This window comes from Miscanthus floridulus, chromosome 3, assembly GCF_019320115.1.
Source record: "Miscanthus floridulus cultivar M001 chromosome 3, ASM1932011v1, whole genome shotgun sequence".
Lineage (NCBI taxonomy): Eukaryota > Viridiplantae > Streptophyta > Magnoliopsida > Poales > Poaceae > Miscanthus > Miscanthus floridulus.
Genome location: NC_089582.1, coordinates 16,391,186 through 16,463,274, shown reverse-complemented (window position 1 = coordinate 16,463,274; position 72,089 = coordinate 16,391,186). Strand labels below are relative to the sequence as shown.

The window sequence follows — 72,089 nt, the reverse complement described above, 5'->3', positions numbered from 1 at the left end:
GGACCTGCGTTGTTGAGAGAAAGAGACAACCTACATCCAGAGAAGACAGATGATGGACGCCATTACTTACGTCCTGCTAGCTACACTCTAAGCAAAGAGGAGAAGGAAATCATGTTTGAATGCTTAAACAACATCAAGGTACCATCTGGATTCTCCTCGAATATAAAGGGTATTATAAATGTGCCAGAGAAGAAATTCTGTAACTTAAAGTCCCATGACTGTCACGTTCTCATGACGCAATTACTTCCAGTTGCATTAAGAGGAATTCTACCTCCAAATGTACGTCTAGCCACCGTAAAGCTATGTGCATTCCTCAATGCAATTTCTCAGAAGGCAATTGATCCAACTGATCTAGCTAAACTACAGAATGATGTGGTTCAATGTCTCGTCAGCTTTGAGTTAGTGTTCCCTCCTTCCTTCTTTGATATTATGACACACCTCCTAGTTCACCTAGTCAAGGAGATTTTCACTCTCGGTCCTGTGTTCCTACACAACATGTTCCCCTTAGAGAGATTCATGGGAGTCCTAAAGAAATATGTTCACAACCGTGCTCGCCCAGAAGGAAGCATCGCCAAGGGCTATGGAACAGAAGAGGTCATTGAGTTCTGTGTTGACTTTATTCCCGACCTTGACTCGATTGGTGTTCCTGAATCGAGACATGAGGGGAGACTAAGCGGAAAGGGGACACTAGGGAGGAAAACATATATTGGTACGGATGATGATTATTTCAATAAAGCGCACTACACAGTTCTACAGAACTCCTCTTTGGTAGATCCGTATATTGAGACACACAAGGATCTCTTACGATCCGAGTTTCCTGGGAAGACTGAAGCTTGGATTACGCATAAGCACATGGAAACTTTCGGCGGTTGGTTGCGAAAAAAATGTCAAGGTGATGAGAGCATCCATGAGCAACTGTATTTATTGGCTATGCAACCATCATGGCATATCGTCACATACAAAGGGTACGAGATAAATGGGAACATATTCTACACAGTAGCCCAAGATAAAAGGAGTACCAACCAAAACAGTGGTGTCCGCATAGATGCCACAGACCCGAATGGGAATAAGCAGACATATTATGGACGCATAGATGAAATATGGGAACTAGAATATGCACCTACTTTGAAGATCCCATTGTTCAAGTGCCAATGGGTCAAGGTGACCGGAGGCGGAGTAACAGTAGACAACGAGTATGGAATGACAACAGTAGACCTTAGTAATATTGGGTACAAAGACGAACCATTCGTCCTTGCCAAGGATGTGAATCAGGTGTTCTATGTCAATGATATGTCTACCAAACCAAAAAGAGGGAAAAATGATAATGACTCAACCAAAGAGCCAAAGCGCCACATAGTTCTTTCAGGGAAAAGAGTCATCGTGGGAATTGAGGACAAGTCGGACATGTCAGAAGAATATGAAAAGGATGACCGAATTCCGCCCTTCAAAGTGAACAAAGACCCTAGCATCTTGGTAAATGATGAGGACACTCCATGGTTACGAAGCGATCATAACCAAGGGACATACATAAAGAAGAAGTTCACTGCTGTGCCCACTTGATGATATAGTGATTTAATATAGTGTGTGTTTGAGATATTATGTAATAATTGTGAATTCAGATGTTTATTATGTCATGTTTTAAATTAAATCAATGTTTGATTTGGTGGGATTTCTCTCTCAAAAGGTAAATTATTAGGATACTGAGTGATGAAAATTAAAATATTAACGTTAAAATGATATGAAAACAAATTTCCTGTCCAAAACCAATAATTTTAATAATTTTAATTAAACACTACATTTTTGCATTAACGAAATAATAAATATTAGTTACATTATGTTTTATAATTCTAACAAAAAATAAAAAAAGTTAGGTTATCGATTTTTCCTATGTGCAATAAACAAAAATAAAATTCATATTTTTAACAAAATAATTTTATGCCTTTTATTTAATTTACTATGTATTTAATAAAAACTATTGCATTTCTATTGTATGTAACAAGACTATTGCTTAAAACAGGCGGGAAACGAAACTGCAGGCCACCTTTACTCCCGGGTGGGAAGCCCACCCGGGAGTAAAGGTGGGCTGCAGTTTCGCGGCCCGCCAAAAAAAATCCTTTACTCCCGGTGCGTGTTACCAACCGGGAGTAAAGGTATACCTTTACTCCCGGTTGGTAACACGCACCGGGAGTAAAGGTACCTTTACTCCCGGTTGGTAACACGCACCGGGAGTAAAGGGTTTTTACTCCCGGTTGGTGGATGGCACCGGGAGTAATTCTCCTCTGCTATATAACCTCCAGCGCCTGGCAGATCGATCCGCTCGTCTTCTTCCTCGTCGAACACCGCCGCCCTCTTCTTCCTCGCGCCGCGTCTGTTCGCCTTCCGTGACACCGGCGTCGCCGTCTTCTTCCTCGTGCGGCCTCCACCGCGCGCGCCTGTGCCCCTCCTCCGCGCTTGCCCGTGGCCCTCCACCGCGCCCTCCTCCGCGCCCGACACGCCCTCCACCGCGCGTTGCCCCACCGCGCCGGCCCGAGGCCCTCCAGTAGGTACACTGCCGATATTTGGAACTCTAAATGATTTTAAATAAAAACATATCTTAAGGCAAGTTTTGAATATTTGGAACTCTAAATGACAAGTATAATTAAGGATCACCAATAAAATTACTTTAGAAATTAATTGGATCGATATAAATCCATGGCTTGTATAATAAACACGCTATATATTATTCGGAAACAACGCTACGAACCATCCGCTTGCTGTTAAGATATGTTTGTTAATAAACACGCTATATATTATTCGGAAACAACGCTACATTAATAGAAGAATTTTTTCTATCTTCATAGATCAATGTTTGTTAACGAAATTTTATCCAAATATATTCATGTAGGGTCTTTTTTTTTGAAGGATTTGTTGTAGGATATATAATGGTCAAATAGGAACTCAATTTTGATACCCAGTTTGTAAACTAAGCGTTTTTTAGTTTATCAAAAATATCACATGTTTCTTCATTTGTGAACTTTGAATATACAGATATAATATATTAATGTTGCTAAAGTAATATGAGCATTACATATTTTTTCCGGGAAGACTATCTTCAAACTTTATATCATAGCATCAGAGATCGCCTGTAAAAGAAGAAAATAAATTCTTATCATTTCGGAAATAGTAATGGTTATATGAGCAATAAGACACATATACTTACATTTCATAATGACTTATACTTATATTATTAACATAGAATTTTCTCATATGATGAATGACTACATGGTTGATCACATGGTACATAGGATCACAACATCACGCACCGACACCGCCCCGGCCCGCCTCACGTCGTCGTCGTCGTCGTCAGCACGCCGGCCCGCCTCACGTCATCGTCGTCAGCACACCGGCCACCGCGCCGACACGTATATATACGTCATTTGTATTCATATGCATTTCGTCCATGCGTTTCTATGTATACGGCGGAGCACCGCCGCCCTCGTTCACCCATGTGTACAGACATATATACGGCGGAGTGGAGCACCGCCACTCTTGTCACACCGCCCTTTCTCGTGCCCTAATTCGCCCTAGTACCGACGTAGTTCGTCCTAGTGTGGCGAATTGCGTCCGTGATCGAGGGGCAAGATTTAATAATGCATATTGTTTGTAGATTTTACGCATGTAATAAGCAAAGATTTGACGTACTATATATTGGTTTTGTTTTTTGAAGCTAGATGGCCGACCCGAGAAATATGGATGAGGAGGAGTTGATGATGAATTTGATCAACACTGGCACTCAAGTTGCCGGCGATGATGGTGCTAAAAATAACATGCAAGAGGATGTAGATGACGGGAGTCAGTACTTAGCTCTTGAACAAAATGAGCAACAACATATTGGCCAAGTATATATTTTTTATTATTAGCTATATATATATATTATCATATGTCCTATGTGTGCTCATGACATTAAAAATAATGTTTATGTTTTGTAGCCCTCTGGATCGACATCAACAACTACAACGAAGAGTAAAAATGTTCGAGGTCCCAAAAAGCCATTGGAGGGTCGCTTCATCATCTCAGAGTTCAATGTGGATACAGGAGAACCGGGGGGGCCGAATAAAATGAAATTTGTGCACCACTGTGGTTACCTTGTACGGGACCGACTCCCGATTAGTACCCGTGAATGGAAGAAGAAGACCAATGCTCCTCATATCAGTTTTGTCTCCGATCGTGACAAGGCGTTAATTTGGAATGATGTCTTGGTACATTTCACGCTCCAAACAGATGATTATGATGATATAATAGATGGTGATGAATTGAAGGAGCGAGTTAGGGATTGGGCAATGAAGAAGATGGCCACCCAGTTTCAGACTTGGAAGAAACACCTATACACGACGTATGTCAAGAAGAACATAGCACCAGATTTTACTGTCCCAGGCCCGATCTCAAAGCAGAGGCCCTATTGGGATGAGTTTGTACAGTACAAGACTTCGGAAGAGGGTGTGAGTCGGGTGATAAAGAACCAACATAATGCCCAACAGAAGACATACCACCATACCTTGGGATCAGGTGGCTACCCGACTGCCATTAAGAAGTGGAACAAAATGGAAGCAGACCTTCTTGCCAAGGGTATCAGACCAGAATCACTCGAGTGGGGAGAACGTGCAAAGAATTGGTTTTTCGCTCATGGGGGAACACTAGACCAGGAGACAGGGAAGTGCGTTTATGGCGCAAGACTGCAAGAAGCAGCAGAAAGATTGTTTTATGCTCAGAGAGCTACTGCTAGTGGTGCGTTCAGGCCCAACAGAGAGAAGGATGAGCTGACATACGCCATCGGGACTATTGAACATGGTGGCCGAACTAGAGGCAAAGGAAGTGTCTCGTGGGAGCATGGATTCCCTCAGGACAGACCTTCCTACAGAAGTCGCCAGAGAAAGAAGGAAGAAGAGGCACACCGGCTCCAGAGGTTGGAGGAAGCGGTGCGTGAAGCACAGGAGCGGGAAAAAAACCTTGAAGCGAGAATGCAGGAGGAAATCAAAAGGCAAGTGCAAATAGCAGTGAGTGCAAGCAAGCAGGCATCAGAGCCAGGAATCAACATTAGCCAATCTGTTCAGTTGAAAAGCAGCTGCGCTTCCACGGAGATACCAAATCAAGGGGACACAGGACTGCGCTTCCCTGTGGATGACGTCACTGAACCTTGTACAACGTGTGAGCTACACATTCCGAAGGAGAATTCCACAATCAAGGTGGCTATCGGTCTTGTTAATCCTATCGACCGAACCAAGACACCAAGGATTCATGGGAATATAATCCAAGAAGGATATGCCACCATCTCGGTAGATAAAGCTGAAAAAGGTTTTAGTGATTTGCCTCTTGACATTCCTGGAGGTGATGGCGAGAAGACTCTAGGAGAAGCGGAGAAGACATTCATTCTATGGCGCAAGCGCTACATCATCATTCCAGGGATGTCGGCTCCACCTCCTCCTGAACTACCTCACCATAGGTATGTGCGGATGAAAACACTACATCATTAATTTGTATTGGCTTAAATAATTAACAATCTGCTCATAATAATATGTCATTCCTTTTTTTGTAGCAGATCCTCCCCCAATCTAAATCCAATTGTTCAATCGCCAGATCATCATAGTGCTCTGTACGATGACATTGTGTTGGAAGACGAGGCTGCATCCACACCCTCTCCAAGGAGGTCTCCAACGCCGCAGCCGCCACCTCCAAGGAGGTCTCCAACGCCGCTGCCAACACCTCCAAGGAGGTCTCCAACGCCGCTGCCAACACCTCCAAGGAGGTCTCCAACGCCTCCCCCGCCCCCACCTACCAAGAAGCCTAGCAAGAGGCCAGCCCCTCAAACGAAGAACCAGTCCCCGCCTGCAAAGAAAGCCACCGTGAAACCAAGGGTTATTCCCAAAATAATATCTGAAGAGAAGGAAGAAGGAACTGATGCATATAAAAAAGACATGTCTAGATTCTATGACAAACTTAAAATGAATCAAGAAGCAAGGAGAAACCCAGAGAAACCGTACTTCTTCGTAGCTCCGGATATTTTAAGAAAAAAGGTGATTTCTTACCAGCATCAACAGCGGGAATCTCGTAAGCCGTCCAAATCAACGTTATCAGACTATGACCGCACTCTCACCAAGTCAATTGAGGCGGCACAGAAAAAGAAGCGGGCAGGGAAAGGAGTTGCCCAACTCGGACAACAAGCGCACCAATCAATCCCCCCGCTAGTTGTTGGTAATGAATATGGTTCGAATTTAGGATTAATGCATCAGGCAAACATACCTCCGGATGTCGATTTGGATCACCTTGGTGAATTTCTTGATGAGACTGGTCTCGACCTTTACCAGATGTTTGGTGATGGAAACATTGAGAGTGCGGCGGAGGTTGATATTTGGAAGAAAAAATTTGTACTAGGCCAGAGTCTATACAACCCTCAAGCCTTATCTGATCTGGGGACGCAAATGTACCTGCTAAACAAGTGGTACATGCAGGCGTCTACCAGTGGAGACTTCTGCGTTGGTGTCAGAATTAGAGACGAACATTGGTTCCGTGGCGATGATGTTATGTATGTTGACTTTGCAGAATTTCATCAACTATGCCACCTGACCTCTCTGGACAAAGTTATCATTAGCTGCTATTGCCTGTAAGTAATAATTCTTTCGATCTATTATTAAACTCATCATATGTGTGTATATGCATATAAATTATCCTAACAAGTACTATATATATGCAGATTTACAATGACAGAGCTCAGAAAGGAAGGCTGCAATGAAATTGGTTTTGTTGATCCCCATATAGTATTCAAAGACCCAATTACTCCAATGACTAATTGGAAGTCTGAGTCAGAGAGTAACCTCATGAACTTCTTAGTGAACCAACGCCACAAGAAGGATATACTCTTTCCCTATAACTTCAAGTGAGTGTTAATCATGTCGATCATAGCCTTAATGGCTCATATGTTGATTCTAGTTAATTAATGAGTGTTATGCGTTATATCCTATAAACACATGCAGCAATCACTGGATATTGATGGACATCGATCTGGTGAAAAGTCACTTGATAATCTATGACTCGATGAGAAAACCACAACAAGACTACCAAGATATGATAGATATTATCCAGAGGTAATTTCGAGATCTCTAGCAACTATATATACACACAAACATGATGATTAACTATATCTGATGACGTGGCAAATTTTTTATTGGGCAGTGTTTGGAAAACCTTTATTGAGAAGCAACACATGGAAAAATGCAAAGCGCCACTGAATGTAATCCCATTGAAAGTAAGTCCCCTGAATCGCATCATCTTTATTAATTAAACATATAGCTTTCACCGGATCACCAGATTGGATGACAAATCTTTTTCTCGTAAAGTGGTGTCTGAGGCAGGAACAGGGGAACAACTACTGTGGTTACTATGTTTGCAAGTTTATCAAGGTGGTCTCCCAAAGAACTCCTACAGAGAGACTCAAAGTACGTTAAAAATACACTATATATTCATTTAATTATTATTATTGATTGTGTTACTATGTCTTTATATATATATATGTACATATATTAATTTATTTTCCTTTAATTCAAACCTGTAGACTCGATGGTTGGAGGAAAAGGTCATACGGCAAGACCAAATCAAAGCAATTCAAGAGTCTATAGCCGGATTTTTTAATGAGCAGGTCATCGATTCCAAGGGCGAGTTCTACTTCGACCCAACACTGCCATTGAAGCCAAGCTAGAGGATGAGAAGAAACTTGTTATGTCACAACAACTATAATGCAATCTTTTGTAATATATGCACATGAAATAATATAATGTAAAATACACATATGCATGCATGCATGTAAATATATATATGATGCATGCATGCATATATATATATATATATATATATTTCTATGATTGAATTGTGTGATTTAATACGTTCATTGTGCTTGAACCGAAACATACTATATGCGCGTATAAATGTATAATTAGCAGCGTACAATACGACTTCGAAAACCTATTTTGAAAAGAAAACAAAAAAATGAAAAGAAAAGAAAAAAGAAAAAAACCTTTAGTCCCGGTTCGTATTACCAACCGGGACTAAAGGTGCCGGCCATCGTGGCATGTCAGGAGGCACCTTTAGTCCCGGTTGGTGTTACCCACCGGGACTAAAGGTCCTCCTTTAGTCCCGGTTCCTGACCCGGGACTAAAGGACCCCCCCCTTTAGTCCCGGATGCTTGCTCCCGGGTGGGGAACCGGGACTAGAGGGGGTTCCCCACCGGGAGTAAAGCTCGGTTCTCTACCAGTGAAGGTGACGGCAAGGCATCTTCATCTTCTTCCTCACCACCTCGTTTCCCCCCACCTCCACTTCTAGGTTCCATCCGTTAGCTAGTCCCCGCATGTGGGCATCGGCCTGCGGAGGTTCCAGGTCTGCCATGGCCGGATCCGGTGCTAGGCGTGTGGATCTGCCCAGTGGCTAGTGTCGGCGACCATCCTCTTCCTCTCTCGACCTTGGATTTTCATGGCGCAAGGACGGCCTACGACGGGCTCCATACATCAGATCCGGATCCCCTGGGCCCAGATCCGGCACCCCTAGTCCCTGATCCGACACGTGACGGGCGAGATGCGGCGGCCAGTGGCCTGCTGGTGGAGCGGTGTGCGAGTAACGGTTGCCGGCAGACCAGGCGCAGGGCGCAGGGCGGACCCGGCTTCGGCTTCCTACGGTGCAGCGGCTGCCCATGGCTACCTGAATAGCGCCCACCGAGCGACGACGACGCCGACAGCGCGCTCCACGAGTCCGGTGCGCTCGGCTTCCTCAATGTCCGGCGGCAGGTTGGGCTCAATGGCGGCTGCCCGCAACCGGTCCTTCCCCGCATATAATGGAGCTGCTGGCCGAGGCACCCGTGCTAGGCTGTGTCGGGAAGTTGCAACGGCAACGGCACCGGGGATTTGCCCCATGGCTTCTCTAGCTCTTGGCTAGACACCGTCTGCTCGGCGATGGAAGTGGCGGAGGAGCTGGTCTGCTCGACGACGGAAGTGGCGGATGTGGCAGAACCGCCTGGAATAACACACTTTCGGAGGCGTTTGTCTTCCACTAGACACTAAGCACCCAGAAAGTGGACTATACCGGACAGTTTCGTCGAGCATATCCCAAGGGAGAACTCAAAACAAATCCATGTTTTACATCCAGAATCCAATAATGAGTACGAGCTTACAATACTTAGTCCATTTCATACAACATAGAGTCTTGAAAATGATTTATTACAATAGTGTGATAATTAAACAGCGGAAATGTAATAATCATCTAGCGGAAATGATACACAGATCCATCTGTGCCCACCAGAAGAATCCTCCACACAAGGGCTAACTCCTCAAGCTGCAACAGCAACAGGATAAAATAAACCCTGAGTACACAATGTACTCGTAAGACTTACCCGACTAGTGGGAATAGCTTCCCGACTTGCAAGGAACATGATAGGAAATATGGTCTGCTGTTTGCTTTTGTTTGCGAAAAAGCATTACGAAAAGCATGTCCTTAGGGTCAAGTTTTATTATCAGTCATGATTACTTAATTAGCTAACCATTCTAGGTAAGCACCTGTTATACTTTTTAAAAAGGGTTAAGCAATCAGAACCATTTCACCATATTTCATCTTCTAGTTTTCACTACGATGCTAGGCCATAGCCAAGTCGTACCGTCTCACGAAAATAGCGATTCACAAACCAATGTATACCAGCTAGGTACCCCGAAGCACACGCTTCGCTTGTACCCCAGGCACAAACGAGACCAACCCACTCTACTCATGTCGATGGGTCTAGGTCCCATCCAAACTTGGACTACAAGCCCCCACACTTGAGACCCGATCTCAGCATGGTGCTTAGACCACCACCTTTCTCCGCCTCCAATCAGTTGGTCCAAAAAGAGCCGAAACCACGACAAGAGCGCAACGAGCCTTCCCGCTCCCATAAGCAAGTATGTGCTCAAGATAATAAGTCTGTGATCTAACTACCATCCACAACAACGGACGGTCCTCAATCGACACGGACAAGGAAAAAGTATAACCAAGCTAAGCCCCGTGGTCGCGGGACGCAACTTGTTACATCCACCAATAACCCATGCCATATCCCTGCACGATCTCCATTTTCTCTTCATCATTTTATTACGAGAGTAATAATAATCACCTATTTTGAGCAACGGCAGGTTACTCACGCTCCCGATAACCTAAGCATAGCAGCTACTCGAACCTACAATAGTAGGACTCATAGGGTAGATATATATGCATGTGGTTTCTATAAAATTCCTACAACGTAAATACACAACACACACACACACACACACACACACACACACACACACACATATATATATATATGTAACACCCTAAAATTTGCCTCTTTTAAAAATAGACTTAAAATGGTTTATTTATGAATTTTGTGATCATGACAATGTAGGAAATAATTTTTTTTGTTAAATTAAAATTCATCATAAGTTAGCAACATGTTTGAGCATACATGACCTTGCATTTGATTTATTTGGTTGAGTGGTTTTGATTGAAAATTTAAAATGGTTAAAATTGTTTCTGCAAATGAAATTAAAAATGGCTTTGAAATAAAAAGAAAAGAAAATTAGAAAATAAAAGAATTTAAAAAGTTATTCTTGAAAAACTTACCCAAAATTTGCTCATTTATGTTTGAATTAAAAAGTGTATTTTAAATCATATTTATACTTGATTCGGTTCATATTTGAATTTGTTTTGAATTAAGAAAAGAAAAAGGATTTGGAAAAAATATGAAGAAGAAAACTCTCCTCCCTCTCTCTAGCCCGATCTTTTTCTTTTTCCCCCGCGTGGGCCGAGTTGGCCGTAGCCCACTCTCTCTTCTCTCCCTGGCCTGCTTCTCTTCCTCCCGCGCAGGCCCAGCTCTTCCTCTCCTGTGGCCCAGCTTCCCTCTCCTCAGCAGCCACGCGCAGGCCTGCATTTCTCCCTCCTTTCCCTGCCTTGACGTCGACCATCCCAGCGGCCCAGCGTCACCCGCCCCTCTCCGTTCATGGGCCGGACCAGCCCGAAGCTACCGCACCGTGTATCCCTCCCTCTCACTTGTGCCGATAGGTGGGGCTGCCCTGTCAGCTCCATCCCCTCCACCAGCTCGTTGCCTGCTTGGACTCCACCGCCGTCGCTGCCGCCTAGAGTCCGTGCTGCCCCCGTCCCATGTCTTTGCCATGTGCGCTATGCCTAGCCACCCCATATAAGCCAAGTCACACCGTGTTGCCTCTCTACCCCAACCTTCAAAGTACCGCAGCCGCCGCCCTTGCCCTAGCAAGCTCGCGTCGCCGTCCGCCGTCGACTTGCCAAGCCGCACGCCATCTCCGGTGCTTCGAGGCCCCCACCAGTGCCCTAGGTGAGCTCACCTCAACCTCCTCTTTCACCCCGTGCCTTTCTCGTTGAAAACCATGGCCGTATGCGCTTCCCCGTGCATGCGGCCAAGCTTCACGCCGACAGTAATGGCTTCCACCGCGCCAGCCTTACTGTTCTGGCTAGCCACGCCCTCCTTCCCTCCCTCCTCTAATCCCCATTGTCCAATCTAAATCCTACGGTCGATATGGCTTGATACCCCTTCGCGTGGCTTAATTTCATAAGAGCCCCTCGGTTTCTTCAAAATAGAACCCGCGGTCCATTGCGTATTTCATAGTTTGTGTTTTCTTCTTTTCAAAGCATATTTTGTTCGGTTAACTTCAAAAATATATTTTCACATATTTACAGTTTTGCCACTAATCTTGTTTTAGCCATAAAATCTCTGTTTTAACTCTAATTTGATGCGTTCAACTTGCGTTAGGTTAGTAATTTCATAATCTATATGTTCATACTACTGTTAGATATGTTTTCAACTTTTTAAAATCCGAGGTTAGATTTAATCTATTATTTTAATAAAAGGAAATCTTATTTAATTCATATCTTCTACATTTTAGCTCTGAATTGACCCATTCAAGTTGTGCTAGATTCATTACAACGAGATTTATGTGTTAGTGACAATGTTTATCATGTCACTATTTCTAGAATTTCATGGTTTAAACTCTAATTTGAATAATAATTATGCAACTGGATTTTATAAATAAAATATGATTTGGTTTACTTTAGTTTTATAATTCAAATCTAAATTGGACTTAATTCAATTTATATAAGCTTTTATATAGTTAAAATAAATGAAGCCTATAGTTTTCTTTTCCACGTATAAAGCAAATCTATAGGTAGATGTATCTTTTCAACTGTAGCTCTGATTAGCGTGCTCTTCGCGTCTGTGTGTTCATAGTGAGATGTAGATTCATGTTACAAACTTTTTATCTTGATTTTATGTTTGGTGTACTATTCTAATTTAGATGTATTGTTGCTTTATGTATGATTGCATGGATGCTTGTGTGGTGCTTTATGATCTTGTCTAGTTGGTGAGTTATACGTGGTGAATCAAGAAGCAGATCTTTGAAGTTTGGACTCGAAGAAGGATCTAAGTTTAAGGCAAGTATAGCATGGGATCTTCCTTGTTGTCCTATACACCTTTAATCATTTAATTCATACTACATGTGTCTACCTTGACTGCTACTAAGGATTTCCTAGTGCTTTGTTACCTTATGCCTTGTTACCTATGGGGTATTGCATTGGGTAGTATGATGCTAGTGCTCAATTAAAGACCATGATCTTGTAACTTGACTACTGGTATATGCAATAAACACTAAAAGATGCTTTTTAGCAACATGGAACAATGGGTTGTTTTTATGGTGCTCTAGATTCCTCTCCCTAAGGACTTATCTGTAAGTGATCATCCAAGACTTACAGTACAGCTGTGAGGGCTACATGGCTCTGGCTTTAGCTCAGTATGAGGACCTTTTCTAGCTTGTTAGTGGTTACCTTTATTGGTGTAAGAATAGCTTGATGAATCGGGTATAGTGCGGCCTCTGTCCCCTTGTGTATAGGCTTCGTGTCATTGTGCCATCGGGAAGGGGGGCTCTACATCTATTTGCCGAGTGAATCTAATGGCCCTAACTTGTTAGACGAACCTTTGAAAGGCTTCATAGTGAACCCTACCAACCTTCCTTGGAAGTGGGTCAATAGATTAGCTAACTCGGGTGAAAGGGTAAATCACGACTCGCAGTGAAAGTGTACAACCTTTGTAGAGTGTAAAACTGGTATATCAGCCATGCTTACGGTCATGAGTGGCCTTAGAACATTTACGGAATAGATGATCATTAATGGTTAATGATGATGAACAATGATGATACTGATGATAAAGATGCTCACTAATGAATACTGTTTATGCTATTTATTATTCATGTTTACCTGATCTTGTGTTTATATGGGCTTGTAATAAACTTGTTGCTACTCCTTTGCTAAAATGGTGACAATTAAAAGCTAATCGCAGTTAAACAAGTGTCAGCCTTTTGAGCCTCATGAACCCCATGTTATATTTGTTGAGTACGACATGTACTTACACTTGCTTTATTTTTCACATATTTAGATAAAAATCCCGGATGGGTACCAGATTGTTAGTCTGGAGGAGTTAGGCTTGTGATCAACCAGTCAGTTGTCCCTGTGGAAGTGGAGTCTTCATCTAAAGATCGGAGTTGTCTTTCCGCTGTCTATACTCTGAGGTTGTATTCTTTATACTAATACGCTATGTAATAAGCATTGTCTTATGATATTACCCTTATTTGTAGCTATATGTGAGATTTGACTTCCTGGGCTCACATATGGTGTGTATCTGGTTTTGTTCTTAAAACCAGGTGCTACAATAGAGATTATGCACCGGAGCTTGCCTTGGGCAGGCGCGGTGTCAACTGCGTCAGTTAGTGGTAGCTCCGGGACCTCCTCCTGCACGAGAATCTTCTCCTTGTACTCCTCGATGATCTCCTCGAACTCATGCTCGCCGATGGTCACAATCTCCGCTGACTCGTTCTCTATATACATGCGATGATGATGATGCAATGATTTAGTATTTAGGCAACAACAACTTTTAAAATACGAACACATATGCCATACTAACAAGCTAGCTCTAATGACTAAGATACTAAGCTAACCATCAGCTCTATCAAATCAAGTGTCAAGCTCACCCTAACAAGTGCTTAATTTCCTGAGTCAATGTTATGCTCTTATTCATATTAAAGGTTAAATGGATATGTAGCTACCCTAATAAACAGCTATATTAGGGCTACAAAAATTACAGTAAGCACATAATAATACAATGAAGCTACTATAAAAATTTTAGGATCAAAGCCATCACCAATTTACTACAAAAATTCCTACAATAATTACCCTAATAATATTAAGCACTTTCAAACAATTTAATAGCCCTTAGTATCAACACAGATATGCATGATCTATCTATACAACCAGATAGATTGCAATTTTAGGAACCTAACAAAATTTGTTTCGCAATTTTTGGACACCTACACGACGACAACAACAACAACAACAACAAAGCCTTTAAGTCACAAACAAGTTGGGGTAGGCTAGAGTTGAAACCTAACAGAAGCAATCAAGGTTCAGGCACGTGAATAGCTGTCTTCTAGGCACTCCTATCTAAGGCTAAGTCTTTGGGTATATTCCATCCTTTCAAGTCTCCTTTTATTGCCTCAACCCAAGTCAACTTCGGTCTTCCTCCGCCTCTCTTCACGTTACTATCCTGACTTAGGATTCCACTACGCACCGGTGCATCTGGAGGTCTCCGTTGCACATGTCCAAACCATCTCAACCGGTGTTGGACAAGCTTTTCTTCAATTGGCGCTACCCCTAATCTCTCACGTATATCATCGTTCCGAACTCGATCCCTTCTTGTATGACCGCAAATCCAACGCAACATACGCATTTCCGCGACACTTAGCTGTTGAACATGTCGTCTTTTCGTAGGCCAACATTCTGCACCATACAACATAGCAGGTCTAATCACCATCCTATAAAACTTGCCTTTTAGCTTCTGTGGTACCCTTTTGTCACATAGGACACCATACGCTTGCCGCCACTTCATCCACCCTGCTTTGATTCTATGGCTAACATCTTCATCAATATCCCCGTCCCTCTGTAGCATTGACCCTAAATATCGAAAGGTATCCTTCCTAGGCACTACTTGACCTTCCAAACTAACATCTTCCTCCTCCCGAGTAGTAGTGCCGAAGTCACATCTCATATACTCAGTTTTAGTTCTACTGAGTCTAAAACCTTTGGACTCCAAAGTCTCCCGCCATAACTCCAGTTTCTTATTCACTCCTGTCTGGCTTTCATCAACTAGCACTACATCGTCCGCGAAAAGCATACACCAAGGGATGTCCCCTTGTATGTCCCTTGTGACCTCATCCATCACTAAAGCAAACAAATAAGGGCTCAAAGCTGACCCTTGATGTAGTCCTATCCTAATCGGGAAGTCATCCGTGTCTCCATCACTTGTTCGAACTCTAGTCACAACATTGTTGTACATGTCCTTAATGAGCCCGACGTACTTCGTTGGGACTTTATGTTTGTCCAAAGCCCACCACATAACATTCCTTGGTATTTTATCATAAGCCTTCTCCAAGTCAATAAAAACCATGTGTAGGTCCTTCTTCTTCTCCCTATACCGCTCCATAACTTGTCTTACTAAGAAAATAGCTTCCATGGTTGACCTTCCGGGCATGAAACCAAATTGGTTCATAGAGACCCGCGTTATTGCTCTCAAGCGATGCTCGATAACTCTCTCCCATAGCTTCATAGTGTGGCTCATCAACTTAATTCCCCGGTAATTCGTACAACTTTGAATATCCCCTTTATTATTGTATACACGAATTTATATTAATTATACAAATCTAGCTCAGAAATAGAAATAGAAAACTATTACTAATTCCTATGAAAAAAGCAGATTCAACCGCGCGGCCTGCGTGGACGCGGCTTGCGCGCGAGATAGCCCATGGCGGGGGAGCCCGCGCATGCTGGCGCTTTTGCAAAAGAGCCCTCGGACTTCTCCTGAACTACACCTAAGTCCTAACACTATTTCTTTCTCTCTCTGACGAATTCATTTACCCCCTGAGTTTTTCCTAATTTCCCCGCACACCCCTAGTCAACTCTGCGCACGGCGGCACGGCGAGCAGTGGCACAGGATGGCTATGCCGGCCACCTGGGACCTATGAGGACCCATCAAGCGAGTTGATCGCCATTCCCGACCTAAACTACTGTGCTGGGTGGTGGTGAGGGGTAGCAAGGCTCACTGGTGAGGGCTGCAGCAACGCGCGGCCATCCACGATGGTGGGGCGACCGTTCTGATGAACTAGGGCAGCTATAGACCTTACTAGCTAGCGAGTGAGCATCAGGAGCTTACCGTGGACTCGGCCGAATTGACAGTTGGAGTAGAGGATGACGGAGGAGGGTTAGCCGCATGCGACCGAGCTATGCGGCGGCACACCGCGGCGGACATGGCCGCGTCAGCGGCGCCGGAGTAGCGGTAACGGTTCTGCTGATGAGCGCAGGGTGGAAAGGGAGTCAAAGCGGAGCTAATGGTTCAGCTGGACCGGTCTCTCACAGCTCCATTGGGGAGTTGCCACCCGCGCCGGACGAGCGCGACCTTAATGGCCCGGCGGCGGGAAGTGGCCAAATTGAGGCTTGGCCGGGCTCAACTCAAGGCGGGATGGGGTCGGGCGGCTAGGTGGCTTAATGGTGAGGCCGTAGACGAGTTGAATCGAGTTGAGGTGATCTGTCTCTGGTGGATTTCATGGGCGTGGCTTAGACGGCAAAGACGGCAGGGACAAGGGTAGGTCCGAGCTCTGTCCGTCCTCGCCCTGGCGGCAAGCGGCAGGCCGGACCCGAGACAACACCTGCACGCTCGCTACAAGACAACGTAGCCAGAAAACATGCCGTCGTATGCAGTTGGGGAGCGCGGCATGAGCGGCCACAGCGCCATTAAGGCGAGGGGACAGCACAAGGCCGCAGGGAGCCCGCCCACGTGCGTGCGGCGATGAGGCGAGCAGCAGCAACACAGCACGGTGCCACAACGGCGACAACAGCAGTACCGCGCGGCAGCGACCAATGGCCCACAGACGGCCAGGCAAGCAGCCAGCGGCAGGCGCGGCGGCCAGGAATGCGACAGCGAGGTGGGGCAGCAGCACGACGGCTAGCAGCAGCCAAGCTGTAGCCAGGCCACGGCCAGACCATGGCCAGGCCGAGGACGGCTAAGGATGAAAACGGACGGAAATGAACGGAAAATGTCTCTACCATTTTCGTTTTCATATTTTTTTTGACGGAAACGGGAGCGGGAGCCAGACAGCCGGGCAGAAACGGGAGCGGGATAAACGGTAATACGAAAACAGGTAAATACGATCGGAAAATAGACGAAAACGGACGGTAAGCGGGAACTTACGCCAGAACTATGTGCCACATGAACTCTCACACACATATTAAAGTTAATAAACAATTCCTTTGCAAAAGGAGTCAATAAATAAATAAGTTAAGACACCTTAGAAATCACGGACTAATATGCTCATCAGCTTGTTAACCGTTCGTGCGTGTGCTGCTGATACTAGGCGCGTCAGCGCCTGTACTGCTACCTGTGTGATGTACGCCTATACCGCAGTGGTGCTTGCCACATGGGCCACGGCCACACACCAGCAATTAATACGTTTTTTTTTGAAACACAATAACACAGCATGGAAAAGTTCGCACTAGCAGTAGCAGGTTTCCTAAGGGTGCAGGATACGGAAGTTAGGGGTGCGTTTGGTAGCCTGTACGAGGGCTAGGCCAGGCCGCTCGGATGCATGCGCTCGCGTTTGGTTGGCTGGACGGATTATTGGGCCAGGCTCACACGCTACTCAAAGCATGAAAGATGCTGTATCCAGAGAAACGCCAGAATTGGTCGCATCCGGTGAGCCAGGCTCGCGCTGTGCAAGATTAGCATAGCTAATAACGTTATTAGCACATAATTAGTGAATATTAAGTGATTTCAAATCAAATTAAGATTGGCTTAGGTAAATTAAAATTTATTATGGCATAATACCATAAGTAATTAACATTTTAGTATTTATTTTGACATATTCATGTTACATGATTTGTACTCATGCGGGCAATCAAACAACTTCTCTTCCGAACCAGGCTACATGCATACAAGGAACCAAACATAAGAGCCATTATGCGATCAGCCTGGCTGGGGTGAGCCAGGCCCATGGATACAGACCAAGCTAGCTACATGCAACCAACCAAACAGGTCCTAGATGAATATAGATGGGCCGATCGAGGCCTCATGTTTACGAAGCAGGCCGCCAGGTTATCCCGATAAGCTGTAAACTGGACGAAAACGGATTATCCCGGTCAAAAACGGTATTCCGTAAATATAGACGGAAAAACCCTCATCCCGTTTTCGATCCCGGTCCCGGTGCATCCCGTCCCGTTTCCGGTCCTGTTTCCGTATTTTCCCAGAAAAATGAAAACGGCCAGGATAAAACGGTAAATGGTTGCGGATGGAACAGGATCCATCCCATCTGTTTTCAACCTTAACGACGGCCTCGGCCAGCCAACATGCGGTAGCACGGCCAAACATGGCGACGTCGCACTCCCGAGCGTGGTGACCGCGCCAACCCGGCCAACCAACCCGAGATGATGTTCGTGCATGGATTTTAAACCGTTTACCAAAACTAAATTGATTTGATTGAGGCTCGACCACCTAAACCATGCTAAAGAGGGTACATCAAACTACTATACAGAACAAAAACATAACACTGTCCTTTAGCTAATTTTTTCAAAATTAATTCACTAACATAGCCTTGTCACACTGTTTTCAAACTTAAGGATTTTTCTAAGTCTTGAGCTGGATTTGATTTCAAGTTTCATTTCTAAGCTATTAGAAATACTAGCTAGCAATATTATTTTTCTAAGACAGAAGTTGCATTGTCATCTACAAAGTTTGTACTTCTATAACACCCTAAAATTTTCAATTTTGAAAATAGGTTTAAAATGATTTAATTTTGTATTTTTGTGCTCATGAGAACATAGGGAAATAAAAAAATCATCATTGGATGTAGCATCATGGTTGTGCATTCATGCTGCTGCATTTGATTCTGGGAGGCGAGTAGTTTTGACAAAACTCAAAAGGATTTAAAATGCTTTTGAAAATGGCTTGGGAAATTCAGAAAAAATGCAACTCCCTCTCCCTCTCTTTAGGCTTGCTGGCCTCTCTTTCCCGTAGGCGGCCCAAGCCGCTTGGCCTTGCTTCCCCGCAGCCCAGCTCCGCTCTCCAATTTCGCCCGGCCCAGCAGCGCCATTGCCCCGTGGCCCAGGTTCCTTTCCTCACAGCCTAGCAGCAAGCGGCCCAACTAGCCCACGCTTGGACGCGCCCCGCCTCCACGCGCAGTTGCTGACAACCCGGGTCCAGCCTCCTGGGTCGTCTCCTTCCTCACCGTCTTCTTCACGACGTCACCGGGTGGGACTCTACCGCCGCCGCGCCGAGAATCCGCTTCTAAGCCGCTTCGTTCGTGATATGCTCTCCAAGCTTCCCGGCCCCTTAAATAGGAGAGTCGTGCTGCCCGCATCCACCCGAGCACCCGCCGCCCTCATCCCACCCTAGCTCATAGCCACCTCACCGTGTAGCCCTAGCCTCCATCCGCCCCGCCGTGTTCTGCATCGTCTTCAAGCCGTCTCCATCCAAGAAAATCGTCTAGGTGAGCTCGTTGTATTCTCCGCTGTCTCCCCATGCTTTTCCCGTTGAAACCGAGGCCTCTACGACGTTTTCATCCAACTCTAGCGAGCATCTCACTGCCGACGATGGAGTCCACTGCGCCGACCCTTCTATTCCATCCAGCAACCACTGCTTCAGACCCCATAGCCGTCCGTTCTAAGATCTACGATCCAGATTAGAACGTACCCCTTTGCGGGTTGTTTTGCTAAAGAGTCCTCCAAGTTTTTAAGTATATAACCCACCGCATCTGCAGTTTTGCTAAAGACCCCTGCATTTTCATGGATTTGAACCCGCGGTCCTTGGCCGGTTTAAAATCAGATTTTATTTATTTTAATTCAAAAATCTAGTTCCATCTATTTACAAAATTGCCACTACCTTCAGTAGGCCATATCTTCTTTGTTTTAACTCTGATTTGATCCGTTCAAATTGTGTTAGATTCATAATGACATAATCTACGTATTAGTGCTATTGCTTAACATGTTTGAAGCTTTTGAATAAAATGGTAATTTGATTAATCTATATTAGTTTTTTAATTAAAAGCAATTAGGGATTTTCACTGTAGTCTTTTGTAAATAAAATAAGATTAATCTTATGTTGGTTTTTTAATACAAGTATAATTTGGCTTAAAACAATTTAGATATTCTTATATATGTTTTATAATTAAAATAAATGAAGCCTATAGTTTTCTTTTTTACGCATAAAACAAATCTATTGGTAGATGTATCTTTTTCACCATAGCTCCGATTAGAGTGCTTTTCGTATTTATGTGTTCATAGCAACGTGTAGAATATCTTTAAAACCTTTTTACTTGATGTTTATTATATTTGGTGTACTGTTCTAATTTAGATCTATTATTTGCTTCATGTATGATTGCATGGATGCTTGTGTGGTGCTTTATGATCTTGTCCAGTCGGTGAGCTTTACGTGTTGATCAAGAAGGAGTTCCTTTGAAGTTTTGGACTAGAAGAAGGATCAGAGTTTAAGGCAAGTATAGCATGGGATCTTTCTTGTTGTCCTATACACCTTTAATCATTTAATTCATGCTGCATGTGTCTACCTTGATTACCACTAAGGATATCCTAGTCTTTTGTACTTGTACCTTGATACCTTTGGGGTATTGCATTGGGTAGCATGATGCTAGTGCTTAACTACAATCATGATCTTGTAACTTGACTAATGGTATATGCAATAAACATTAAAAGATTTTTTTGCAACATGGAACAAGGGGCTAGAGCATCAGGCTATTTTATGGTGCTCTAGATTCCTCTCCCTAAGGACTTATATGTAAGTGATCATTCAGGACTTACAGTACAACTATGAGGGCTACATGGCTTTGGCTTTAGCTCAGTATGAGAATATTTTTAGCTTGTTAGAGGTTACTTTTATTGGCATAAGAATAACTTGACAAATCGGGTATAGTGCGGCCTTTGTCCCCTTAAGTATAGGCTACATGTCATTGTGCCATCGGGAAGGGAGGCTCTACATCTATTTGCCGAGTGAATCTAATGGCCCTAACTTGTTAGATGAACCTTTGAAAGGCTTCATAGTGAACTCTGCCGACCTTCCTTGGTAGTGGGTTAAGAGGCTCGCGACCTCGGGCGAAAGGGTAAATCACGACTCACAGTGAAAGTGTATAACCTCTGCAGAGTGTAAAACTGGTATATCAGTTGTGCTCATGGTCACGAGCGACCTTGGAATATTTACAGAATAGATGATGAACACTGATGATACTGACGATAAAGATGCTCATTAATGATTACTGTTTATGCTATTCATTATTTATGTTTACCTGATCACGTGTTTACATGGGCTTGTGATAAACTTGTTGCTACTCCTATGCTAAAATTGTGACAATTAAAAGCTAATCGTAGTTAAACCAGTGTTAGCCTTTTGAGCCTCATGAACCCCATGTTATATTTGTTGAGTATGACATGTACTTACGCTTGTTTTATTTTTCAATTATTTGGATAAAAATCCTGGATGGGTACCAGATTGCTAGAGTTTGGAGGAATTAGGCTTGTGATCAACCAGTTAGTTGTCCCTGTGAATTGGAGTCTTCACCCAAAGATCAGAGTTGTCTTTCCAATGTTTGTTGTCTAAGGTTATATCCTTTATACTAAGTATGTTATATATTAAGCATTGTTTATTGATATTACCTTTATTTGTAGCTATAAGTGAGATTTGACTTTCTAGGCTCACATATGGTGTGTATCTGGTTTTGTCCTTAAAACTAGGTGCTACAACTTCAAACTTTATTTAAATGTCACATACATGTTTTATAACATTTTTGCTTAATAAAAATTGTTTTATAATCCTACTCGATAACACACAAGCACTAGAACCTTCCGTAACTAAATCTTCGTTGGGCATTTTTAGTACAACCAAAATTCTATTTTCACTTTCCCACATGTTCTAACACATAAACATGATGCTCATGACGTGGTTTAGTAGTTGATTTAGGGCGTAACACCGAGGGTGTTATAGTTCTTCCCCCTTAAAGAAAATCTTGTCCCAAGATTTCATGTGTGTGCCTAGTGTGGGAAAGGGATAAGAAATAAATTTTAATTTAAACCATTACCTCGACGCATTAGGAAGGAGATGAGGATAATGTTCCAGAATATAATTCTCCTGCTCCCAAGTTGCTTCGTCCTCTAAATGGTTTTGCCATTGAACTTTATAAAATTTCACCACTTTGTTTCTAGTAACCCTCTATTTTTCATCCAAGATTTTGACGGGAAGCTCAACGTAAGAAAGATTAGGTTGGAGAGGGAATCCTTCAATTTCCACCACTTCATCGGGAACTCGCAAACACTTCTTTAACTGAGAAACATGGAAGACATTATGGACCGTCGACAAAATATCTGGGAGCTGGATACGATAAGCAACAGAACCACACCGTTCCAAAACTTTGTAAGGTCCAACATAACAAGGAGCTAATTTCCCATGGACTCCAAACAGATGCACTCCTCTCATCGGAGATACCTTGAGATACACATGGTCACCAACTTCAAATTGCAAAGGCCTCCTCCTCTTGTCTGCATAAGTTTTCTGACGGTTCTGGGCTGCTTTCAAATGACTCTGAATAATACTTACTTGCTCTCTTGCTTCCTTGATGAAATTAGGTCCAAAATAACCCCAGTCACCCACTTCAACCCAGTTAAGAGGTGTTCTACATTTTTTGCCATATAGATCTTCGAAAGGTGCCATTCGAATGCTTTCTTGATAACTATTGTTATAAGAAAACTCAGCTAAAGTCAAGCATTCATCCCACTTTTCTAGAAAAGAAATGACACAAGCTCTCAACATATCCTCAAGTACTTGGTTGACTCTTTCTGTCTAACCATCAGTTTACGGATGATAAGCTAAACTTCTAAGGAGACGAGTACCAAGGCACTTCTGGAGTTGCTCCCAAAAGCAAGAGACAAAAACTGACCCTCTTTCAGAAATAATGGTAAGAGGAACTCCATGTAGGGTTACAACCCAATCAAAATATGGCTTGACATACTTTTTAGTTGAATACCTTGTATCCACTAGGAGGAAATGAGCAGACTTGGTAAGACGATCCACAATGACCCAAATAGAGTCATACCCCTTTGCTGTGCGGGGCAAACCCACAACAAAATTCATAGACACATCCTCCCATTTCCAAACAAGGATAGGTAAGGGTTGTAGGAAGCCAGGCGTACGCATATGGTCTGCCTTGACCCTCCCACAAATATCACATTCTGAGATGTATTTAGTAATGTCCTGCTTCATATTTGGCCACCAATACAAGTGACGCAAATCATGATACATCTTGTTGCTTCTAGGGTGAATAGATAACTTGGAGTTGTGAGCTTCATCCAAAAATTTTCTCCTAAGCTCATCACTTGAGGGAACCACCAATCGGTTCTTAAACTTCACCACACCTTGATCATCAATAATGAAATGAGGACCACACCCTTCAATAATTAACTTCTTGATATGAGGGATTTTCGAAGCATCTTGCCTTTGCTCTATAATAATTTGCTCAAGTAAATTCGAGACTAGAGCAACATTGGCTAACACTTCAGAATGAGTGAGGGGCAAAGATTCTTCCTCGACTTGATGCGACTTCCAACTTAAAGCATCAGCTACCACATTAGCTTTTCTAGGGTGCTAATGAACCTCTAAATTGTAATCCTTGATTAACTTGAGCCATCTCCGTTGCCTCATATTCAACTCAGATTGAGTGAAAATATATTTAAGGCTCTGTGATCCGTAAAAATGTGTACTTTATTTTCCAATAGGTAATGCCTCCAAATTTTTAGAGCATGCACCACTGCAGCTAGCTTTAAATCATGAATGTGGTAATTCATCTCGTGCTTTTTTAGCTGATGTGAAGCATAAGCTATTACACGTTCCTCTTGCATAAGCACGCAACCCAATCTAGTCCTAGAGGTATCACAATACATATCAAATGGCCTATCAATATCTGGTTGAGCAAGAACAAGAGCAGAGGTAAGAAACTTCTTCAGGGCTTGGAAAGCCTCTTCACAAGCCATACTCCATACAAACTTGACATCCTTCTAAAGCAACTTGGTCATTGGTTGAGCTATTTTGGGAAACTCGGGGATGAAGCGCCAATAATAACTAGAAAGACCAAGGAACCAACGAACCTGATGCACTGACTTTGGAGATTTCCAATTTAACACATCATGCACCTTGCTAGCATCTACAGAGATGCCTTCGGGGGTTAGGACATGCCCCAAAAACTGCACTCGATTCAACCAAATCTCACACTTGCTGAATTTGGCATACAACTTGTGTTCTCGCAATCGAGTTAGGACTATGCGAAGGTGTTGTGCATGCTCTTCATTATTCTTAGAATATACCAAAATATCATTAATGAATACCACTACAAACTTGTCTAACTCTAGCATGAAGACCGAGTTTATGAGGTACATGAAGAATGCAGGAGCATTGGTGAGACCAAAAGACATGGCTAGGTATTCATAAAGGCCATACCTAGTAGAGAAAGCTATCTTTGGTATATCTTGCGATCGAATCTTAATTTGGTGATACCCCGACCGAAGATCAATCTTTGAGAACACTTTTGCACCTGCCAACTGATCGAACAAAGTATCAATATGAGGTAAGGGATACTTGTTATTAATGGTTACCACATTAAGAGGGCGATAATCCACACACATCCGTAGAGTGCCATCCTTCTTCTTTACAAAAATAGCTAGACAACCCCAAGGTGAAGAACTAGGATGGAAGAATCCCTTCTCCAACAATTCCTCTAACTGTTTCTTCATCTTAGCCAATTCTTTTGGAGCCATGCAGTAAGGACACCGTGAAATAGGAGCAGTTCTAGGTTCTAACTCAATGGAAATCTCCACATCCCTATCCGGTGATAACCCTGGTAGATCTTTAGGAAAGACATCCGAAAACTCACAAACCATAGGAATAGAGGCAAGATAAGGAGAAACTTCAGTATGAGCAATAACTGTTAGGGCAGAAACTGAAGGCATAAGGAGAGACATTCTATCCTCAGAAGAAGGAAACTTTAACTCCACAATTCTCTGCCTAAGGTTCAAAACTACCCCATAATTTCTCAACCAGTTCATTCCCAGAATTGCATAGCACCATGAACTAGAGACGATAAGAATGAGTGGCTAGCACTAAACTGACTGTGTTCCTCTGAGTTTTAATGCACAACTGTGCACCCGGGGTTTTGATTCTATAGGCAATATGAATAGCCATAGTAGATATATTATGCCTTTGTGCAAACCCCATACTCATGAAAGAATATGATGCTCCAGAATTAAATAACACATATGCTAGATGAGAATCAATGGGGAACATACTAGTCATCACAGGCTCACCCTACAGAATCTCCTCAGCTTGAGTGAAGTTAACCTATTCAGAGCGGCTCACATACACCTTTTTCCTGATGATAGTCCTCTTGACTAGATGAGAGTTGGCCAAAGACTGAGAAGACTGGGGAGGCTAGTTCTAGGGGCACTCCCGGGCATAGTGACCTTCCTTGCCACACTTAAAACAGACACCAGGCTTGTTCCCCTATCCCTAACGAGGTGGAACCTGCTATCCTTGAGACTGTTGCACCCGCTAAGTAGGTGCACGGTACTGAGTGGGCATCGCCTAGAGAATCTGCTAAGTCTGACGGGACGACTGTCCTCCTAGAGAGTGATAGGACACCCTCCTCACAACCTGTACCTTCTAAGACTATGGGTGACTAGAAGATCTAGAGATCACCCTCTTGTGCTTCCACTCAGCCTGAGAGTCACGCTGAAGTCCCTCCATAGCAATAGCAGCATTCATCAATGCTCCGAAGGTCTGATAGCCTCCTATATATAGCTCCTCTTGCAAGATACAAGAGAGATCGCGATTGAAACGATCCATCTTCTTCTCATCAGTGTCTACATGAGTCCCATCATATTATGCAAGATGGTTGAACTTGTTCACATACTTCATCATAGTCATATTTCCCTGTTTCGGCTCCAGAAACTCGGACAACTTCCTGTTCAGCAAACCAGCAGGAATGTAGTGTTGACAGAAAGCGGTGGAAAATTCCCACCAAGTCACATGGTGGTCCACAGGTTGGATGGCGTTGAAAGTGTCCCACCAAGCACTAGCAGATCCCAGAAGCTGAAACTTCTGCTCTATAATACTTCGGCTCATCAGTCATAGTGAGTAGCTGAAACTTCTGCTCTATAATACAAAGCCAATGCTCCACGTCCAGAGGCTCAGCAATCGGTGTAAACGTGAGCGGGTGCATCCCCAAGAAGTCCAGGTAGGAACAGGGCCTCTCGAGACCGCGACCACCACCCTCGTTCCTGCCATTGCCACTAGGGTCTCCATGGGTGAGCCACCAATAGCCTGTGCCAGCATCTCCAAGGCATGGGCTGACTCGCGATGAGTAGCCAACATCTTGGCCATCATCTCTGCATGAGTCATCAGAGGCGGCGGTGGTGGCGAAGGGGGACCAAGGAGTGGGGCCTCATGGCTCTCTCTGTTGGCATTGCTGTTATCCTCACCACAACCATTTTCGCCTTGATCTTCACCAAGACCACTGCCCGTCCCAGCACTGGTGCTCCCGCGACTAGACCTCAGGTTCATCTATAAATAGATAGGAACCCACCGTTAGGGACAAGTCCCTAGATTAGGAACAAAAGATTAGAGAAATGATAGGGCTTGATAAGTTGTGGAATGATAAAACTTTTCATCAAGAGGGGAAGCATTTCTTTTTATTTATTAACCTATCAATTAACTACCCAAAAATTATACGAGAAGGGGAGTTTTGCTTAAACAAGATTATCTGTTTATGATGCATGCATCGACCTATTCATTCGCTCAAGCCATAATATAGTGGCATTCACATAAAATTTTGGCACAGCGCACACTCACTTCCTGTACACTAACGATTCTTACGCATCGTAAGTTAGTGTACCTACATAAATTGATTAGATAAAACTAGTGCCACTATCGTAGATAGACCATATTGCTAGGGCTTATACTTACGTAAATTTATCACATCCTATTTTTCACAAATCTTTTGTTGGTCAAATTTTAGGTTTTTGAAAAGACTTCTTAAACCCATATACTCATTATTAGTTCTGATACCACCTATGGCAGAACGGCCTAGAATAACACACTTTTAGAGGCGATTGTCTTCTACTAGACACTAAGCACCCTGAAAGTGGACTATATCGGATAGTTCCGTCGAGCACACCCTAGGGGAGAACTCGAAACAATCTATATTTTACATCTAGAATCAAGTAATGAGTATGAGCTTAAAATACTTAGTCCATTTCATACAACATAGAGTTTTGAAAATGATTTATTACAATACCAGAGTTCAGAGTGCGATAATTAAACAGCGGAAATGTAATAATCATCTAGCGGAAATGATACATGGATCCATCTGTGCCCACCAGAACGAAAAAACATTAAAAGATTTTTTTGCAACATGGAACAAGGGGCTAGAGCATCAGGCTATTTTATGGTGCTCTAGATTCCTCTCCCTAAGGACTTATATGTAAGTGATCATTCAGGACTTACAGTACAACTATGAGGGCTACATGGCTTTGGCTTTAGCTCAGTATGAGAATATTTTTAGCTTGTTAGAGGTTACTTTTATTGGCATAAGAATAACTTGACAAATCGGGTATAGTGCGGCCTTTGTCCCCTTAAGTATAGGCTACATGTCATTGTGCCATCGGGAAGGGAGGCTCTACATCTATTTGCCGAGTGAATCTAATGGCCCTAACTTGTTAGATGAACCTTTGAAAGGCTTCATAGTGAACTCTGCCGACCTTCCTTGGTAGTGGGTTAAGAGGCTCGCGACCTCGGGCGAAAGGGTAAATCACGACTCACAGTGAAAGTGTATAACCTCTGCAGAGTGTAAAACTGGTATATCAGTTGTGCTCATGGTCACGAGCGACCTTGGAATATTTACAGAATAGATGATGAACACTGATGATACTGACGATAAAGATGCTCATTAATGATTACTGTTTATGCTATTCATTATTTATGTTTACCTGATCACGTGTTTACATGGGCTTGTGATAAACTTGTTGCTACTCCTATGCTAAAATTGTGACAATTAAAAGCTAATCGTAGTTAAACCAGTGTTAGCCTTTTGAGCCTCATGAACCCCATGTTATATTTGTTGAGTATGACATGTACTTACGCTTGTTTTATTTTTCAATTATTTGGATAAAAATCCTGGATGGGTACCAGATTGCTAGAGTTTGGAGGAATTAGGCTTGTGATCAACCAGTTAGTTGTCCCTGTGAATTGGAGTCTTCACCCAAAGATCAGAGTTGTCTTTCCAATGTTTGTTGTCTAAGGTTATATCCTTTATACTAAGTATGTTATATATTAAGCATTGTTTATTGATATTACCTTTATTTGTAGCTATAAGTGAGATTTGACTTTCTAGGCTCACATATGGTGTGTATCTGGTTTTGTCCTTAAAACTAGGTGCTACAACTTCAAACTTTATTTAAATGTCACATACATGTTTTATAACATTTTTGCTTAATAAAAATTGTTTTATAATCCTACTCGATAACACACAAGCACTAGAACCTTCCGTAACTAAATCTTCGTTGGGCATTTTTAGTACAACCAAAATTCTATTTTCACTTTCCCACATGTTCTAACACATAAACATGATGCTCATGACGTGGTTTAGTAGTTGATTTAGGGCGTAACACCGAGGGTGTTATAGTTCTTCCCCCTTAAAGAAAATCTTGTCCCAAGATTTCATGTGTGTGCCTAGTGTGGGAAAGGGATAAGAAATAAATTTTAATTTAAAACCATTACCTCGACGCATTAGGAAGGAGATGAGGATAATGTTCCAGAATATAATTCTCCTGCTCCCAAGTTGCTTCGTCCTCTAAATGGTTTTGCCATTGAACTTTATAAAATTTCACCACTTTGTTTCTAGTAACCCTCTATTTTTCATCCAAGATTTTGACGGGAAGCTCAACGTAAGAAAGATTAGGTTGGAGAGGGAATCCTTCAATTTCCACCACTTCATCGGGAACTCGCAAACACTTCTTTAACTGAGAAACATGGAAGACATTATGGACCGTCGACAAAATATCTGGGAGCTGGATACGATAAGCAACAGAACCACACCGTTCCAAAACTTTGTAAGGTCCAACATAACAAGGAGCTAATTTCCCATGGACTCCAAACAGATGCACTCCTCTCATCGGAGATACCTTGAGATACACATGGTCACCAACTTCAAATTGCAAAGGCCTCCTCCTCTTGTCTGCATAAGTTTTCTGACGGTTCTGGGCTGCTTTCAAATGACTCTGAATAATACTTACTTGCTCTCTTGCTTCCTTGATGAAATTAGGTCCAAAATAACCCCAGTCACCCACTTCAACCCAGTTAAGAGGTGTTCTACATTTTTTGCCATATAGATCTTCGAAAGGTGCCATTCGAATGCTTTCTTGATAACTATTGTTATAAGAAAACTCAGCTAAAGTCAAGCATTCATCCCACTTTTCTAGAAAAGAAATGACACAAGCTCTCAACATATCCTCAAGTACTTGGTTGACTCTTTCTGTCTAACCATCAGTTTACGGATGATAAGCTAAACTTCTAAGGAGACGAGTACCAAGGCACTTCTGGAGTTGCTCCCAAAAGCAAGAGACAAAAACTGACCCTCTTTCAGAAATAATGGTAAGAGGAACTCCATGTAGGGTTACAACCCAATCAAAATATGGCTTGACATACTTTTTAGTTGAATACCTTGTATCCACTAGGAGGAAATGAGCAGACTTGGTAAGACGATCCACAATGACCCAAATAGAGTCATACCCCTTTGCTGTGCGGGGCAAACCCACAACAAAATTCATAGACACATCCTCCCATTTCCAAACAAGGATAGGTAAGGGTTGTAGGAAGCCAGGCGTACGCATATGGTCTGCCTTGACCCTCCCACAAATATCACATTCTGAGATGTATTTAGTAATGTCCTGCTTCATATTTGGCCACCAATACAAGTGACGCAAATCATGATACATCTTGTTGCTTCTAGGGTGAATAGATAACTTGGAGTTGTGAGCTTCATCCAAAAATTTTCTCCTAAGCTCATCACTTGAGGGAACCACCAATCGGTTCTTAAACTTCACCACACCTTGATCATCAATAATGAAATGAGGACCACACCCTTCAATAATTAACTTCTTGATATGAGGGATTTTCGAAGCATCTTGCCTTTGCTCTATAATAATTTGCTCAAGTAAATTCGAGACTAGAGCAACATTGGCTAACACTTCAGAATGAGTGAGGGGCAAAGATTCTTCCTCGACTTGATGCGACTTCCAACTTAAAGCATCAGCTACCACATTAGCTTTTCTAGGGTGCTAATGAACCTCTAAATTGTAATCCTTGATTAACTTGAGCCATCTCCGTTGCCTCATATTCAACTCAGATTGAGTGAAAATATATTTAAGGCTCTGTGATCCGTAAAAATGTGTACTTTATTTTCCAATAGGTAATGCCTCCAAATTTTTAGAGCATGCACCACTGCAGCTAGCTTTAAATCATGAATGTGGTAATTCATCTCGTGCTTTTTTAGCTGATGTGAAGCATAAGCTATTACACGTTCCTCTTGCATAAGCACGCAACCCAATCTAGTCCTAGAGGTATCACAATACATATCAAATGGCCTATCAATATCTGGTTGAGCAAGAACAAGAGCAGAGGTAAGAAACTTCTTCAGGGCTTGGAAAGCCTCTTCACAAGCCATACTCCATACAAACTTGACATCCTTCTAAAGCAACTTGGTCATTGGTTGAGCTATTTTGGGAAACTCGGGGATGAAGCGCCAATAATAACTAGAAAGACCAAGGAACCAACGAACCTGATGCACTGACTTTGGAGATTTCCAATTTAACACATCATGCACCTTGCTAGCATCTACAGAGATGCCTTCGGGGGTTAGGACATGCCCCAAAAACTGCACTCGATTCAACCAAATCTCACACTTGCTGAATTTGGCATACAACTTGTGTTCTCGCAATCGAGTTAGGACTATGCGAAGGTGTTGTGCATGCTCTTCATTATTCTTAGAATATACCAAAATATCATTAATGAATACCACTACAAACTTGTCTAACTCTAGCATGAAGACCGAGTTTATGAGGTACATGAAGAATGCAGGAGCATTGGTGAGACCAAAAGACATGGCTAGGTATTCATAAAGGCCATACCTAGTAGAGAAAGCTATCTTTGGTATATCTTGCGATCGAATCTTAATTTGGTGATACCCCGACCGAAGATCAATCTTTGAGAACACTTTTGCACCTGCCAACTGATCGAACAAAGTATCAATATGAGGTAAGGGATACTTGTTATTAATGGTTACCACATTAAGAGGGCGATAATCCACACACATCCGTAGAGTGCCATCCTTCTTCTTTACAAAAATAGCTAGACAACCCCAAGGTGAAGAACTAGGATGGAAGAATCCCTTCTCCAACAATTCCTCTAACTGTTTCTTCATCTTAGCCAATTCTTTTGGAGCCATGCAGTAAGGACACCGTGAAATAGGAGCAGTTCTAGGTTCTAACTCAATGGAAATCTCCACATCCCTATCCGGTGATAACCCTGGTAGATCTTTAGGAAAGACATCCGAAAACTCACAAACCATAGGAATAGAGGCAAGATAAGGAGAAACTTCAGTATGAGCAATAACTGTTAGGGCAGAAACTGAAGGCATAAGGAGAGACATTCTATCCTCAGAAGAAGGAAACTTTAACTCCACAATTCTCTGCCTAAGGTTCAAAACTACCCCATAATTTCTCAACCAGTTCATTCCCAGAATTGCATAGCACCATGAACTAGAGACGATAAGAATGAGTGGCTAGCACTAAACTGACTGTGTTCCTCTGAGTTTTAATGCACAACTGTGCACCCGGGGTTTTGATTCTATAGGCAATATGAATAGCCATAGTAGATATATTATGCCTTTGTGCAAACCCCATACTCATGAAAGAATATGATGCTCCAGAATTAAATAACACATATGCTAGATGAGAATCAATGGGGAACATACTAGTCATCACAGGCTCACCCTACAGAATCTCCTCAGCTTGAGTGAAGTTAACCTATTCAGAGCGGCTCACATACACCTTTTTCCTGATGATAGTCCTCTTGACTAGATGAGAGTTGGCCAAAGACTGAGAAGACTGGGGAGGCTAGTTCTAGGGGCACTCCCGGGCATAGTGACCTTCCTTGCCACACTTAAAACAGACACCAGGCTTGTTCCCCTATCCCTAACGAGGTGGAACCTGCTATCCTTGAGACTGTTGCACCCGCTAAGTAGGTGCACGGTACTGAGTGGGCATCGCCTAGAGAATCTGCTAAGTCTGACGGGACGACTGTCCTCCTAGAGAGTGATAGGACACCCTCCTCACAACCTGTACCTTCTAAGACTATGGGTGACTAGAAGATCTAGAGATCACCCTCTTGTGCTTCCACTCAGCCTGAGAGTCACGCTGAAGTCCCTCCATAGCAATAGCAGCATTCATCAATGCTCCGAAGGTCTGATAGCCTCCTATATATAGCTCCTCTTGCAAGATACAAGAGAGATCGCGATTGAAACGATCCATCTTCTTCTCATCAGTGTCTACATGAGTCCCATCATATTATGCAAGATGGTTGAACTTGTTCACATACTTCATCATAGTCATATTTCCCTGTTTCGGCTCCAGAAACTCGGACAACTTCCTGTTCAGCAAACCAGCAGGAATGTAGTGTTGACAGAAAGCGGTGGAAAATTCCCACCAAGTCACATGGTGGTCCACAGGTTGGATGGCGTTGAAAGTGTCCCACCAAGCACTAGCAGATCCCAGAAGCTGAAACTTCTGCTCTATAATACTTCGGCTCATCAGTCATAGTGAGTAGCTGAAACTTCTGCTCTATAATACAAAGCCAATGCTCCACGTCCAGAGGCTCAGCAATCGGTGTAAACGTGAGCGGGTGCATCCCCAAGAAGTCCAGGTAGGAACAGGGCCTCTCGAGACCGCGACCACCACCCTCGTTCCTGCCATTGCCACTAGGGTCTCCATGGGTGAGCCACCAATAGCCTGTGCCAGCATCTCCAAGGCATGGGCTGACTCGCGATGAGTAGCCAACATCTTGGCCATCATCTCTGCATGAGTCATCAGAGGCGGCGGTGGTGGCGAAGGGGGACCAAGGAGTGGGGCCTCATGGCTCTCTCTGTTGGCATTGCTGTTATCCTCACCACAACCATTTTCGCCTTGATCTTCACCAAGACCACTGCCCGTCCCAGCACTGGTGCTCCCGCGACTAGACCTCAGGTTCATCTATAAATAGATAGGAACCCACCGTTAGGGACAAGTCCCTAGATTAGGAACAAAAGATTAGAGAAATGATAGGGCTTGATAAGTTGTGGAATGATAAAACTTTTCATCAAGAGGGGAAGCATTTCTTTTTATTTATTAACCTATCAAATTAACTACCCAAAAATTATACGAGAAGGGGAGTTTTGCTTAAACAAGATTATCTGTTTATGATGCATGCATCGACCTATTCATTCGCTCAAGCCATAATATAGTGGCATTCACATAAAATTTTGGCACAGCGCACACTCACTTCCTGTACACTAACGATTCTTACGCATCGTAAGTTAGTGTACCTACATAAATTGATTAGATAAAACTAGTGCCACTATCGTAGATAGACCATATTGCTAGGGCTTATACTTACGTAAATTTATCACATCCTATTTTTCACAAATCTTTTGTTGGTCAAATTTTAGGTTTTTGAAAAGACTTCTTAAACCCATATACTCATTATTAGTTCTGATACCACCTATGGCAGAACGGCCTAGAATAACACACTTTTAGAGGCGATTGTCTTCTACTAGACACTAAGCACCCTGAAAGTGGACTATATCGGATAGTTCCGTCGAGCACACCCTAGGGGAGAACTCGAAACAATCTATATTTTACATCTAGAATCAAGTAATGAGTATGAGCTTAAAATACTTAGTCCATTTCATACAACATAGAGTTTTGAAAATGATTTATTACAATACCAGAGTTCAGAGTGCGATAATTAAACAGCGGAAATGTAATAATCATCTAGCGGAAATGATACATGGATCCATCTGTGCCCACCAGAAGAAACCTCCACACAAGGGCTAACTCCTCAAGCTGCACCTATAGTAGGGTAAAATAAACCCTGAGTACACAATGTACTCGCAAGACTTACCCGACTAGTGGGAATAGTTTTCTGACTCATAAGGAACATGATAGGCAATATGGTCTGCTGTTTTCTTTTGTTTGTGAAAAAGCATTACTAAAAGTATGTCCTTAGTATCAAGTTTTATTAGCAGTCATGATTACTTAATTAGCTAACCATTATAGGTAAGCACCTATTCTACATTCCAGAAAGGGTTGAGCAATCAGAACCATTTCACCATCTTTCAACTTCTAGTTTTTACTACGGTGCTAGACCATAACCAAGTCGTATCGTCTCATAGAAACGACGATTCATGAACCAATGTATACCAGCTGGGTACCCCGAAGCACATGCCTCGCTTGTACCCCAAGCACAAACAAGACCAACCCACTCCACTCCTGTCGAGGGGTCTAGGTCCATGTCTAAACTTGGACTCCAAGCCCCCACACTTGAGACCTTGTCTCAGCATAGTGCTTAGACCTCCACCATTCCTCGCCTCCAATCAGTTGGTCTAGAAAGAGCCAAAACCCACAACAAGAGCGCAACGAGCCTTCCCGCTCCCATAAGCAAGTATGTGCTCAGGATGATAAGTCTATGACCTGACTACCATCCACAGCAACGGACAGTCATCAATCGACAAGGATAGAGAAAATAGTGTAACCAAGTTAAGCCCCGTGGCCGCGGGACACAACTTGTTACACCCACCAATAACCCATGCCATATCGTTGCCCGGTCTCCATTTTCTCTTCATCATTTTATTATGAGAGTAATAATAATCACCTATTGTGAGCAATAGCAGGTTACTCATGCTACCGATAACCTAAGCATAGTAGCTACTCGAACCTACACTAGTAGGACTCATAGGGTATATATGTCACACCCAATTTTAAGGATAAAATGGGATGCAAAATCTTATGTGCACCCAGAGATCAGTCACACACATAAGTCGACAAATTATAAATAGTATCATCACAAGTGTTTATTACATCACGAATATTAAGATAGAGTCTTCACATAGATATATCGGAAGTATAACGAAAAGATCTCTCGTGGAAGCTCCATTTCATAGGGATGTCGACTGGTTGACCACAAGTCTAGAAGTCCTTGAGAAAATCATCATACCCATAGCCATCTGTTACCCATCCGGGATTTTTATCCAAATAATAAAAATAAACAAGCGTAAGTACATGTCGTACTCAACAAGTGTAACATGGGGTTCATGAGGCTCAAAAGGCTTGACATAGGTTTAACAGCATTCAGCTTTTAGTTATCACAATTTTAGCTTAAGAGTAGCAACAAGTTGTTTTAATTCCCAACGCAAAACACATGATCAATGTAAACATGAATAATGAATAGCATAAATAGATAATTCTTAGCGTGCATCTATTCCATAAATGTTTCAAGGCCGCTCGTGACTGTGAGCATGGCTGATATACCAGTTTTACACTCTACAGAGGTCGTACACTTTCACTGTGAGTGGTGATACCCATATGCCCGGGTTAATTACTCCCAAAACACTTCCAAGGTGAGCAGGAAGGGGTCACTATGAAGCCTTTCAAAGGTTCGTCTAACAAGTTAGGGCCATTAGATTCACTCGGCAAACATATATAGGAACCCCCTATCAAATGGCACAATTCCCTCACGGCTATACACACAAGAGTAGAGGCTGTCCTATACCCGATTCGTCAAGCCATTCTTACGCCAATAAAGGTAACCACTAACAAGCTAGAAAAGGTCCTCATACTGAGCTAAAGCCAGAGCCATGTAGCCCTCACAGTTGTACTGTAAGTCCCGGATGATCACTTACAGATAAGTCCTTAGGGAGAGGAATCTGAAGCATTTAGAAAGTAGCTAAATATTCCAGCCCCCTATTTCCAAGTTGCTAAAAATTCATATTTTAATGTTTATTGCATATACCATTAGTCAAGTTATAAGATCATAGTTTAATTGAGCACTAGCAAAGCTACCCAATGCATATCCCGTAGGTGACAAGGTATAAGTTCAATTCTAGGGAATTCCTATCAAGGCGACATATGCAACATGAATTTAATGTATTAAAGTAAATAAGAAATAAGGATGATCCCATGCTATACTTGCCTTGAGCAAAGTACTCCTGCTGGTCCTGCATGTCAAAGTAGTACCCTTGATCTCCCATGAATTGCTCACCATCTATACTCGATAAACACAGCAACATACAAGCATCCAGGAGCAATCATGCATAGCAAACAAAAGCTATAGATTAGAACAGTATACCAAACATCATAAAATCAATATGAAAAGTTTGGAAAATGAATCTACATCTCGCTATGATCGCACAGACGCAAATATCACAAAAATCGGAGCTAAAACGAAGAAGTTATGAATTAAACACGTTTTCCTTTAGTAAAATAATAGATTAAATCTAACCTCAAATTTTAAAAGTTCAAAACCTACTTAACAGTAGTATAAACATGTAGATTACTTAATTATGAACCTAACCCAACTTGAACGGATCCAATCGGAGTTAAAACGGAGATTTATGGCTAAAACAAATCTAGTGGCAAAACTGTAAATAGCTGAAAACGTATTTTCAACCTAACCGAAACAAAGTACGCTTTCAAAAGAAGAAAATGGAATCGGGAAAGACGTTTTGGACTGTGGGTTAAGTCTCAAGTATTTATAAGGGCTTTTTGTAAATCTAACAACGAAGGGGTAACTTTGATCTTGGGCCATTGGATTAGAGATGGACGGTCGTGATTGGATCGGGCGGGTGAAGGTGGCTGGCGGCGAGGTGGGTGACGGCGGCGCCATGGCCGGAGCATGGAGAGCTCGCCGGCGATGTTAGTTCTTCACCTATGAAGCACGGGTTTTCAAACATAAAAGTCCAAGAGAGAGGGGAGAGTGGGGAACTCACCGGACCCCAGAGAAGCGAGCGGGAACCAACGGAGGGCGGTGTGGCGCTCGACGGGCGACGTCTCTCACGACGGTGCTTTGGGCTAGGCGGCTACAAGCTGGCGCAGGGTAGAATCCTTGCTGCAAGGTGGGATAGAGAGGCGGCACAAGCTCGGCGGCTATTTATGGGGCATGGAAACTTGGGCGGCACGACGCACGAGTCGTGGCGAGGCTAGATACGGGCGGTGTCGGCGTGGAGGACTCCAACTCAGGTACAGCGCGGGGAGGGAGACGCACCCGATAGGCGGGCCCGGTGCATCAGTGGAACATAGAGAAAATGCACGACGCGGCGTCTGGCTGGGCCGCGCGAAGGAGCGAGCGCAGGAGAAAGAAATGTGGGGCGCGTGATGGGCCTTCGGTGAACTGGGCCAGCGCGGAGGAAAAGCAAAGCCACATGGACGCGAGTGAGGCGGGCCGGCGCAGAGAAGAAAGGAGGGGCAGGCCCGTGCGGGAACAGGCCTACAGGCTGAAAGTGAGGAAGGAAGAAAGAAATCCTTTTCTATTTTTCAAACCATTTTCCAAACCAATTTTGAAGGCAAAATTCAAATCAAGTTGAAATTTGATTTCAAATCAAACCATTCAAAAAATAATATGCATCAGCATGAATGCACACACATGATTGTAAACCTATATTAGATTTTATTTTTACAAAATTATTATTTTCCTAAATTCAAATTCCCACAAAATGCATAATTAATCATTTTTTCTATTTCAAAAATATGCAAATTTTAGGGTGTTACAATTCTACCCCCCCTTAAAAATGAATCTCGCCCTCGAGATTCGGATGATGCTTACTCAAATAACTATGGGTATGTTTTCCTTATATCCTCTTCTCTTTCCTAAGTAGTCTCATCTTCTGTATACCGATTCCACTAAACCTTACACATCTTTATAACTCGGCTCCTTGTAACTCTTTCTGCCGTCTCTAAAATCCTTACCATAAACTCCTCAAATGTGAGATCTTCCTTAACTATAAGCTCTTCTAATGGTATCTGCTCCTCGGGTACACGCAAACACTTCTTTAGTTGAGACACATGGAACACATCATGTACACCTGACAAACTCTCAGGCAATTCCAACTGATAAGCTACTTCACCACGTCTCTCTAAAATCTTGAAAGGTCTAATATACCTTGCCGCTAACTTTCCTTTCATGTTAAACCTTCTCACACTTATCATATGTGACACCTTCAAGTAAACATAATCCCCTACTTCAAAAACCAATTCTCTTCTCCTAGTGTCGGCATAACTCTTCTGTCGAGACTGAGCCACTCTCAAATTATCTCTGATCATCCTTACTTGCTCTTCTGCGTCTCTTAAAACATTTGGTTCGAACACTTGAGTTTCTCCCGTTTGATTCCAAAACAACGGGGTCCTACACTTTTGTCCATACAACGCTTTGAAAGGTGCCATATTGAGACTCTTATGATAACTGTTGTTATATGAAAACTCTGCATAAGGCAAACTCTTGTCCCAACTTGTACCATACTGCAATGCACAAGCTCTCAATATATCCTCCAAAATCTGATTAATCCTTTCAGTTTGTCCATCTGTCTGTGGATGATATGCTGTGCTAAAATTCAACTTTGTTCCCAACGAACTAGGAGTACCTCGATCAAACACAATTTTCTTGGGAACTCCATGTAGACACACTATCCTCTCCATATATAATGCAGCCAATTGAGGTCCAATATAGGTAGTCTTGACCGGTAAGAAGTGAGCAACTTTAGTTAATCAATCCACTATCACCCATATTGAATCATAGCCCCTCTGAGTACGTGGTAACCCAACAATGAAATCCATACCAACTTCTTCCCACTTCCACTCAGGTATCTTTATTGGTTGTAGCAATCCTGCAGGCCTTTGATGTTTAGCTTTGACTCTCTGACACGTATCACATAAAGCAACATATTCTGCAACAACTCTTTTAAGTCCATACCACCAATACTTCTCCTTCAGATCCAAATACATCTTAGTACTTCTAGGATGAATAGAGTAAGCAGACTCATGTGCCTCATGAAGAATTGTCTCTCGTGTAGCCTTATCCTCTGGCACACATAGACTTTTCCCAAACCAAAGAGTTCCATTGTCATCCATACAGAATCCTGGTGCCTTACCAATCACTATGTTTTCTGCTATCTCTTTCAACTTCGCATCCTGTAACTGTCCTTTACGTATTTCTTGCTCCAGTTTAGGATCCAACACCAACTCCACCGAATTAGTGACAGAGTCCAAATTTCATCGCTCAAATTCAGCACACAACTCACTTGACATAGGTGCCACTTGCACCTCATTGGCATAACTCTTCCTGCTAAGAGCATCGGCAACCGCATTCGCCTTTATAGGATGATAGTGTACCTCTAGATCGTAATCTTTGATCAACTCCAACCATCGACGCTGTCTCATATTCAGATCTGTCTGAGTGAAAATGTACTTTAGACTCTTGTGATCAGTATAGATGTCACTCTTATGTCCAATAAGATAGTGCCTCCAAATCTTTAGAACATAAACCACTGCTGCTAACTCCAAGTCATGAGTAGGATAATTTAACTCATGCTTTCTCAATTATCGGGAAGCATAGGCCACTACTCTTCCTTCTTGCATAATAACACATCCAAGACCTTGATGAGATGCATCACAATAAATCAAAAAGCTCTTGTTCAAATCTGGTAAAACCAACACTGGAGCGGTAGTCAACCTCTTCTTCAACTCTTCAAAGTTAGCCTGGCACTTCTTAGACCACACAAACTTGACATTTTTCTCCAACAAAGCTGTCATAGGCTTGGCAAGTTTAGAGAAACCTTCTATGAACCTTCTGTAGTATCCAGTCAATCCCAAGAAACTACAAATCTCTCCCACATCGGTTGGTGGTTTTCAATTCAATACATCTTTCACCTTGCTTGGATCTACTACTATTCCAACATTAGAGACAATATGGCCTAGGAAAGAAACTTCCTTCAACCAGAATTCACACTTGCTTCGCTTAGCATACAATTTGTGTTCCCTAAGCTTCTACAAGACCAACCTTAGATGTTCAGCATGCTCTTCTTCTATTTTGGAGAATACCACTATATCATCGATGAATACCACCATGAACTTATCCAAAAACTCCATGAACACCTTATTCATTAAGTACATGAAGTATGCAGGTGCATTGGTCAAATCAAAGGAAATAACGGTGTACTCATACAAACCATACCTCGTAGTAAAAGCTGTCTTGGGTATATCAGTTGCATGAATCTTCAACTGATGATAGCCAGAATGAAGATCAATCTTAGAGAAAACACAAGCACCTCTCCACTAATCAAACAAGTCATCAATTCTAGGCAACAGATACTTGTTCTTGATAGTAACCTCATTGAGTGACCGATAATCAACACATATCCTTTGAGTACCATCCTTCTTGTCAACAAATATTATCGGTGCTCCCCAAGGTGATGAACTAGGATGAATAAAACATTTCTCCTGTAACTCCTTTAATTGTTTCTAAAGTTCCTCTAGTTCATTAACCCCCATTCTATATGGATGCTTAGCTATAGGTGCAGTTCCAGGTAATAATTTAATAATAAACTCAATGTCACGGTCGGGTTACATACCTGACAAGTCATCGAGTAACACATCTGGGAATTCATCCACCACTGGTGTAACACCCTAAAATTTGAATAAATTTAAAGTAGCTAAATTGATTTACTTTTATTTGTGTGAGCATTTAAACATAGGCCAAATATTAAATTTGTAAAAATAAAATCAATATCAAAGTTAAATACATGCTTGAGCATTCATGCTGGTGCATATTTTGTGTTGAGTTGGTTTGGATTTTGTTCCAGTTCAAAAGGGAATTCTAATTCATTTGAAAAGGATTCAAAATGCTTGAAAAATAAAAAGGAAAAAGACTAAAACCCTCCCCCTCCCTCTGCCTGGCTTCTGGCCCAGTCGGCCTGTTCCTCTCTCCCTCAACCCGCAACGCAGGCCCGCCTGGTCTCCTTTCCCTTCTCCTCTTTCTGGGCCGAGCCGAGGCCCAACAAGCAGCCAGCCCGCTCACGCGCACTGGTAGCCCACTTTCTCTCCCTCTTGGTCTCACGGACAGAGCAGGCCCACCCATCAGCGGTGTCTTCCTCCTCGAACCGGACTCAGGCCGAACATGGCACCGACCGAGCCACGCTTCTCCTCGCGTCCTGGTGCAACCCGCACATCCTCGCGTCCATAAATAGTGCGCACATTCGCGTTCGCATGCCCCGCAATAAAACCAAGCACCAGCGCCTCGTAAACCCTAGCTCGCCGCCGCCGAGAGCAATTCGCCACAACCGGTCCTTCATCACCTCGGTAAGCTAGCTAGGAAGCTCCATCTTGACCCCGCGCATCGTCCCGAGCTTTTCCCCGTTCTAATTTGGCTTTAACCGCGACTTCATTGTGCACAGGAATGTCGCCGCCGCCCCATCGTGCCGCACACTCACCTCGGCTCGCCGTCGGCTTCATCTTCTAGCGAGGTAAGACCGCCTTGATCTCCTCTTTCCAACGGTACCGGTCTCGTCGCGTTTGGTGCCCTAAATCGCTTGGACAGAGAACTCCGACGAGCTCTATGGCCATCAGCAATGGCCGCCGCCGCGGTCTGCCTCCGCTCCGGCCGGCAGCGCCGCCTCCCTCTCCCCCGATTTAATCTGGACTGTCCAGATTTGATCCAGCGGCTGACAAACCCCCATACCCCTTCGCGTGTTACTTTTGCTAAAGAGCCCCTGCGGTTTTTAATAATAGAACCCACAGTCGAAAGCGTATTCCAGGGAATATGTGTTCTCGTTTTGAAAACGTATTTTTCAGTTTACAGATTCAAATCGAAGTTCTAGTTAATTACAGTTTTGCCACTACCTTTAATTGCTTATAACTTCTTCGTTTTAACTCCAAATTGATCCGTTCAAGTTGCGTTAGATTCGTCTTTTTGAGATCTATCTGTTCATATAATTTGTCATCATGTTTTTGAACTTTAAAATTCGAGTTTATATTTAATCTATTTCTTTAATAGGAAAACTTGCTTTAATCATAACTTTCTTGTTATAGCTCCGTTTTTCGTGATCTTCGCGTCTGTGTGATCATAACAACGAGTAGAATAGTTTTATAAACTTTTCAAAAACTGTTTGTCTCTGTTGGTGTACTGTTCTAATTTAATCTATTTATTTGCATCGTGTATGATTGCTCGGATGATTGTATGTTGCTGCTTGGTGTTGTTGATCGAGTATAGACGGTGAGGTTTTTGTTGGTGATCAAGAATTCATCTACGACCAGCAGGACCAGTAGGATCTTCAGGAGCCCTTTGATCAAGGCAAGTATAGCTAAGGACCTTCCTTGTTGTCCTATTCATGAGACGCACTAAAATTCATTTGCATGTGTCCACTTTGTTATCCTATGTAGGAAATCCTAGAATTTGATCTTGAATACATTGAAACCTAGATTTATGCATTTGGGTAGTATTATGCTAGCGCTAAACAATAACCATGATCTTGATACTTGACTGATAATTGAGCTTTAAATAATTTAAGATGACTTGTTAGCAATGACAGGAGGGTTTAATTCCCTCTCCTCAAGGACTTGTTTGTAAGTGATCATCTGGGACTTATAGTACAGCTATGAGGGCTACATGGCTCTAGCTTTAGTTGCTTGGGAGACCTCTTCTAGCTGGCTTAGAGGATACTATGAGTCGGGTATAGGACAGCCTCTGTCCTATTGTGCCTTGCTATGAAAGCAGCCTTTTATTTTTTTGGAAGGGGGTTCCTATATCCGATGACCCTACGGCCCTTCCTGGTTAGACGAACTTCTGAGTAGCTTTATGTGGTTTTCGGTGTCTGGACGTAATTAACCCATGCACTTGTAAAACCATGACTCACAGTGAAAGTGTACACCTCTGCGCAGAGTTAATAAACTGGTATACTAGCCGTGCTCATGGTCACGAGCGGCCAAGGGATTCTTACACCATAAATGAGCTCTTGTTTAATTGTGCTTAACTAAGTTGTCCTAAAGCTAATTGTTGTCTTAGTATAATGATCATGTGTTATGGGAATTAGGGTACTACCTTGTTGCTAATAAATGCTAAACTTGATCATACACATAAAAGCTACTTGCAGTTCAACCAGTGTCAGCTATTTGAGCCTCATGAACCCTTAGTTATCTTGTTAAGTACGACATGTACTTATGCCTTGCTTTATCTTTTATATTGGAAAAATCCCGGATGGGTAACAGATCAAGATTAGATTGAAGATTATCGTGATGAGTATTAGGCTTGGTGTTCACCAGTTGATGTCCCTGCTGGAGCTTCCGCCAGAGAGTTATCTTAGTAGTTATTATATTTATGTTTGAGACTATGTATTGAATATTTATTCGCTATATAATAAACATTGTGTTGGTACAATTCACAATTTGTCCACTTATGTGTGCGACCATTCCTAGGGTGCACATAAGACTTTTATACATCCTCTTTTGTTCTTAAAACTGGGTGTGACAACTGGGTCCTTGTTGACGCTATCATCAAGATGGTTCACTATGGCTGTTGGTTGCTTCTGCACTACCACATCCACACTGATTCTTTCCCCATTCGGTGCGGTCACAACAACTACCTTCTCCTTACACTGAATCACTGCTTGTTGTTGCATCATCCAATGCATACCCAGAATCACATTAATGCCAGATGTTCTCAACACATTGGGGCTCACTTTGAACTCTACCCCCCTTAAGAATAGACTAGTCAGAAGACAACGATATGAAGCCTGCATACTTCCTCCTGGTGAGTTTACTAATATGGGATTTTGCATGACACATAATGGTATACTATTATTTCTAACAAATGCTTGTGATATGAATGAATGATAAGCTCCAGAATCGAAAAGAACAGTGGCAGGGGTCGAGTTGACATTGAACGTACCGAGCATGACTTCTAGTTCCATAAGCGCCGTCTCGGTAGACACATGGTTCACCTTTCCTGTGTTGGCTGCTGGCTTCTACGATGTTCCCTTCTGATTACTATGCTGACCCTAGGGTGTTTACTGATTCTTTTTCCTAGGGCAATGGTTAGCATAATGCCCAACTTCTCCACAACGATAGCATATGTTGGGGGTACTAGGTGCACTGGTCTTCATGGGAGTGTTGTTAGGTGTTCCCTATCATAGTGTCTGCTGACCACTCTACTGCTGAGGACATTGATTGCCATTCTGCTGCTGGTTTGAGTTGCGCTAAGGGTACTGATCACGATTCCACTGATTGGGTGATCCTTGGAACCTCTGCTGGAAGCCTTGCTGAGGATTGGTGCGCGGACGAGTATTACTCCTAGAGGCCTATCCCTGAAGCCTCCTCTTCTTGGCCTCCATCTCCTTGCGCTTATTGTCAATAACAATGGCACGATTCACCAGTATCTAGAAATTGGGGTATGTATTGGACATAAGCTAGAGTTGCAGACCATCATATAGACCCTTGAGAAAGCAGTGTTGCTTATCGGCATCATCAGCCACTTCATTCGGAGCATAACGTGACAGCTGAGCAAACTTGTCACGATACTCCGCCACAGACATAGATCCTTGCTTCAGAGCTCTGAATTTCTCCTGCTTGAGCTCTATCAGTCCTTCAGGTATATGATAGGATCTAAAATTCTCTCTAAACTCCTGCCAGGTGACAGGAGGAGCATTGGTGCAACGTCCATACTCAAATGACTCCCACTAGTCTTGCACTTCTCCCTGGAGCTGTCCTAAAACATACAACACCTTCTGCTGATCATTGCATTGCACTATGTTGAGCTGTTTTTACACTGCATGAAGCCAATCATCTGCTTCCAGTGGATCAGTGGCATGAGAAAACATCGGGGGACGGACCTTCAAGAATTCACCATGCTTGTCACGCGATGCTCCGCCAACCTATTGGTTCTGCTGATTCTGCACCAACGCTTGCATGAACTGTGTCTGCACTGCCAGAAGTTGCTCAATTGTCGGTGGCGGTGGCGGTGGTGGTGGTGGATGTGGGGGAACTCCTCCATTCCTTCGGCCTCTTCCTCTTCTAGACATCTGCCAACTAACACAAATATTCAAATTTTAGAGATTTCCCAGTTAGAATACATTCTGAAAATTTTTTGGACAAGTCTCAACATCAGCAGCTCGGTAAAACAGTCATATCTCGAGTTACCGATATCCAAAAGAGGCAAACTGTATATGGCTGTAAATCTTAAGAAATTAGCTACAACTTTTGTTCAGACCAAATTCCCATATTCTGTCGTTAGGTTACTCAAAATCAGGATACAACCAAAACTGGTTTCAGATTCCAGACTGCACAGAAACTTTATCTCGAAACAGCGATATCTCACAAACCAGATCAGATATGAGGGTGATTCTAGAGGCATTGGAAAGATACTCAAGTCTAGTTATTTCCATAAAAATTTCATAATTTTTGGTCAAGTAGATTTTAATTGGCATTAAGATAAAGGCAGTCTGCTCCAAAAATTAGATTCCGAGAGAACAAGATATACCAAACCCAACTATTTATTTATTGACCCAAACTTTAATATTCTTAACTATGAAACTTGTGGACATGCCCACAAAGTTCCAGCACTCACTATAAAAATCCAACTCACACATAAACATAATAACAAATTAACTAGGCACACCAATATTCACACCGTACTAATAGACTCGACTAGACTCAACTTGACTCGTTCTACTATCGTTTTATTACATAAAAGGGACTCAAACATCTATGGGCGGGGTTTATGGGGAAGCTCCTCGTACATCTTTGGTAGATTGAGGCACACCCTTTGCTCATCTATCACCTGTTGATGTCTCTTAATGGTTTTCTATTGTGCCTTGAACTAATCCTCCAGTCGATGAATCTTTGCTACGGACTCATAGCCAAAGTGTACCATTACTTGGGTTGTTGGATCCGTGCCCTACGGGTCCATCATTGCCCATCCTAATTTTGGGTGTTGGTGAGGGAGGAATCAATATTGGTCATCCTTCATATCCTCGAATCGACGACCACGGAGGCCTATGCAAGCTTCAGCGGTTGCATCTTCTATGCTGTCCTCCATGGTGGCACAATGAGCATGATGCGCATAGTTTGAATCCAGCTGATATGCGCCCTTCTGTTCGTCCTTGATGGAGATGCACACCCTGGTCTTCCAATATGTGTCTTCTAGAGGGTGCATATGTTCATTGCAGATGTACTCCATAGCTGCATCCCAATCTCCGTAGTAGGTCTGAAGAATGCTCATGAGTCGGTGGTGTGAAACGGAGGATTCACATCCTGGCTTATACCAAACCTTTGTTGTCCATCCTAGGGGCAGGATCGGCTCATCCTCTTCAATGACATTTTCCTCCTCCTCATCATCGGACAGTTGGATGACCTCGACTTCTTCGGGTTCCTCCTGGACTGGCTCAGGCATAGGTACAGGTGTTGGCGAATCAAATTCTTGTTTCTAGGGTTCCTCCTCCTCAGGCTCCATAGACAAACCACGAGGCGGGTAGTAACCTCCGGTGCTGATGCGGACAGTCTTACTAGCACGAGACATCTATAGAATTAGATTTAGTTAGATTAAATTAGAAACAATAATTTTCATAATAGAGTAAGGCAAAAGAAGCATAAAACTTTAGCAAATAACAAGGGTGAGATAGAAAGCATGAAATGAGTGAAGCAAAAGAAGCTAAAACGACCATTGCTAACTAGGCTTGCGTCCTACAGTCAACACAGCTCTGATACCAATCTGTCATATCCAATTTTAAGGATAAAATGGGATGCAAAATCTTATATGCGCCTAGAGATCAGTCGCACACATAAGCCAACAAATTATAAATAGTATCACCACAAGTGTTTATTACATCACGAATATTAAGACAGAGTCTTCACATAGATATAGCGGAAGTATAACGAAAAGATCTCTCGTGGAAGCTCCATTTCATAGGGACGTCGACTGGTTGACCACAAGTCTAGAAGTCCTCAAGAAAATCATCGTACCCATAGCCATCTATTACCCATCCAAGATTTTTATCCAAATAATGAAAATAAACAAGCGTAAGTACATGTCGTACTCAACAAGTGTAACATGGGGTTCATGAGGCTCAAAAGGCTTAACACAGGTTTAACAGCATTCAGCTTTTAGTTGTCATAATTTTAGCTTAAGAGTAGCAACTAGTTGTTTCCATTCCCAATGCAAAACACATGATCAATATAAACATGAACAATGAATAGCATAAACAGATTGTCGACACGAAATTTTGTCCCGTGCCGAGAACACACGGGCAAGCCGAAAGGGTCCGCTCGATGGAGCTGGAGATCTGCCTATCTTCAGCGCAAGGATGGTCGATCCTACGCACTCCTCCCAGGATGTGCCAGTCAATTTAACCTTGCAATTGACAAGGAGAGAAAGTTTATCAGTAATTAAGGATAGAACGTGCCGGTGTTGCCAGACAGTCCCGAATGTACGGCTCTGAGAGCCGATATAAAAGGAGATCGACTAAATAGTTGATTCCAGCATATTCATAAGAATGAATCAGTTAAAGTTCATGGGGTTGTGTAAGAAGAATCAGTTTTCATTTAGGATGAATATCATTATTTAGACAAATATTAGTCAATGGCAACAAGATGTCAACAATAATTAGTTTATGCTAAGTCAATGACTATAAGTAACCGAACCCCTTTTGTAAAAGAAATAGTTCATCATCATTCAACCATTTAATAGAGATAAGTCTAATGAACATATTAGATCTCATCTATCTCTATGACCAGTGGGGCATGAGGCAGAATCATGCAGGCCGTAGAAACATGTGTCGACACAGAATTTTCGTCCCGTGCCGAGGACACACACAACAAGTCGGAAGGGTCCGCTCGATGGAGCAGATCCGCCTAGCTTCAGCGCAGGGGTGGTCGATCCTGTGCGATCCTCCCAAGACGTGCCAGTCAATTTGACCCTGTAATTGACAAGGAGAGAAAGTTCATCAGTTGCCAGTGTTGCCAGACAGTCCCGAATATGCAGCTATGAGAGCCGATATGAAATGAGATCGACTAAATAGTCGATTCCAGTATATTCATGAGAATAAATCAATTAGAGCTCATGGGGTTATGTAAGAAGAATCGGTTATCATTCAGGATAAGTATCATTAATCGAACAGATATTAATCAATGGCAATAAGATATCAACAATGATCGATTTGTGCTGAGCCAATGATTATAATTAACCGAACCTTTTTTTATATAAAGAAATAATTCAACACCACTTAACCGTTTAATAAAGATAAATCTAATGAACATGTTAGATCTCATCTATCATCACGACCAGTGAGGCATGAGGCAGAATCATGCAGGCTATAGAAATAACAATAGACTCGACGACCCTAACTCATTACTAATATCAGTGGGGCATGAGGCAGAATCATGCAGGCCATAATACAATAATAAGATCATGGGGCTAACATGTCTTTCAACCTATCTTTACTTCAATGGTCTTGTGATGCGAACTGTTCGTGTAAGCGCTCAATATCGGTAAAAATATTCGATTCAGGCATAACGCACAGTTAAAGTCATGCCTTACCAGGAATAGATCTACTAAATATCGATCCCCACTCCACGGTGCTAATAGTAGGGTGTGAGGTAGAATCACACAGGCCATGATAACGGGTCGTGGAATGGTTCTCTCTAGCCAATAGATCTACTCAAGACGCAACATGCCTTAACCGCATGTTATGTACGATCAAGATTGATGTGAAACAGCCGATAAGACATAACTCATCGTTTAAGGTGTAGATTAGATCAGTTTTAGGTTAGCAAACGATGGGTCAAATAAGATATAAGGCTGATCTAAATCAATCTCAATCGGGCAGAGTGATATTGCTGTAATTAGATAAATAATGAAAGCAATAAGCAATATCGGTAACTTAATGAATCTACCAAAGACTGCCATTCTAAGGTAGAGCCGATAACTTGACCTTGATCTAATTCAAGCAGTGGGGTGTGAGGCAGAATCACACAGGCCATACTTGAATTAAACAAGAGTCGATAACTAGTTTATACCAGAGCCATAGTGGGGGTTGACCGGATCGATGCAGCCATACAAACAGAGGTATAAACCATGACGGTACTTACAAACAAGCAGTGGAGGTCAACCGAATCGATGCAGCCATACTTGCTGAAGAACTCGTCGAGATCTACTCTACTCCTACTCCTAAGGGGTGGCCGGAGCTGAAAAAAGTAACTGACTTGTATTTGGATTGATTGATTCATTTTACAATAGCTGGGGTCTGATATTTATACCTGGAGTCTAAACCTAAATCCTACTCGAGCACAGTTCGTTACAATCCTTGGCATAAATGAAAATATTCCTAATTTTAGATAACTTGGACTCTAATCTTTCCCTTTTTGTAGAGTCCAATATGTAGTTTCCTGACGCCAACCGTAGTTCATCATCGCTATCTGCTGATGTCATCCCAAGGGACTCGATTACAGAATCGTGGCTGACATCGATCTTCTTTGATTGGCACAATCTTGTAAGCCTGCAATTTCCCGCATTCTTTCTCACAAATTTTGGTGTAAACACATGCCCCCCAAATTTGGGATAAAATGGTTTTATTCCAAAATTCCAGCTTATTGGTTTACCGCGCTGTAACCGCTTTATCCCAAGATATACGCATAACTCCTGACTTCCTGGCCTGAGTCTCATATAACATCTCAATAGTATCCCTTTCGACGCACTTGGCCTTTTTGCTTTCTCCTCTTTTCTTGAGCCAACTCCAACAGCCAACGCCGTCATCACCAAGGCCTCAAACCCTAGTAGATCCGTCATTCCATCGAACCATCATTCAAGCTATCTTCATCAGATCTGAACCTGCTCCGGCCATGATGGCAACCAACGACTATGTTCCTGAGGTATGTTTCCAAGTTTCCATTCTCCAAGTGTCAGCTATTACCCCGTATTTCTTCTCTTCTTGAATTTATTTTATCCGATTTCTAGGAATTGAGGAACGAGATCTTGATTCCATCAGCTGTCATTCCTAATGTTTATTTTCTAGGGCCTATGGGTGATCCTGATCCATCCTATTTCATCCGCCAAGAAACCAACCATATCCCCTTTAAACAGTCTGTAGTGGATTCATCTTCCTGGAACAAAACTCCCTTTAGGAACTGACCTAAAGCACCTAAGGGATGGAGAGATTGGTTTCATAGGGTATCCGTGAAAAAGGGCAGAGACTAGGAGCTTTATGATATGAACCAGTGCCTAACACTTTCGTTGTCCGAAATGGAGAGAAATGATTCACTCTTGATCTCTGCTTCTTATTTCTGGTCTAATGCTTTGAATGCTTTTATTTTTGGCCATGGCCCAATGACCATTACTTTGGCCGATGTATATATGTTGACCGGCCTTCGAATTACTGGATCAGCACAACCCTATGAGTACTTGAGTGCTAGCTCCAAAAGATTGGCCAAGATAGCAGACTGCACCGGATGGGTGAGTTACATTCTGAATCATGTCGAAGACGAATCATCTGTCAGCGAACGAGAATATGTGGTTAGAGAGATTCATCTTTTGTGGGACATCTTGTGGTCCGACTTATAATCACAAACTCATGGCGGAGCACCTAGCATTAGGCAAGGATATCCCTCTTGGAAAATATCTACTAGGAGCTACTTGTCATCTGATGTACCAGGTGGCTGCCCAATTGCTGAAGAATGAACCAATACAGACTATCAGTGGCCCTTGGTGTCTGATACAATTGTGGCTCAATTTATACATGCACAAGATGGCGAAGCCTGATCTCAGAGACCTAAGTTTTCCTTCCTCTAATTTTGATGAGGAATATAGAGGCGAAGAAGGAAGAGCTCGACAATGTACGAGTTATGGTGAGGCTGCATTGGCCATAATAATTGACTTCGACGTTGGCCACCTCTTCAAAAAGTTTTATAGAGGGTTTGACATAGCCGTCCTGACTTGGCTACCTTATAATGAGAATGATGAACTGACTTTTCCATTCAAATTCCAATTTGAATCCGCTGTTCGAATGAGATAGCGGCTGTGATCTTCAATTCCTTTATTAAACCCTACGTTCTCCCAGCCGAATTCCATCACACAACAACAACAACAACAACAACAAAGCCTTTAAGTCCCAAACAAGTTGGGGTAGGCTAGAGTTGAAACCCAACAGAAGCAATCAAGGTTCAGGCACGTGAATAGCTGTCTTCCAAGCACTCCTATCTAAGGCTAAGTCTTTGGGTATATTCCATCCAGCCGAATTCCATCACAGTCGTGGCAAAATGGTTAAAGGTTCCTCCATTCCAGGCAATCCTCCAACCTATGAGTTTTACAACCCTTATTTTGTGGCCGTCAGTTTGGCCTCGGTCAACTTCCCCCTCCCTGTTCTTTAAGAACATCCTGAAGCCGAGAGAGGATATTAGTGATGTGCTGGAAGCTTCCACAGTCTTTCAATTGGGATCAGACCTTCCTTCCTTTTCCTTACATGACTGGGTTAGAGCCAGTTTTTCTTCCAACCTCTTTGACTCCTGGTGGTAAGAATGGTGTTCCCATCTCTTCTATGGGCCAGTCTATCCTCTATGTATAGCTCTGAACGGAGAATTTGCTTTTGATAGTGAGGTAATCCTTCATCCTCTTTTCAGAGAGATTACTTGGCGAATTTTCTTGCCAACCGTTCTAACCGATCTTTTTAGGACATTGAATTTGATCCTCCAAGCCTGGACAGGAGAGGGCATCCTATAGATTACCAACTATCATGCCTAGTTTTAAGCATGGGATCAACCGCACCTTCCTTGAAGAAGTTGATGAGAACCCCTGCCACTCCCATGGTCGTGACATGGCAAAACCCAAAATGCAAGGCGGTTCCAGGGGTAACTCAGAAGGCTACTACTAGAAAAAGACTCCATAGAACAAGGCCATCAGCTGCTCAAGTGAACAATTCATACTTTCCTCAAACTGATGTTCAACTTTCTGATCCCATTTTCTCACAGTTATCGAGCATTGCATCCTAGTCTGCTTCGGGTGTGGGACTACTATCTCAGGCACTTGATTCATCACCAACCAAACCTTTGTCGACCGATCCTCAACAGGAGCCGATTTCGGTGGAAGTAACCGATGCTTCCACAACGGCATAAAATGTGAATTTTTCCTTGACGCTTGTCGAAGCATTTTCTTTAACTCTTTGGTTTACTTAGTCTTTTACCCTCATCCTGACTTTTACTTGCGCTAGATACTTCTCGAGGAAACACTTGACAGTCCGCTTAGCGATCCTACCGGCTCTGAAGATGGTCTTGTTGCCGTCCATACTCAAGTTGCTGATTCCCCAGCCCGACAAATAGCTGACGGTGAGGGAGTCACTTGCTCCATTTGTTCCTTTGCAACAAACATGAATTAAAAATCTTTCCTTGTTATTACAGACACCAATGTTGGAAGCTCAGAGCCGATTCGACCAGATGTCGTCGATGCATCATCAGCTGTTCCCCCTCTTCTGATAGAGGCTATCACAGAGAAGGTACTATACCTTCTTTGCCAACCATTTTTTGATAAACCGATTCAAACCTCCTAATCGTGTTTTCCTTTGTACATAGGCACTCAGTCTTCTAGCCCGGAGCTACTCTCTCAATTTTGAGGAATATCTTGATGAGGATGAGATCAAATCGTCAGTTACTTCTTCTAGTGAAGCCTTGTCGGAAGAGACTAGAAATCGGCTAAGACACATATTGCCAATACTTGAGAAGAACGTAACTGATTTGGTCCGAGACACCGACTCTATGCAGAGAGTCTTCTTGGCTATAAAGGGCGATCCATCTCCAACCCTCTCCAGAGTCTGGTCATATTTGTCTGCCTTTGAAGATCAAGCTCTGAAGGTAAAAACAATTCAGAGGAACCTATCCAATCGTGAAGCTTTGATGGCCTAGGATAACTCTAACAGGCAAGAGGCTAAAGAGCTGATGCGGCTAATTGATGATCTGAAAAATTCTTCCCCCAGGACCGATCCAGAGCTTTCCCAGCTAGAAATCAGACGTGCTGAACTTGAGAAGGAACTGGAAAACATGAAGGCTTCTATTGACCATCGCAAGTTTACTCTGGCCCAAATACCCAATGCCGTCAAACAGAAGAAACAGGAATTGTTGGCTAAAGTAAAAAGAAGCAGAGCCATTCGTAGTAGTCTTGAGAACACTCCTGGAATAACCGAAGAATACGAGCAAAAGATTGCAGAAGCTGATGTCGTCCGGCTAGAAATATTGAAAATTATCCAGGATGTTTTGAACTTGTAATCCATAGGTTAACACATGTATCTTGCATAAAACTGACATACTTTTCTGCTATCTCGTTGTATCTCTCGTTTTGGCTAAAGAGCCGATTTAAAACAACCGATCCTAGACTTTTGATCTCAATCCATTTGAGTCTAAAAACATGGCTTTTATTAAGAGAACCCTTCGATTTTCTGCCATCAGTTGCTCGATGTTATACTCCCATTAGTATTAATGAAATGGCATCTTGCCTTCCATTAATTATGACTGCCTTTCACACGTCCTGAGGCGTCCGCCTCTTCGCTTTAGGTCTTCAAATACAAGCCGATGGTTTCGGCCTCGAAAGCATCTCCACTAGCAACTGTTCCTTTGCACTTCTTCGCCTTCCAAAACCCTATAGCGGTTCCCTTCCCTTCTTGTAGATCCAATCAAATCCATGGCCGGCGAGGATAACCACGGCAAGCGAGTGGCGGAGGAGATCCCGGAGGAGAACATGCCAGTGAGTCAGCGCCTCCGATGTATGAGGAGATCCCGAAGGAGAACATGCCGGCGAGGATAACCACGGCAAGTCTGTGACCTGACTAGAATCCAATGCAACAGACGGTCCTCAATCGACATAGATGGAACAAGTGCAATCCGAGCCTCGCTCGAATGCCTAACCTAGTCTAGATCCAAAGTATCATTTCGCCCAGTCTCTAATTATCATTCATATATATTCATGTGATAGTAATATAATAACAGTAATAATATCTTTTCTATCTCTCGCGAGTGACAGGTAATCACTCGACTTCTACCGGATCCTATACCATATCAATCTACATGATCCTCACATACTAGTAGGACTTATAGGATAAGGATATATATATGTAAGTGATTTTCATTCAACTCCTTAAAACTTAATGCACAAGCATAAATAAGTGCAGAATAATAGGGGTTATGCACCGGGGCTTGACTGAGTGAGATATAACAAAAAATTAGCATTCCATCATGGTGACACAATCATTAAGGCACCATCTTTTCCGCTACCTCAGTCGACTCCATAATCTATCATTGTTCCTATTATGATATACGTGGATGCAACGTAGAGACACAATTAATCAACGGTAACCGCAACTCTTAAAAATATGATTACGCTCCGCAAGCTAACGAGCTAGCTTTAATGACTAACATCCTGGTCTACGTATCCACATCGTCAAGTAAGGCTTCGTCTCCGAAAAAATGTTTTTGTTCTACAAACCCCCAATTATTTTTGACATTTGATTGATTAAATATATATTTTCATACTAGAGCTCATTTAGTTACCTTAACAAACTAATTATTATGGAGCTATAAAAATTACAGTGAGCACCTAATAATGTTAAAAATCTACTGTAAAAATTTTAGGACCAGTACTACTACCCATTCATCACAATAATTTCTACAAGTTCATGTTTTACCCATTTTAAGTGCTTCAAATTAATTAGTCTACTCTTGAAAATTTTATGAAACTAAGTGAACAAAATACAATAGCAGATAGGTCATGATTTTAGGAACCTAACAAAATTGGTTTCACATTTTTTTGTTAACTACACAATTTTATATTGAATTTACAAGTTTACCTTAGAAACTCAATTAGAAAATGCTTAGAAAAGGAAAAGGCCGGTGGCAACCATTTTGGCCCGGCAGCCGAGCTTGGCCCAATGCGGGACGCGAGCACCCGCAGCGGCCGGCCCAGTGGCCCAGCGCGGAGCGCGGCCCACGTGTGAGACGGCCCACGGCGGGGAGCCCACGCTGGCACTTTAGCAAATGAGCCCTCAGACTTTTCCCGAACCACAACTAGGTCCTAATACTATTTCTTCCTTTCTCTGGTGAATTCACTTAACCCCCTAGATTTTTTCAAATTACCCACGCGCACCCCTAGTCATCCCGTGCACGACAGCGCAGCGAGCGACGACACTGGGCATCCAGCAGCCACCAGAGGCCTGCACGGATCTACTTAGCGGGTCGGTGGCCATCTACGGTTGCATGCGCTACGATGGGCGGCGGTTAGGGACTCAGAGACACACTGGCACGAGCTGCAGCGGCGAGCGGCTATCGGCGACGGTGGCGCAACTGTTCCAGCGAGCCTACGCCCTCACGATAAGGTAGAGATGGCGGAGAAGCATCAATAGCTCACTGTGGTGCACTCCCCACTGACGGTTGAAGCAGGGGAGCACTGCAATGGTCTAGGCATGGGCGACCGAGCGGGGTGGCGGTGCTCTACGATGGACACCGACGCGTCACTCCACCGACGACGAGCACCCTGGCCAAAACAGTGCAAGCACCGGATAGAGGGAGTCAAGGCGAGCTCAGAGTTATGAGCAATTGAACTGCTACCACGCCTACATGCCTTACCCCCAACCTTCTGGTCACGGCGGCACGCATGACCGGCGGCGAGCAAAAACGCCAATTTGTCAGTGGGTAGTGATCGGCCGAGCTTGAGGGGAGCCGAGCGTCTAGCTGACTACCTATGCTACTCACTACTACGAGGAATTGGACTGAGAAGCCTTAAGCTAGGTGAATTGAAGGAGCAGAGAGCTCGGTGCCTCGAATGCGGCAGCGACTCCGACCACGTGCTAGCGTGGCACTACCGATATACACAACCTGTCCTCTCCTCCCTATCTCGCAGGCGGGGCAGTACACGTAGTTGTGGCAGCAGAGGTAGATGGGATGAGCGGCTGGGATCACGCCACAAGACACAGCAGCGGCGCGGCGGTAGATGAGGTGCATGGCCGAGAGCGCGTGCACACGAGAGGGCGGCTGCAACCAAGACACACGGCTCGGCGAGGTAGATGAATTAGAGGGCGGAGCGACTGCCATGCTGACCTGGCACGATGGCCGCAGCCACGGCTCGACTCTACGCACGGCTCGGTAGCCAAAGGGTGGCGCGCTCACGTCACGACAGTGGAAGCCGACCAACGCAAGGCCAAGGCGCTGCGCGGCATGACCTGGGCGCGCGAGCTGGCCAGTGGCAGTAGCCCCGCCACAGTCTGAGCCCGGCACTAGCAGTGACCACGCGCGCGTGTCCGAGAACTTGGGCCAAGAGGTATTAACTAGTGACGTGCACGCATTTTAAAGCGAAGCAAAAGCCGCTAACGATCACGATCGAGGCTTCACTAATTCCCCTAACCTAAAGTCGATACTAGCACCTAGCTAACGAAGCAAACCTCACGTCCAGAGAGCGACTAAAGAGAGAGATACAAGGATGCCAACTTGGGTTCGTCGCTGGAGTGCTGGTTTGCAAACAGAGCGCCAACAATGCGGTTACAACGCGTTCTAACAAAGTTTGGACAATTTTTAAGAGAGCAACGTGATCTCCAACACAACTTTGACCTACACTATGCTCATGTACTCACTTTCATGCAATCGACAATACCAAAACATGCAGCTAGTGTTTAAGCATTTTTGTTAGAAATTAAATGTCAAAATAGCATCGTCTTACTACTTTTCCATACTTAGAAAAGCTAAGGATTTCAATTGAGGCTAAGTAACCATTAACTCTTTTGTCGTAATGTTTAATAGATCTAAACCTTGTTAACTTCAACCAACAAATACTTCATGCAATAGTATATACCTTATACTAACCCGCCCGTAGGAGCAAAATACCTACGCACCATTTAACTATTTTGCTCAATATAATTCGCCAAAAATGGTATTTTAACAATAGTTCAAGTGTTTGCCGACTTACGAAAAGAGCTTATCTTAACGTCAAATTTGATTTTTGAGCTCCCAAAACGCTAGTTAACATCTATTTTCCAAACGTTAAAGTTGCCTTATCATCTACAAAGTTTGTACTTCCAACTTTATTTAAGTATCACACACATGTTCTATATTGTTTTTGCTTAATAAAAATTGGTTTTAAACACTACTTGATATACATGGGCTATTGAATCAACATTCATTTAACAGTCATTTAACACTACTTGATAAACACTACTTGATAAACACTACTTGATATACTAGAAATTTATCAACACCTTCTATCACATGCATTATTACATAAACACGATGCTCATCACATGATTTAGTAGTTGGTTTAGGACGTAACACCGAGAGTGTTACACAACACAAGCACCAGCGTTGGCCGGAGCTCTGTAGAGGAGATGGCAAAACTGAACTCGCTCAACTTTACTAAGTTGTAGTGGAAAGCTATATATACAACTCTACCCATTTAATCCTAGTATACAGACATGCCAGGCTGTCATACTGCTACAGTGACTAGATGTGACAGCAGGGCTGACTTTGGTGCCTACCCCTCCTGTGGCTACAGTGCAGCATGGGAGCCTTTCGGTGCCTGCCTCTGCCGTGGCTACAGTGCAGCAGCAGAGGAGCCCTTTCGGCGCCTGCCCCTGCCGCGCGTACAGGCGAGGGAGCAGCAGATTACTTTACACTTGGGACAGGGGGATTTGGGAAGGTATACAAAGGACTGCTTCCATTATCAAAGCAGGAGGTTGCAGTGAAGGTCATGTCCCATGACTCCAAGCAAGGGATCAAAGAGTTTGTAGCAGAGGTTGTAAGTATGGGCCACCTTCGGCATCGTAACCTTGTGCAGTTACTTGGGTATTGCCGTCGCAAAGGTGAATTATTGCTGGTTTATGAGTACATGCCAAATGGTAGCCTTGATAAGCACTTGTACAACCTCGACCTGGAGAAGCCTTCCTTGGATTGGACTCTTAGATTTGAGATCATCAAGGGTGTGGCGTCAGGTCTCTTTTACCTGCATGAGGAATGGGAGCAGGTTGTCATACATCGGGATGTCAAGGCAAGCAATGTGCTTCTTGATGGTGAGATGAATGGACGACTAGGTGACTTTGGTTTAGCTAGGTTGCACGACCATGGAGTTGAGGCACATACAACATGTGTTGCAGGAACAAGAGGCTACATCTCCCCTGAATTGGCAAGGCTTGGAAAGGCCACGAAAGCAACTGATGTGTTTGCGTTCGGCGCATTCATCCTGGAAGTTGCCTGTGGCAGGCGGCCAATCGGGGTGAATTCCCGTGGGGAACCTCAAGTCCTAGTAGATTTTGTGCTCAGGTTTTGGCAGCGTGATTTGGTTGTATGCATGATGGATCCTAGGTTGGGAGATGAATATGTGATGGAGGAGGCAGAGCTGGTGCTGAAGCTTGGGCTTCTTTGCTCACACCCATCCCCGGTCAGCAGGCTGAGCATGAGGCTTGTCATGCAGTATCTATGCGGTGACACTCCATTTCCAGAGATGCCAGATGCTTATCTGAACATCAGGAGCATCAGTGAGTTGCACGACAATGAAATTGTCTCTGGTGAATATGATGCCCAGTATACCTCAGTCCAGACCAGTATAAGCAGTCTCTCAGGAGGGAGATGAAATCGTCGATAAAATAATGTATGATGTGCTTGTCATGGATTAGGATAAGTTATTTGGAAGAGTGTAGAACTAGGCTTGCTTCATATATACCTGTACTCTGTACTGTCTTTATGAATGTCAATGTCAATGATTCCTCCCTACTTTCAGCTACCAGTGTGGTTAAACTGCTAGAGTACACTCCAGCATTTTGTCCAGGTAGCTGTACCATTGCAGGACGCACTGTTGCATAGATGTTATTGCTCAAACACCAAATCAACACTTTCACATAAAAAAAAGTACAAGTACTAGGGATACAATTGTAGAGAATTGGAATAGTGGGAGCAGGGGATTGAGATAGGAAGAATCAGAGCTTGGGGAGGTCGCAATGTGGGAGAAGAGAACCCAGGCTAATGCCTTTGTTCAGTTCATTGATGCCCTACTGCAGCTGCGACTCTACTTCTCCTGTAATGCATACTCCCTCCATTCCAAATTATAAGACTTTTTGTTTTTTCTAGATTCATAGCTTTTGTTATGCACTTAGATATACACTATGTCTACATAGTAAAAGATGTTTATCTAGAAAAGTCAAAACGTCTTATAATTTGGAACGGAGTGAGTACTTCACATTTGGGCATGGGTGTACAGGTAGCCTGTTGGTTCAGCTATTGCCATCACAACATGTTCATTACATACACACAACATAGTCTATCATTCTTCATTGCCATCCCAACGCTTAACTTAATTGCACGATTTAAATTATGCACAGGTTAGGGCTTTTGGTAAAAGATCCAAGGCAATTAATGACACTTTCGATCTACAGTTGTAGAGGTACACTATAAGTTCATAACAAGTACATACTCAGGGACAGTGACTGATTGGAGAAATAAAAATGGGCACATATAAATTCACCACAGATGCAGCCAATACAAATTTGTTGCATGCCTCCTAGTTAGCAATGAGAATTGTGAGGCAAAGCTAAATAATCCACTCCTCCAAGCTAGTAAGTTACTAACAGGAACAGCTAATCCACAGTAGAACACAAAAGACAAAACACAGCTATACATTCATTATAAGGCTCATTACAAAAGTAAGAGAATGAATTAGCAGCGTAGGAGGTTCTTACATTGTCATCATGAAGCTGGAAGTAGCCCCGCCACAGGCGCCCATCCCTCGCTTCATGTAAACCCAGTATCCACCACCCTGCACTAGAGAATAGAGGAAAACTGAATCCAACAGCAACCGATGAAGTGAAATTAACACTATCAACAATGTATAATTTTCTGAAAACACCAATTGATATGGTTCCAGAAAATGTGCAGCTCAGAATTAAAGTTAGCCAGTGAGGGAAGTTTCATGAACCAACAGCACAACATATAGTTGTTTCACGCCTTCTGGCTAGCATTGAGCATTGTGATGCAAAGGTACAGAACTCTTTTATCCAATCTTTACTAGATAGCATCTAAAGAACAGAAATCTCCATTTCCATATAAAGTGTGACGTGTAGTTTGTGCTAACGCCTTAAATCAGGACTTAGCAATGACTTGAGATTATCATGTAGAAGCACCCTCCTGCATTCCGTACGACCAAGAATACTACTGCAAACTAGAACTAGAAGGCTGAAGGCTCAATCCTATCTATAATCAGAAACTCCAGTAGAGAGAAAAACGAACTAGACAGCTAGTTAGGCAAAGACCTAATCACCGGGAGGAAGCAACTGCAATCGGAACGAAGCACACGGCGGAAGAGTCGGGGTCGCCGCCGCCGCCGCCGCCGAGTCGAATGGCTTAGCCGCAGAAACTGCTCGACTGAACGCCGGCCCCGGCGCCGCCACCTAGGGCCCTCGTTGAGTGCTGTTCAGAGCCGGAGGAGCCACCTTGCATTGAGCCCATGAGGCGGTGACCGGCCAGCGTTGCCAGCGACGGCGCGATGCAGAGTATGCGGTCGGCGGCGAGCGCTGGAAGCCCATATGAAAAGATTTCTTTTAAGGCAGCCCATTTTCTTTTTGAGGAACTTTTAGAGCAGCCCAGATGGGCCTAGTAGCTCATGTTCTCTTCGGCTTACAATGGCCCAGCTTAGAAGCAGCACTGGGCCATAGCATTACCTTGCCAAATAATTCTCTGTACACAAATGAAATGAAGGCTCCCCTAAAAAAATGAAATGAAATGAAGGCGTGTCTTGTTTTTTTAATCAAACTTTACAATTGACCGACAATAAGTTGAAATACAGTCATGTTCGAAATATAAAAGCTGCACCAATCAAAATAATTCAAATAAGGGGGCCCATAGAACAAAGTTGTGAAAGGCAACGGCCAATTAAAAAAGTACTCTCTTCGTTCCAAATTATAAAACGTTTTAACTTTTATAGATTCATAGCATTTTGCTACGCATTTATATATATGTTATGTCTAGATATATGGTAAAAACTACGAATCCAGAAATGGCAAAATGTCTTTAATTTGGGACAGAGGAAGTATAATACTCCGTAGTTCTTGATGATGATGACACACACAAAAAAAGTGAAGGCGGACACTGAAATGATGCAAAAAGGACCTCGCAACCAGTCATGCACGTCCGAGCTTCCAAAGCGATATGCTGCATTTGTGCTAGTGCCTCTCGTAGGTATCACGCGAGGTATGATTATTTACTCAGCCTATTCGGCAGGCCGTAAATGATTGTGGATTATTTATTGCTGGCTGGTTTGGTGTGAGAGAAAAATATTGTTCCAGCGCCTCTAACAACCATGTAGCTCTTATACTTCATAAAAACAAACATGCATGTTGCTCGTATTATTACTACCAATATCAATTCTGCCTTACAAATTCAGATTTCCGCGTTATTACTAGGTCACTGAGATATACTAGGTCGATGCAAAAGGCCCGGCCCCCTCTTTCACGGTCACTGAAATATACTAGGTCGATGCAAAAGGGACCTCGCAACCAGTCATGCACGTCCGAGCTTCCAAAGCGATATGCTGCATTTGTTCTAGCGCCTCTTGCAGGTACTAGTGATTTGCGCGCGCCCATGCGCGCGAGAAATGGCCGAAAATCTATCTGGGAAATGGCACAATGCTGACAAATAACAAATATTATAGGCGCCTAACTAAAATTGAGTCATCTAACTGACAGCTATAATTATCAACGATGACGAGATACTGTAGCGAGCATATATTATACGAAACATGGAGTTTGCCGTGGTAGCTGTCTTATGTAATTTTACACAAAAGTGGCAAGAGAACATTGCTAGCGATGCAGAATTCAGGAGCCAGGCTAACACAACACGGATGACGCTCGCAGTGATAGATTGCACGCTTGGAGATGCCTGCTTGCATGCGAGGAGGGGGACCATGGAGGACGTTTCAAGGCACACTGAATTTAAGGAGTGAAAAAACCGTTGTAGCGCCGTGTTCTTTGCACTGATATCTTGTTTCAGTTTTTTAGCTTTATCTTCAAACAGCATAAGCCATGTTTTAGAGAAAAGCATGTCGGCCTTTAGTTCTGAGACACGTTCCGCATTGTAGTCATCAATCTCAATCCGTTTCTCGTTTTCAAGGTACTTAAGTATACTGTGGTATGCATTCTCAATCGCTAAGTTCTTCGAGATTGCGGCACCGCCAATAAATTCTTTGGTTTCGATGTCATAGGAAACTCTTGCCAGCATATTGCCAAGGGTTAGTCTACTGACGAACATGCCGTCGTCACTCTGTGTGGTTGCCTCTGACTGGATGGTCAGCTTCAGCTCCTTCGCGGCCAGGGCGAACATCACTTTTCTGCTGATCCTAAGGAGTCTGGGAAGCTGAAATTAGAGGCAAGAAATATTTATCATCAAAACAACAGAGTCATCATTGATGTCATTGACAATAGACTTGTGCTCAGTAACAAATGCACAGAATGTAGCAAACAATGCAAAGAGAAGAACACAGGCAAAAGAGAATTGCTAAGTTATAGTGTCACTGTCATCACAAAACAAATGCAGGTAGTAAGAATCATGGAAGGGTGATATAACAGATCATCATTGCACAGTCCTATCATCTCAGTACCCAAAAAGTTCATCACTGCACAACCCCAAAGCTTCGGTAGGTAAAAAAGAGGAATGAAACCATTAATCATCACCATACAATGGAGGTGGCAGCAACAAATGGCTTCTTAGGAGAGGGGGGGGGGGGGGCAAATAACAGTGATGAGAGGGAGGGAAGGGAAGGGGGAGAACGGGCGAGAGCGCACCTCCGCCGTATGCAACGGGCCAGATACACTGGTGTGGGGCTCCTCCAACGATGAAGGCCAGGGGGTCAGCTGCACACACGTATGTGGCCTTGGCGCTTGCAAGGAGAACACTTATCATAGAGGAAAAGCGAGGATGGCATGGAGAACAGCGCCTTCAGATACCAAAGAATTCACTGGCCATCTGAGACGCACGACGCAAAGACGTCACAATAGACTTGTGCTCAGTAACAAATGCACAGAATGTAGCAAACAAAGCAAAGAGAAGAACACATGCAAAAGAGAATTGCTAAGTTATAGTGTCACTGTCATCACAAAATAAACGCAGTAGCAAGAATCATGGAAGGGTGATATAACAGATCATCACTGCATAGTCGTACCGTCTCAGCACCCAAAAAGTTAATCACTGCACAACCCCAAAGCCTCAGTAGGTAAAAAAGAGAAATGAAACAATTAATCATCACCATACAATGGAGGATATCAGTTGTTTGCATGATCCACACGTTTTAAAACAAGAGTGGCAGGAGCAAATGGCTTCTTAGGGGAGGGAGGGGGGGGGGGGGGGGGGGCAAAGAGCGCACCTCCGCCGTGCGCAACGGGTCAGCTACACTGGTGTGGGCCTCCTCCAGCAATGAAGGTCGGGGAGCCAGCTGTACAGACGTACCTGGCCCCAGCGTTTGCAAGGAAAGCACGTATCGTAGAGAAAACACGAGAAGTGAGGATGGCATGGAGAAAAGCGCCTTGAGATACCAAAGGGCGTGGAGTCCACAGCTATTGTAGGGGACAATGTGTTGAACAGCAGGACAAGAAGGCGAAGTGGAACAACTGGAAACCACCAGCTGCGGGGCAATCTGTGTCAAAGAGTCAGAGAATATAAGAACAGACTTTAGATTTGAATCTGGATGTGTAACATGTACCTAGGGGGAACATGTTTATATGTGCACACACAAACAAGACGAAGCGGGCTAGTACAGAATCCATCTAAGAAGCAGAAACGAGCATGCAGAAGAATGAACGGATAGTAACAAAGGCGTAAAATTGATGCGCGTTGGCTGCCCAACAAAAGCAAAAAGAGACCCATTGGTGCTGCAGAAATTTGTGACGAACAAAAGTAGCACATACACCAGGGCTATAAGCTGAACCGAAACGTCCACAGGCCTATGGCGCTAGAATCTGTGAATATCGAAAAGACGCTTCCAAACTACACAGACAGGAGGAGGCATGAGAAACCATGGAGCTATAATGAATTAAGCATATCAAATAAGGTGGACACGTCAGTCCAAATTCCGGAAGGCACAATCTGAAGCATAAGCAGAAAAGATATTGGACTCTGATGTTTTAATCTTTCAGGCAAACCCAGAGGAAGCCTAAGAGGTAGCACTGAGTAGGAAAATACTCAATCTCCCTGTGTCAATCTAAATCGCATATCAAATGGTCCCATATGAATGGTCTATTAATCTCTCGGCCGAACTTTACTTAGTGTGTTCCTAGGATTGCATCTAATTTGAGAGGAATCAATGAGCGATGTTTTGCTACATACACATCAAAGAAAAATCAATAGAAGCCATGAAATATTTGAGCAATAAAAAGAAACCAGCATATTACATGCCTAGAACAAGCCTTAAAATATTACTTGGATGACTTAGGAACATCTATAAAAACATATAAGAATGTTCCTAAATAAGGAACTCACCATTTGTCAAAAGGTGAGAAAATACAAGCTCATTCCAAGCATCGGGGACTCCTGGAAGGCACCAGTGGCTGCAATCAAGTATGGTATTAGGATGACTCGAAAGGCCAATATAAGCATCACTTCTAAAGGCCCCCATGAAAGTAACATTTAGTATGGTCACAGGGACACTCATATTTGCCACAAAGGTGGGAAAATACAAGCTCATTCCAAGCATCTGGAACTCCTCGAAGGCACAATCAAGTATGGTATTAGGATGACTCGAAAGGCCAATATGAGCATCACTTGTAAATGCCCCCATGGAAGTCACATTTAGTATGGTCACAGGGACGCTCATATTTGCCACAACCGCAACAAGTATATACCAAAATTCTCTCCTGTCATTTCCATTGGCCTCAGTTGTAGGTTGATCTGTTACTTCATACACCTTTTGATTCAAGCCACTGTAAATGTGAAAAAAACACACTAAGTATGTACTTTCTCAAAATGACCTGCGCACAGTGCTTAATTGTTTGTAAGGGATGTTTCCAGTTTAAGCACACCTCCAGCCTCAAAATAGCAACCCCTGTTGCAAAGATCAATCTTGGAAATCAAACATATATGAAGTTGACATCAATGCAAATCAAGAAATTACGATGGGTTTACACCTTATAATACCAATTCCATTGACAGGTACTCAGTAGGTACCCTACCCAAGCTAAGCATTGAAAATACTTAAAAATGACAAGTTTATTACTCTGTTGCCAAAGACTATACAAGGGGCATAAAACACGCACACAATGGAAGATGAATTTCAGCAGCAGTAATGTAACAGTGAAAATTGTTGGGCTGCAGAATTAAAGGTCTGATCAAGTTCAAGCAATCTCCCGCATGCACTGGGCCGGTGGTGACCTCAACAAAATGCAAGGCACACGAACCTGGATGAGGAGTGCGTCCGTGGCCGTCCGCTATGGTGCCGCCGCACTTGATCCAGCAAGGAGAGGACAGTTGCAGCCATAGGGGCACGCACGGCACAGGGAGAGAGAGAGAGAGAGAGAGAGAGAGAGAGAGAGAGAGAGAGAGAGAGAGAGACAGAGAGAGAGAGAGAGGAGACGAGGGCGGGCTCGGCACTGAGCGCTGACGACCTAGGGTTTACTGTAGCCTGAGCGCACGCAGACCAGAGGAAGGAGGCGGCGCCAAGAAGGCAGCCACGGCGGCGGCCACTAGCGGGGCCCGCGCTGCGGCGTGGCGGAGGACAGCCACCGCCGGCAGCGGTGGCGTTCGGCGCCGTGCGGCAGGATGGCGGCCGCACCCACGCCGCCTCGCTCTCGCACGCCGCATCGGGAGAGAGAGAGGGAGCGAGCAAAGAGGAGAGAGGGAGAGAGAGGGGAGGGCATGCGGGGGGGGAGGGAGAGAGGGAGAGGGCCCGCTCGCTCCGTCTACCGTCGCCCTGGCCGCATCGATCGAGAGAGAGAGGGAGCGAGCGGAGAGGAGAAGGAGGGCGTCGGGGTTGGGAACCATCGGGAGGGGGAAGGAGCTGGAAGGAGAAGCGGGAGCGGCGGTATATATCTGTTTCACCGGATTCAAACGCGAAGCCGGAGAAGTACAGGAGAAGCCTGGGAATCTCACGAGAAGTTTAAGAAGCCGCTCCCGGCGAAATCGGCTTCAAGAGATCTGGGCCATCGATTCGAAGATCTGACGGACCAAAAAATTTGAATCGACGTGGACATGCTGGCCTCGCGAGCTGGCCACAACAACTTTAAACCGCTCCCGGCGAAATCGGCTTCAAGAGATCTGGGCCATCGATTCGAAGATCTGACGGACCAAAAAATTTGAATCGATGTGGACATGCTGGCCTCGCGAGCTGGCCACAACGAATTTACACTTTAATTGTAGGTATCACTCGAGGTATGATTGTGAAACTTCAGTGTAGCTAGTACGTTTGATTGCTTCTAGTCTAGGCTAGTCTTGTGAAAACTACCGATGCAAGAATATTCCTTCCGCGATCATAGGAGCATATTATATGTATGTTCAAGCATATATACCGGTCGGTTAATCCTCACACGAGATGGAAAAAAGGATATATCGTAAAGTCTTAGAAAATACAGAGACATCTAGCTGTCAGTTCAGTAAACTATTAATTAGATTTTTTTTATTATATTGGGAAAAAATATATAGCTCCAAAAATAGTTTAAAAATAATAACCTTATAAGTTTAAAAATATTTTTAGAGATGTCTCCCTTTTAGTCTAGAGAAGGCTCTATCAAGAATCATCACTAAAAATGGATTCTAAGTCCGTCTATTTTTAGAAATCGATTTTTAGAGGTGGTTGAAAAGTCTTGCCGATGTCTAGAAAGATGGTAGGTTTTGTAGCCACCTCTCAAGATAGAGGCATTTCTAGCATCGGCCGTTAATTGCACCTATTCCTAGAAATAGATTTCTAGATGCAGTTGGCAATTTGGCCAACATATAAAATTGGTGCAACGGAGTAAAATTCACAATTTTTTCAAATCAAGTCGGATTAAGAAAAACTTTATATCAATGTTATAGAACTCAAGGAGAACCGCAACTTCTTAGATGACTAAGTTTTCTTTTGAAAACATTTGGGGCCTGGAAATCATGTTTTGAGCTCCAGATTTTGAAATTCATTATTTTTGAATTTTTCAAATGACTTTAGATGAAGAAACGACGTAAACCAAAGTTGTAGTATTCGAAGCAATCTGTAACTTTATAGTCGACTAATTTTTCAATTAAAATAATTTAGGTCATTGAAATTATATTTTAAGTCTTTAGATTTTGAAATTCAATCTTTTTAAAAATTTTCAAATGACCTTGCCTAAACCAAATAATAATACTCGAGGAAATCTAAAAGAGAAATAAACATGAAATGGTTCCATTATATCTAACAAATTGTCTTCCCTTTTTGTCCTTTTAATAAAGGTGAGCGGGCAAGGAATTGAAATTTTGTGGTTTGGTAACCACGTCAATCCCCATCTCTAGTAACTTTACAAATTATTTGAAATCTTTTTTGAACTATCAAAAATAGAATAATTTATAATTTTCAAATAAGTTTGAAATAATTTATGATTTCATAGTGGTATACATTCCAAATGTTTATACCACAAAAAGCTTGCAAACAATTCATAAGTCGCATTCAACTTAATTAAAAGCATATAAAAAAGCAAATTTCTAGAGATTTTCATAGGAAATTCATGTAAGATCCATCTATGAAAATGTGTTTCCACGAGTGGTTCAAAGTTAGAACACTTCAACCAACTATAAAGGTGGCCAAAAGTTAATTCATCCGTGGAAAGGTAGGGGCCGGGGTGTTGTCTAGGAAGGTAGGTTTTGTAGTAGTAGCGGACTATTTTTTCCATTGTATTTACTGAGAGTTCTATCTAGAATATAAAATCTAGATTCTTGAGAAAAATCAAAGAGATACCATTGGCACTAGGATTTCAAATTGACATGCGCAGGAAATAATCTTTTTTATATTGCGGTACATGAGATCAAAACTGGTAAATCAAAATGTAGATTAATGAAATCGTGACAAATGGTCTACAATATATTACAGGTAACATAGCTGAAGCATTACGTTTTCAACTAAAACACATGTTCAACCCAAAGATATAATGCAAAATGGAAAGACTGAATGGGGATGGGAAATCCCATATAGCAGTGTAAAATATTACAAAAATTTCGATACGACAATTGTGTTAGAAAATGAATGTAGATAATAAATTTTCATTATTTGTAGGTCTTAAATTTATCTATAAACTTTATTCTTCTTTTAAAATTGCTACGCATGTAGGAACACAGATTGGTCAACTAATGTTTGATCTGATTCAAGAAGGTTGTTGTTCTAACTTTTCCTTATGTTAAACATTTGTATTTTTTACCATCTAGAAATCCATATAGTTTAACATTATAAGATTTATGCTTTTTGGTTCACGATAAGAAACCATTCATAATACATAATTCATATATAAATTTCTAAAAAATGGTGGTTAAAGATAAAAAATGGTTGATTTAGAATACAGCTAGAATGTCAGTTTTTTTTACCAGGAATTGATGGACTGGTGCTAGTCAAATCGGTTGCGCTTGCGTGCACTTTTCTCTTCTAAAAAGCGTGCATAAATTTGATACAATTCGCGAGGTATTAGTCGCTGCTCACAGATGAGACCGACCGGGTGCAGAAAGTCCCAAGACCATGTCAATTGGTAAATTGTCAAATCTCGTAACAACCATGTTGCTCGTACTTCATAAAAAGAAACATGTTGCTCGTATTATTACGACCAGTCTCAAGTCTGCCTTCCAAATTCAGATTCCCGCGTTATTACTGGTCTGAAGTCACCTTTTTCAATGCAAGTCCTCTACCGAGACTACTGCAAGAGTTCGTAAGGAGCAATCACACTGCTGTAGACCGAAATTATGATATATATGCGGTCAGTTTTCGTATTCACATTGTGGTCCACTGGTCCATCAGTGCTTGCACCGCATGGGGTGGAATCTTAAAACACGTAAGCATTAGATGTTACTATTTAATACATTAATTAATAAAACATATTTAAAGTAGCTTACACGCTTTTTTCCCCCTCATTGTCCACTGGTCCATCGGTACTTGCACTACATGATTAGAGTATATTAAATTGAAAAGACAAGGGTAAAAAAGACAGTTCACCCACCTTTTCTCTCCAAATAAAATAGTGAGTGCAGTGTCTTACAGCAAATAACTATGATTTCACAATGGTAGCAAATTTCGGTGTTTGCGGTGTGAACTACATTTCTCTGATGTCCCGTAACAAAATTTTTCTTTTAAAATTCAACAAATTCAATGGCTATTATTAGTGATTAGAGCCTATACCAAATTAAAGCCTAGATGTTTTTTTACTAGTTTGAAGATTACCAAGATTTATCTTTTTTCTAAGTATCTTATGAGAATTTGCGTGAAAGCTCCGTTGAGACCTCCAATTACCAGTAGTAACATTAGTAACATTTCTTTTCTTCAGCGATAATGCTCAAGAGAGGGCGTCCGTCCGTTTCGACGCCACATTCCCGGGCATGCGCATCGGTCTGGCCCAACAGGCAACTGGCCTGCTCCCCTCTATGCTCTCCCCCATCTCTCTACTCTCTACTAAGTATGCTGTGATAGAAACTCCCTACTGGCTTCGGCCGTCGAGGCTTCACGGCTGTGTCCACCAGCCCCACTCCGGCGTGCCGCCACCGCCATCCCCCGCGTCGTCCTTTGCTAGACCCAGGCCAAGCGAAGGCACAGCTGGCCGCTGCCAGTCCATGTCACCATCCTCTGCCGCCGGCTGGCCAGACCCGACTATTCTTCGCTCTGCTCTACGTCGCGTAGAAGAAGAAACGCGAAAACACATGTTGCAAGCATATGTTTCAAGTGTTTCAGATGTTTCAGAGGTATGTTGCAAGTTTTGAGGTATGTTGCAAGTGTACATCAGGATGTTGCAATGGATGTACACGTATATTGCAAAGGTTTGTTCCCAATGTTTCATCTAAGTTTTCAGACGTATGTTGTAAGCATGTTTATCTGGATGTTGCTATGTTTCACACATATGTTGCAAGTGTTCTATCTGGATATTGCGTATGTTTCCAATGGTTGTCAAGTGTTCTTCAGGTGTTTTTGCAAGTGTTTCTGAAGCATATTTCAAGTGTTTCATCTATCTTCTTTTTGTATGTCGCAAGTGTTACATCTGGATGTTTCAAAAGTAGACCGGGTGAGTGCAATAGATCTCCATCAGGCCGGTGTGGATTTGACTTCCGACAGTGTTTCTCTTAGTGGCGGCGAGCAGACCACGCCCCTATAGCAGTGGTCAGCAACGGCTTGAGCGAGCTCTTGGACGGATGCCTCCGGGCGACGCGGGCCCCGCGTGGGCGCGTGAAATGGCACGGGAAGAGGACTGCAGGAGTGGGCATCTGGACGTCTGGGCACTAGCAGTGTCGTTTTTTCGGTGCTAGGCTATAATTAAACAATGACATACCAACGAACCCCGGATCAGTCAAACCTGAAACACCCTAGAATAATAGAAAATGATGTGCCCAATTGATATATTCTGAATCCTTAGGCGCATTCAGCTTTATCTTCCTAGCGTCACTTCTTTCTGTAAGCTTTATTCCACCTAACCAATATATGTGAGTTAGTATATATAAGGATGGAATTCTAGGACCATCTAGGCGTAGATCAGTGGGTAAAACTTGACTTAGATGGGATGACTTGCTGATGTACCTCACTAAACTGTGTCGTGGCCGAGGCGTCGGGGACGTAGTAGCCACAGCGCGTCAGAGTAGAGGTAGCCGTGATGCGCCCGCTAGGTCGTCGTAGGTAGCAAAAGTGCAGGCACGGTGCTGTGGTGACGGCGAAGGCGATGGAGCTTCCCATCGCTTACAACACCCCTCTTGATCGGACTAGGGTTAGGACATGGTGGGGCGCTGGCGGCTGCGGTGAACCTCGTGTCTTGTGCCCCAACCCCCACCATCCTTTTATGGTGCTGCACGATGGAGCCCATCATCCAGGAGAATCGGCTGAGCGCCCCCGACCAGGACGCGGATCAAGGGCCTAGTTGGCCGTTGGGCCAACTGGTGGAGATCATCCTAACATTCTCCCCCTTGATCTCACCTTATGACTTAAACTCAACTTACTTTATCTTTTTCTCATTCAATCACAGATCAGTGCATAAAGCGTGCCTCATCATCACAGTCAGTTGCCTACACCTCTCTATTTTGAAACAGATTCTCAACTAGGCCCTTAGTATCCAGAAATCATAGGCTTTCCCGTAAACCCATGTCGACTGTGTGTTCTCTGAACGGACTGGGTGGTTAGCCTTTATTAAGTAGAACCGCAAGTACTTGCTTGGTACTCATATGCTCAATGCTTTCAAAATGATTCTGGATTTTCTCCTTTACAAAATATAACTCAATGTCAATGTGTTTGGCAGCACACTTGACCTGTTGTTTTAGGAGTTAACTACTTTAAATGGTTATTGTTGTTGACTACCATTGTTAAATCCGGGTACTAATTCCCTTAATCTCCTTTTGCCTGCTCCTTAAGCCTCATGTCAAGCTATACTATGGTATGAATCATTGATGACACCACAACTGTTTCTTTGGAGCTTTTCCACAATAATACTCCAACTACGAGTGTTAGCAACTACTGTGGATTTCACTACATATCTCGCCAAGACTTAACATTTGTACCCTCAACTATTTGAGAGTACTTGTTCTTTCTTACTCAGCATGAGGCCTATGATACTTTGCAAAATTGCAAGACATTCTCAACTCCATTCCAGTGATCTATATCTAGACTGGAC

The 72,089-nt window shown here is 43.1% G+C and overlaps 1 long non-coding RNA gene across 1 annotated transcript; it reads right to left on the bottom strand.

Annotated features, from left to right (window-relative positions):
- Window positions 1-47,970: 47,970 nt before the first annotated feature.
- On the bottom strand, window positions 47,971-60,773 carry LOC136545083 (uncharacterized). The gene is made up of 3 exons (XR_010780907.1): window positions 60,570-60,773; window positions 60,000-60,081; window positions 47,971-48,230 (listed from the first exon to the last, which is right to left on the bottom strand). It is a non-coding gene; the product is annotated as an uncharacterized lncRNA (long non-coding RNA).
- Window positions 60,774-72,089: the final 11,316 nt, after the last annotated feature.